Below are 72089 nucleotides of genomic sequence, written 5' to 3'. Positions count from 1 at the left end.
CTCTGACACGGTGTTCATTTGGCGCAGTTGGTGTTACGGTTTGACTGGTGATTGTGCCATCTCGTGACTGTATTTTTTGTCACACTAAACATTTGTACCAGTTAGGCTAGAGATGTGACTGGATTCTGACACATGGAGCGCTTGGTCCAGATGGTGTTATAGTTTGACTTGTGATCATGTTATCTTGTGACAATTTTTTCTGTCACACTAAACGCTTGTATCAATTGGTGTTGCAGTTCATTTAGTGATCATGTCATCTTGTGACTACATTCTACTGTAGAAAAATTAGGTTTAGTATCTTGTTACTGTTTTTTCTGTCACACCAAACGCTTGTACTAGTTGGTGTTACGTTTCGACTCGTGATCTTGTAATCTTGTGACTGGATTTTGCACACATTGGTCCAGGTGATGTTATAATTTGACTTGTGATCTTGTCATCTTGTGACTGTTATTTCGGACACAATGCTTGTATCAGTTGGTGCAAGGTGAGACTAGTGATCATGTAATGTTGTGACTACACTGACACAGTGTTCGTTTGGCGCGGTTGGTGTTATGGTTTGACTCGTGATCTTGTAACCTTGTGACTGACTTTTGACACATTGAGCCAGTTGGTGTTGCGGTTGAACTACCCAGATAGCACGTATACGTCTCGCCGATGTCGGCCTCAGATCGTGTGTCGGCATTCTACTCTTAATGCGTCATTTTGTGTGTTTTTCATCCCAAATCGGTGATAAGACTTCTAAAATTGTAGAACTGTAAAATGTCACTTCTATGAAGCTGTTTTTGTGCTGGGGCTCTTTTGGCACTGTGTCTCTCTTTATTTTGTCCATACATAATAAGCTATTTAGTGGTAGTACATTGGTTTTTTTCTTTTGTTTTTTGTGATATTGCCATATTCCTATCAGATTTAAGTAAATACTTAACTATGGATATGGAGATATTTATACTAATTGAATAATCCAAGCTAAACAAAGGTTAATATAAGCTGGCACAAGAATTGTGACTGTTTTTTCTGTCACACCAAACACTTGTACCAAGTGGTGTTACGGTTCAACTTGTGATAACGGTATCCTGTGATGATTCCAACACTTCGAGCTCTCATATCAGTTAGTGTTGCGGTTCATTAGTGTTGGTTTGACACAGTTGGTGTACGGTTTGACTCGTCATCTGGTGACTGGCTTTTGACACATTGAGCCAGTTAGTGTAGTGTAATTTGTGATTATGGTATCTTGTGATGGATTTCGACACTTTGAGCTCTTGTATCAGTTGGTGTGGTGGTTGATTTAGTGATCATGTTATCTTTTGACTATATCATGGTACAATGAGACCTCAGACCAGTTGGTGTTACGGTGAGACGAGTGATCGTGTAATCTTGTGACTGGATTTTGCCACATTGAGCCAGTTGATGTTACGGTTTGACTGGTGGAGTCATTAAACAAAGCTTAAACATCTATGAGCTGCTGTCAGTTTAACAAACCTCTGATGTTCACACGTTTCATCTTCAGAGTGAGAAACGTCTCCATTAAAACTCACTATTCATGGAATAAAGAATATATTAAACAACTTTACTTCAGGGATGACGGTCACATGATCTACACTAATGTCTGCTTTTAGAATCGAACATAGCTGAACATTATCATCATCATTTTTTGTATATTTTTGTTGTTTATATGTTTTTACTGTAGTTCTATGTATTGTTTGGGTCAGTAAATTGTTCTCATTTTGTGTTTGTTTTTGTTTTGTTTTTTTGTCCTTTTTATATACTGTACGTATATACATTGTTTTTTCAGTCATTGTGTGTATTTTTGGTGTCCTTTTTAATCGTTTTTCTGTCATTTTGTGCGTTTTGGTTCCGGGACCACACATAATTAGACCGAGGTCCACTTGTGGCAACTTTTTTTTTTTTAACAGTAACGCAAATAGTTACTTTCCTTGGTAATGAGTTACTTTTATTATAGAGTAATTCAGTTACTAACGCAGTTACTTTTTGGAACAAGTAGTGAGTAACTATAACTAATGACTTTTTTAAAGTAACGTTCCCAACATTGATTATGAGACAATGAGATTTCAGAACTGTTGGTGTTATGGTTTGGCTAGTGATCATGTAATCTTGTGACTACATTCTGACAGTGTTTGTTTGGTGCAGTTGGTGTAACCGTTCAACTGGTGATCGTGTCATCTTGTGACTTTTTTTTTTCTGTCGCACCGAACGCTTGTACCAGTTGGTGTTGTGGTTAGGCTAGTGATCATGTGATATTGTCACTAGATTCTGACACACGCTTGGTCAAGATGGTGTTATAGTTTGACGTGTGATCGTGTTATTTTGTGACTACATTTTGATTATAAGGATTGGCTTCATCTGAAGTGGCTTTTTTTTTTTTTTTTGGTGTGACTGAACAACTGATTCAGACGAATGTAGAGTATGAGTCATCAGATAAAGCGTTGACCAGTTAAACCGATTCACCTACAGGTGTTTGTGGCTGGATTATAATGTTTTGGTGTTTCTAGGCACCGTGAGTTTTTCCTGAGTCAGCAAACAGGACTTCTCTTCCTCTGTGTGTTAATGACATCCTGAGTGTGTCTGTGTGATAATTCACACACCGCTTGCTCTGTGTGTGCTCAGGTGTGTGTGTGTGTGTGTGTGTGCGTGTGCGTGTGCGTGTGTGCGTGTGTGTGTGTTCGTGTGAGAGAGAGGAGAGAGATAACACTGATTGATTGTAATTGGATTAAATAACAGGCGTCTGTTATAGTAATCATGCTTTTTTTTTCCTCCATCTTTGATCCAAACTCTGTGTTTTTGTCACAGTTTTCACACGTGCACATATTTTCCCACAGTTTCCACTCACTGAACACATTTATTAGGGTCAAAATAAGCTGTTAATGTGTTTTAAAGCAGAGGAATATGCTCTGAATTAGCATTTTAAGCTTCAACTTTGATGACTTATCAGTAAAAAAAAACAGTTAGAAAAAGGAATGGTGGGGGAAACTGACTGTTCAGGCTGTGAAACAAGTAAAATAAGAAAAAATAAAAATAGATTTAATGCTTAAAATGTATTAAAGCTGCTTAACTAAAAACAAATTCAACAAAAACAGACAAAAAGATTAAAAAATGAATGAAATGACCGAAAAGTACACAATACAACTCCCAAAACACACAAAATGACAACAAAAATAACAACAAAAACACACAAAGTTTCAAAATGACATAAAATAGAAAAAAAATGAAAGAAAAATACACAAATATACACCAAGAGCTGTCAGATCAGAGGAGGCGGAGTCATCAAACAAAGCTTAAACATCTATGAGCTGCTGTCAGTTTAACAAACCTTTGATGTTCACACGTTTCATCTTCAGAGTGAGAAACGTCTCCATTAAAACTCACTATTCATGGAATAAAGAATATATTAAACAACTTTGCTTCAACGATGACGGTCACATGATCTACACTAATGTCTGCTTTTAGAATCGAACATAGCTGAACATTATCATCATCATTTTTTGTATATTTTTGTTGTTTATATGTTTTTACTGTAGTTCTATGTATTGTTTGGGTCAGTAAATTGTTCTCATTTTGTGTTTGTTTTTGTTTTCTTTTGTTTTGTTTTTTTGTCCTTTTTATATACTGTATGTATATACATTGTTTTTTCAGTCATTATGTGTATTTTTGGTGTCCTTTTTAATCGTTTTTCTGTCATTTTGTGCGTTTTGGTTCCGGGACCACACATAATTAGACCGAGGTCCACTTGTGGCAACTTTTTTTTTTTTTAACAGTAACGCAAATAGTTACTTTCCTTGGTAATGAGTTACTTTTATTATAGAGTAATTCAGTTACTAACGCAGTTACTTTTTGGAACAAGTAGTGAGTAACTATAAACTATGAATAATAATCACGTCAACTTATCCATATCACACCAGTTTTGTCCATAAAAAGGTTCCCAAACCTCCACAGCTCACAGTTTCTCTCTCATAATGAGACGTTTTTATTCCCACGGGGGTTTCACTGTCATTAAAGCAGCTGGACATGTAGAAATCTACGAGTAGGGATGAACATAAATATCTGTAAAAGCAGAGATTTTATAAAGTATATAAATCTATAGAAATACTGTGAAGCTGGTGACGTTCAGATGAACAAAGATCTCGTGAGTGCAGGGAAGGATAAAAAGATGAAGCAGTTTTCTATGAATGTGCATCAGATTAACTCTGAAGTCAAACCAACACACTGACACAGGTTACAACAGTCGCCACTTAAACCATAACACCGGTTTGCATCAAAGTGTTTCCCACCACAGAGATTATTCTCGAATGTGTGATTTAAAAGGTTAGCATGCTATACCTTTAGCATTGTCTGATGGAAAATATGAAATCAGCGAGTTTGGCTTTTTTAAGACTTAGTTTCTGATCCATCTCTGTACAGTAATAATACTTTATTTTCCTGGTGATGAAGCTTCATCTACATCTACGAGCAGAATTCACCACAGGAAATTCAGACGTCACGCAGACATTTTTAATGACATTTCTGTTATTCAGACAAGGTCCAATAAGCTCGTGTTTGAACTCATCATCGTCACAGCAGGTCAGTACGAGCCAGACCAGGTGACGAATAGACCTATAGTCAGCCTGGGTTTGAGTCCCAACCTTTATTAAAGTCACTCAGACATCGCAACGATTAGCGCTGAACACGCTTGCAAATGTCAAACCTGCTCCTGAATTTTAAAGAAGCAACAAACCAGCACAACCTTTATTTTCTCATCATCTAATCGCCCGCACGCATCTTAGATAAGCTACATGCTAAGCTAACCTAAACATGTGGGACAGCAGGCACTGCTACGTGCTAAGCTAACCTTAACATGTTTTTCAAAATGACGGACACGCATGCGCAGTTTTCCAGGTGCACATGCTCACTGTTTGCCGTTGGAAACTTTCACGGGAGGTTTATTCTACATGACACCGGCACTGTCACATGCTAAGCTCAGCTGGCACTGCTACGTGCTAAGCTAACCCAGACGTGTGGGACAGCTGGCACTGGCACAGCTACATGTTAAGCTAACCCAAACATGTGGGATAGCCGGCACTGCTACATGCTAAGCTAATCTAATCATGTGGTACAATCAGCACTGCTACATGCTAAGAAATTCAAACATCTGGGGCAGCTGGCACTGCTACATGCTAAGCTAACTTAAAGATCTGGGACAGCTGGCACTGCTACATGCTAAGCTAACCCAAACATGTGGGATAGCTGGCACTGCTACATGCTAAGCTAACTTAAAGATCTGGGATAGCTGGCACTGCTACATGCTAAGCTAACTTAAAGATCTGGGACAGCTGGCACTGCTACATGCTAAGCTAACCCAAACATGTGGGATAGCCGGCACTGCTACATGCAAAGCTAATCTAATCATGTGGTACAATCAGCACTGCTACATGCTAAGAAATTCAAACATCTGGGGCAGCTGGCACTGCTACATGCTAAGCTAACTTAAAGATCTGGGACAGCTGGCACTGCTACATGCTAAGCTAACCCATTGTGCTAATTGTGAGACAAAGGAGTGACACAGTCCCAGCAGTGTCAGTGATTGAGGAGATAACAGAGGAGTTAAAATTTAAACTTTTCCATCCTTTAACTTTACTACTTCTCTTATTATGCATCTTACAAGGCTGGTAGACACACACAAACACACAAAGTAACTCCAATAATTCACAAAAGGACTACAAAAATACACAAAATGAATAAAAAGCACACAAAAGTCAAAGTAAATAGAGAAAATGTCAGAAAAATACACAGAACAACAAAAGTCTTCAAAACATGCAAAATGACCAAAAACAACAACACTCAAAATGATAGAAAATAACAAAAAATAAATCCAATAATACACAAAAGGACATGAAAAATAAATAACTCAAAAAAAAAAATAAACAACATAATAATACAAAACAAAATAACTGAAAATTGCTCCAAAAAAAAAAACACACTAAGTCAAAGGAAACAGAAAATGTAAGAAAGATTCACAAAACAAAAAACAAAAAAAACCCCACAAAAATGTGCAAAATGATTAAAAACATCAAGACACAAAATGACAGAAAATAATACCAATACATAAAAGGAAATGCAAAATACACAACTCCAAAAACATATAAAATTTCAACATAAATGACAAGAAAAATCACAAGAAAACAAAAAGCATGGACAGAAAATTACACAAAATGACTCAAAAACATGCAAAGGACCAACAAAAACACACAAAACAACAGAAAATTACACAAAATGACTAATGAAACACACAATAAGTCAAAGAAAATACAGAAAAAGTCAGGAAAAATACACAAAACACACAAACAGTCTCAAAAAACGTGCAAAGGACCAACAAAAACACACAAAACAACATCAAATTACACAAAATCACTTTAAAAAGAACAGCAGAAACACACAAACTCTTTGTTCTTTCCCTGTATTGTGGCTCATATTAGTGAATATTACCCTGACCTGTTCGTACTGTAACATCTGAGACGTATTGTGATGAGGAGTTGATAATAATCAGCTGCAGCGCTGCGTTTCTTTTCATTTATTCTCTCGTGAACGGCCTCTGGCTGTGATTGGAGTTGTAGCAGTGATGAAGATGAGCAGGAGAAAGACGCATTCTGTGCCTCTAAGGCAGAGGATGGATGTTCACGGTGGAGTAGAGACGTACGACGTCGGATGTTTGCTCATTAAATCTAAATCTCTGCTACATTCCTGAGACGAGTGACTAAAGCCTGGTGGAAGTTCCTGCTGTTTCTCAGCTCAGTGACAGCTGTAAAGTATCACAAGTGTAGACGATAAAACACGGCTGTGAATGAAGGAGACACACACACACACACACACACACACACAGAGGAATCACAGGCCTGTGAAACAAAGCCAGGGCTCCTCAGTGGAAGTCCTTCTTCACAGACATTTTATTTGTTTTATTTGTTTTCTGCCTGTAAAAAAAGAAAAGGAAGATTCTCTTTGTGTTCCTTTTTACGTCCTAACTTCACACCCAGGCTGAAACACAACCATTATGTTTCCCTTTGACTCATTGGGTCGTGTTCCTATAACCATCCTGAGGCTGAGCCACAGCAGAATGTCAAAGATCACGTTGAGTCTGTTTTAGAAAACAAACGAATCTACAGTGAACGTTCCGTCCTTCAGAGTTTGATTCCTTTATAGAAATGTAAGGTTTAAACGTAGAATTACCTAATATTACTGGATATGACCTTCTTATGGGCTATAGTTTTTAGAGAACGTTACATCTAAGCAGCAGAAAAACATCCAAGGAAAATCCTTTAGTTTTGAAGTTTTGTATTCTTCTTGTCCTTTTGTGTATTATGTTTTTTTCTGTCATTTTGCACATTTTGTAGACTTTTTGTGTTTTTGTTGTTTAGTGTTTTTAGTGTATTTCTGGCATTTTCTGTTGCTTTTAACTTAATGTGTGTATTTTTTTAAATTAATTTTGTATCATTTTCAGTTCTTATATTTGTTTTATTTTTGTTTGTTTTGTATATTTTTGTCATTTTGTTTGTTTTTTGAGTCCTTTTGTGTATTATTTGAGTTATTTTCAGTAATTTTGTGTATTGTGGTTTTTGGTGATTTTGCATGTTTTTTTGATACTTTTTGTGTATTTTTTGTTTCTTTTGTGATTTTATGTAATTTTCTGTTGTTTTGTGTGTTTTTTTTTGGTTGATGCATTTTACTTAATTTGTAATTTCAGTTCTTTTGTGCATTTTGTATTTTTTTGAGTTTTTGTTGACATTTCCTTTTTTTAGTTTTGTATTTTTTGTTGTCCTTTTGTGTATTCTCAAAGTGATGTTGTGTAATTTTCTGTTGTTTTGTGTGTTTTTGTTGATTCTTTCTGCATTTTTGGAGACTTTTTGTGTGTTTTTGTTTTTTGTGTATTTCTGACATTTTCTATATTTATTTAGACTTATTGTGTGCTTGTTTTTTAGTCATTTAGTGTGTTTTTGTTCTCCTTTTGTGCATTATTAGTTATTGTGTGTCTACCATCCTTGTAAGATGCTAAATAAGGCCCTGTTTACATGACATTTAGCTTCTTTTTCTAGTTTTTTGTTTCCACTCATTATCATTGTTCTTATGGACGTTTGGTCCTGAGGAAACTGTATCTGTCGTCTCTGTCGACCTTAAACACATAAATTGGATTTTCCACCGTTGATGAAATCCAATCAAGTAGAGTCTTTGTTTTCCTTCTGGACTTTTTACATCAGCTGCTCTGTTTTCTAGAGTCAAAAACATCTTTAACTTTTTCTTTTTCCCGCAGTCTGACAGAGTCTCAGATTGTGGGTCAGTGGGTTTTATACCCGACCACTCTCTCAGTCTCCTGCTGCGTTGGCGTGCGCGTGTGTGTGTACGTGTGTGTGTGTGTGTGTGTGTGCTGATGGTTGTATGTCAGGTCTCAGTGACCCCGAGCCTTTCCCCGCTTACATAACCAAGTAAATCCCAACGTACCATCTGGTACCACCACACCATCCTGCACTAATTGTTGTTGATGCGCTTGGCAACACTCATCAGAGCTCCGTCTGACGAGTGTGTGTGTCTGTCACACACACACACACACACACACACACACACACACACACACACACACACACACACACACCTACACTCACACACACACACACACACACACACACACACACACACACACACACACACACACCTACACTCACACACACACACACACACACACACACACACACACACACACACACACACACACACACACACACACACACACAGTTCATGCTGTAGGTCGACCCCAAAAGTACAGCCAGACACAAAGAGAGCAAACTGCAAAAAAAATATTTCATGCTGAAACAAAATTTGCATAAATGAGTTTTTGCTTGTGCAAAATTGTGGCATTAATCAAACACCATACGCACAGAGACAATGAGAAAACACTGCAGAAGTGTCAAACTTTGAAGTGGGTTTTAAATCAGGAGTGATGTACACACACACACACACACACACACACATGCACACACACACTTCATGCTTCAGTTCAACCCCAAGAAAATTTGTTTCTGGGGCTAAATTAGTTTTTGCTCGTGCAAAATGTGGCACTAATCGAACAAAAAATATTAATCAAGTAAAATTTGTTTCTGGTGCAGTTTTTGCTCGCGCTAAATTGTGGCACTAATCGAACATCATACGCACAGAGACAATGAAAAAAACTGCAGTGTCAAACTTGAAAGTCACACAAACACACACACACACTGTTCATGCTTTAGGTTGACCCCAAGAATACAGGCAGACATTTAAAAAAAGTAGCAAAATGTGTTTTTGCTCGTGCAAAATGTGGCACTAATCGAACAAAATGTATTGCACAAGCAAAACTTGTTTTTGGTGACAATGATTTGAAAACACTGTAGAAATGTAGAATCAAGAGTGATGCACACAGAAACACACACGCACACACACACACACACTTCAAATTCTATTATCTCCCCTTTGTTCAGATTAAAGCAGCTCAGGTTGCTCAGGGATTAGGGTTCATGGGAGACTTCATAATTGATGTGAAAGAGTCACCCAGAGTGTGTGTGTGTGTGTGTGTGTGTGTGTGTGTGCATGTGTGTGTGTGTGTGTGTGTGCGAGGTCAAGGATTACACATGTCCGTGTCCTGTTGTGTTGAACTCTAAAAGCCTCCTGCAGTGTTTTAATTGTGTGTGATGCGTTCAAAGCGTGCTGGAAGGATTGTAATATCCATTTGTCTAAATTATGACACTAAATACCAGTGCTTTGTAGGTCACTGTGATACACACTAAGCTGGTTTCCCGTGCAGGGCAACTGTACAGTACATGTATCATGTAGCTGCTGCAGAGCCAAAGAATGACCATCTACGCTAGTTTCTCCCAAACTTTTATCCTCTATCTCAATCGACTGTTGGAAAAGTTTGCTGCATTGCATTGTGGGATGTGGAATCCAGTAAATGGATCCATAGAATGATATTTCAGGAGATTACTGAAATATTAGACAAGTCTGTGTGTTTATCTCTTCCAAACACTTGTTTCATTTGGTTCCCTGCTCACTGGTCGGTAATAAACTGGTTAAAAACATGATTAAAAAAAATAATTTGGACATTTTTTGGATTTATACGATAATCGTGTGGTGAAATATTGCGATATATCGCCCAATCGATATTTTATTACACCCTTACTGGTTAACTGGCATTAATGAATTGGTTCTTGTTAACAGTCAGTGGTTAAGGTCCAGCTGCTGTTGTGTGGATGTGAGAGTCTTGAATCTGATTGGATGTCTCTGTGATGATGTCATCTGGCCTTTCTGAGGTCATGGGTTGGAGAGAGAGAAGAAATGTCAGCAGCTGAGATCAGAGCTGGAGACAAATATAGAATAAATGTTTTCATCATCTTCATCATCTTCTCTGTAGGTTAGAGCTTTGATAAGGTCAGAGTTTAACACAGAGAGAGACGAGTCGACATGTTGGATCTTCACTGAGAATTCACAGAAAACCTTCAGTTTGTTCCTAAAAAAAAGTTTGGATCGTTTGCAAAAGTTGGAAACCAAAAGAACAGCAGATATCCTGAAGCGTGTGAAATAATTTATGACCAACGTTGTTTTGTCCTCTACCAGGGTCCTGCTACTGGATCCTTTTGATGTAACACCTTTATGGTCACAAATTATCACTGAATGACAACCATAACCCACAAAACTACAATATAAATACACAAAATGGCTCAAAATAAACATGCATTACAGAAAAATACACAAAATAACAACATAAGAACACAATGATAACGCAAGAACACAAATTGATGACAAACTATATAGAAAATGGCTCCAACAAAAACATGCGTGGCAGAAATATACAAAAAATGACTCCAAAATATGCAAAATGACAACACAAGAACATAAAAAGATGACAAAAATTACACCAAATGACTCCAGAAACATGCATTACCGAAAAATACACAAAAAGACTCAAAAAATACATAAAATAACAACAGAAGAACACAAGATGATGACAAAATATATACAATATCGCTCCAAAAAATGTGCTTTACAGAAAATACAAGAATTTACTCCAAAAATACATAAAATTAAAACACAAGAACACAAAATGATGACAAAAATACACAAATAGCTCCAGAAATACCCACAAACTATTTGTTATCTCCTGTGTTGAAGCTCTGATTGGTCATTATTCTAATACTGACATGAATGTTGATCATGTGACCCTCAGATCAGATACAGTCACATTTATGTGGCCCCGCCCCCTGTGATAAAAGTTGAGTCTCTGATCAAACCAGCTCTAGTTGCATCGTCATGGCTGATTTCTGCTTTAGTTTTGTCGTTATTTCACACACACACACACGCACACGCACACACGCACGCACACACACGCACACACACACACACGCATGTGATTGTGCTGTTTGTTAGTTTGTTGTTGAACTCTGAAGGACTTTCACTGTCAGAAAAGAAAAGAAAAGAGGTTTTTTTTCCCAAGGACGACAAAGAGAAACTGATTGTTTTCATGATGGAAACCCAACGTTTGGCTGAGTGTGGGAAAAAAAAAATGTTTCTACTATAGAGACTCAGACTGAGCTCAGGTGTTCATCATCATCATCATCATCATCATCATCACACATCCATCTTCATCCCTGCTGCATCATTAAACAGTGTGTGTGTGTGTGTGTGCGTGTGCGTGCGTGCGTGCGTGTGTGTGTGTGTGTGAGAAATACTCCCAGAGACAACGACACATTTGTCTTTTTGTTACAGACATAGAAACAATAGATCTGTTCTTTTTGTTTCTGGAGTTATTTTGTGCCTCTTTAGTGTTTAGGGAATTATTGTGTGTATTTTTTGAGCCGTTTTATGTGTTTTTGGCCTTTTTTGTGTTTTACTTTGTGTGTTTTTGGAGTCATTGTGTGTATTTTTGGATTTGTTTTGTGTTTTTTGGTGGTATTTTTGTGATCTACTGTTTTAAATCTGTGTATTTTTGATGCTTTTTGTGTATTTATTCGTCATCGTGTTTTTCTTGTTGCTTTATATATCTTCTGATTTTGTTCATATTTAATGTTGTTTTGAGTATTTCTGGCATTATTTTGTGTTCCTTTGTTGTTTCAGCTTTTGTGTATTTCTTTGTAATCTTAAAAGCAATCTGTTATTGCTTTCTGTATCTTCCGAGTCATTTTGTGTATTTTTGTTGTTACTTTGTTAATTTTGTCGTAATTTTGCACGTTTCATATTTTTGTTGCTTTTTGTGTATTTATTTGTCATCTTAAGTATGTTTGTTGTTGCTTTGTGTATCTTCTGAGTCATTTTGTGCATTTTTATTGTTGTTTTGCATATTTCTGAGATTATTTTGTGTTCCTTTGGTAGTGTTTTTGCAAATTTGCACATTTTTGGATTGTTGTGTATTTTCTAGTCATTTCATTGAATCTTTAGTTTTTGTTTGTTTTTAGTATTATTGTGTGTATTTTTTATGTTGTTTTGCATATTTCTGGCATTATTTTGAATTCTCTTGGTCGCACTTTTGTGATTTTGTGCCTTTATGTATTAAATTTGACAGTTTCTGGAGTTGTTGTGCATGTTCTTTGACATTATTTGGTGTATTTTTCCACTAATGTGTGTTTTTGTTGTTGCTTTCCACCTCTTATCTATATTCAAATAATATTTTTTTATTATTATTTTAATGCTGTGAATTTCTGGAGTTGTTTTGAGTATTTCTGGTAGTGTTTGTGTCCATTTTTTATTAATTTTGTTTGTTTCTAAAGTTGTTTTGTATATTTTTCACATTATTTGGTTTTCTTTCTTTGAAATTTTGTGTATTTTTGCAAAAAGGATGTGTGCTTTTGTTGTTGTTCCTGTTTCCACCTCTTTATTTACTGTATTAGGATTTTTCATTTTCATTCTCGTCCGTCTTTTACTGTAAATAAAGTTATGAGTTATGGAAGTCGCATAAAAAGTTCGACCTCGTCAAACAGAGTGTCTTAAAGTCAAAGTGGCATCTCGTTTATGGTTTATTCATCGTGTGTGTGTGTGTGTGTGTGTGTGTGTGTGTGTGTGTGTGTGTGTGTGTGTGTGTGTGCGTGTGTGTGTGTGTGTGTGTGTGTGTGTGTGTGTGTGTGTGTGCGTGTGTGCGTGTGTGTGCGTGTGTGTGTGTGTGTGCGTGCGTGCGTGCGTGTGTGGATGCTGTTTGCTGCATTCAATCTATTCTGATCGAAAAGCTAGGTTTGTGCTTCTCTTTCTCTCTCACGCACACACAAACACACACACTTACACACACTAACACAGACACACTGTCTGGTGGCTGGCAGCCTCTTTTCTTCACCCCTAATTGGTCCTCTGAGAGTTGTCAGAGGTCTATGTGGCTGTCTGCATCGTGTCAACACACACACACACACACACACACACACACACACACACACACACACACACACACACACACACACACACACACACACACCCACACACACAGGTGATGGAGGAACTATGTGATGGGCGGGGCTGTGATTGTCACCTGAAGGTCATGAGCGTTTATCTTTCTCTGTAACGACGTGGGAGCAGAAATGTCCTCACAGCTCCTGTAAAACATTGCTGCTGTGCAGGTGTTTGCCGAGTGTCAGGCCGTGTGTGTCAGTGTGTGCGTGTCAGGCCGTGTGTGTGTCAGTGTGTGTGTGACAGGACTTTAATTAGAAGTCATGCACACTTCCACTTCTCTGAGTTCTGTGCAGAGAGAAGTTTGCTGTGTCTCCCGTGGATGTGACAGTCACATGGTACCTCACAGCTGTCAGTGTGTGTGTGACTGCGAATGTGGCTTTACAGAACATCTCTGACAGTATGTGTTGATTCATTAATAGAGCTTCCAATTATCTTTGATCACCGAAAACAAAGGAAAAATGCAGAATTCACTTTCTGAAACAGAAATGTCAAATGGATCATTTCATGTCATTCCAACGCACTTTGGTCTCAAAAATCCTGATATTTTTACCAATTGTTCTGTAGTTATTCAATATTCACACTGTAAATGTTTAGTTTGATCTGATGAAAACTTTTTGAGATATGGACTAATTAGTGAGGGGGGTGTGTCCTTATTTTTATTCCATTTTCAGCTTCCAATATCTCAGGAACTACATCACATAGGAAAGATAAATGTGGTACAGTAATACAGCTCCACCTACTCTCTCAGAATATACAGAAAGATCTGCTATACATAATATCTGGTGGACATGGCAGCTGCTCAAAATAGTAAAAAAGTGAGTGTGTGTTTGTGTCTGGAATAATCACAGTGAACAGTGAACAGGCCATTTTGTTGAAATGACATGGAATGACCCTATAGTATTATTATTAATATTTTATACAAGATCAAGTGGAAATCACAATCTGACAGTAAATTGACCATCACCCACATGTTTTTTAAGACAATATCACGCATTTCCACCATATTTTTCACTGTGAAACAGGTGGGCTAATGTTAGCTTTAGCATTTGTAGCTAACGACTGGACTTTAAATGTCATGTGATCTCAGTGTGTGTTTGTTTCAGTTCATTTCTGCTGTATTTAATGAAAAACTGATGACAATATTTAACTCTATTAACCATATTATTCATGTTTGGAATGATTTTAGGAAGTTTAACAGTTTGTAAAGCAGGGGTTCTCAACCTTGGGGTCAGGATGCGAGACACTGGGAGGGAAACTAAGAATGTCTTTTTAACAATTTGAGCCCATTTTTGCTTATTTTTACCCTTTTTCTGCAACTGCACCAAACTTACCATATTTTAACCTGTTTTCATCACTTTTTCTTGCCATATTTTTGCTCCTTTTAAAGCATTTTTGCTACATTACTCTAATTTCTACCCCTTCTCCGTCACATTTCAATGCCTGTTCTGTATTTTTTTTTCCACTTTCAAGACATTTTCAGCACTTATAAACCATTTCCACCACTTTTCCACCTAATGTCACATGTTGACCTACTATTGTCACTTTTAATGTCTTTTCACCATATTTCAAACTTATTTTTGACAATTTAATCACATTCATCATTTGTTACCCCATTATTTACCAGTTTAAACTAAGTGTTTCAATAATGACACTTTGAACTCTTTTTACCACTTTTTATGTCCATTTTTGCCCAACTCTAATTTGCAAATTTTAGCCAATTTCTGTGGTTTTTAAAATCCCGTTTCACCACCTTTTCCACCATTTTTGATCACTTTTAACCCATTTTATTTCTGATTAAAACAAGGATTTCTATCTTTAAAATGACTATATACTATGACACAAATAATAGTAAACTACCTGGACAACAGTGGATATTATTCAGCAGTGAGGTCTTTAAACAGCTGATGGAGGCGAAGTGTTGTGTAAACTCTGATTATTTGATGTAATTAAGTCAATCTTTGAGCGTTGTTTAGGGAAAGCTTCAGTGAGGCTTTAAAATTACACCCGCAGCATTAACAGCTGTGAGGTTTCCACTGATTGGAACAAATGTAAACAATGATGATCTGAGCTTCATCTCTCAGTGGATCAATGGCTTCACTCTGTTTGCTGTTTGTAAATGTCATCCTGATATTCCCTCTGTCTCATCTGTGCATCTGTGCACGTACGTGCACACGCCTCATCAATGTGAGGTCATCGTCCATCAGTCCAATCAGAGAGCAGAGATTAGCTCTGAACGTATAGACACGCTGTTTAACATCAGCTCAACACACACACACACACACACACACACACACACAGATAAAGACAGATATGATGACTGTGAGTCCATCAGAAAACAACTCCTTTGACGACTTTGTTACAGACGTAGAAAGAATAGATCAGTTTCTTGTGTTTCTAGAGTCATTTTGTGCATCTTTTGTGTTTTTGCAATAATTGTGTGTATTTATGGCTTTATTTCAAGTGTTTTTCTTGTTGTTTTGTGTATTTCTTTGTCATTTTAAGTGTTTGTGTTGTTGCTTTTTATATCTTTCAAGTCATTTTGTTCATATTTGTAGTAATTTGGTGTGTTTTGTTGTTGCCTTGTGTATTTTTGCAGAAACAGAAAAACACAATAGATGTTTCTGGAGTCATCTTTTGTATCTTTGGTGTTTTTGTGTGTTTTTGCATTAACTGTGTGTATTTTTGCCTTCTGTGTTTTTTTGGTTGTATTTTTGTGTTCTCTTTTAATTTTGTGTATTTTTGTTGCTTTTTGTGTATTTCGTTGTCCTTTTGAGTAATATTGTTGTTGCTTTGTTCATTTTTATAGTAATTGTGTGTCTTTCATTGTTGCCTTGTTTATTTTTGGAACAATTGTGTGTGTTTTTGGAGTTCTCTTGTGTATTTTTGGCTTTATTTTGTGTTTTTTGGGTGTGTGTTTTTTGTGTTCTGTTTTATTTTTTTGTATTTCTGTTGCTTTTTGTGTTTTTATTTGTCATCTTAAGTGTTTTTATTGTTACTTTGTGTATCTTCCAAATCATATTGTGTATTTTTGTTGTTGCTTTGTTCATTTTTTGTCATAATTTTGTGTGTTGTGTTGTCCCGTTGTGTATTTTTTGCAGTTATTTTGTTAACAAACGTTTGCGACAAAATTATTCACCGTGTTACTGTAATTTATCCACGGGAATTCTTTGTACAGTTTGCTGAAGTAGTTTAGTTTGTATTTGTGTATTTTGGTCTAATTTGACTTAGAACGTTCTTAAATAACTATAAATAAACAAATAATAACAAAACAACACTTAAAACACAGAAAATAAGTGAGAATCTAGACACACTAGTTGTTACTGAATATTGACCTCTATTTTTCTTCTGTTTTCCTTCTTTCTGATAATTTACGTTTCACAAATATCAGTTGTGACCCAATCAGGAAATCCCTGTTCTCCAGTGCTTAAATGAATCTATTGACATGAATCTATTAAACATGAGCATAAAGCAGGGCCAGAGTGACCGTGTTAACTTTCTCTCCTCTTTTAGCTCAGGCACATCATCAGAGGACTATGATCCATCCACTGTGATCGGCCTGGGAACATCAAACATCAAACGACCCACATTCTTCACCCCCCACCCCCCCACCCCGTGCACTGAAATGAGGACGTGGAGGGTGGGCATGGCCTGGCTGTGCCTCAGCCTGTCCCTGGTGGGAGGGGCGCGGCTAAGGAGGGTGAGGCGAGGATGGATGTGGAACCAGTTCTTCCTGCAGGAGGAGTACACGGGGAGCGACTACCAGTACATCGGAAAGGTAACCACGTTGCATGGGATGCACAAAAGTCATCGAGTGAATAACAGCAGGAAAGTTTAACATTTGCATTATGCAACTTCAAAAACACACAAAACAATCACTAAAACACGCAAAACGTTTTCAAAATGCACAAAATGACTCTACGTACAAAAACAACAACAAAACAACTAAAAAGAACAACAAAAAACAGATCATGTAAATCAAAATCATCAAAATGTCCCTAAACGTACAAAAACAACAGCTGAACATGTAAAGAACACCTAAATCACACAAAACAAGCACAAAAACACACACAAAATGTTTCCAAAATGCACAAAATTACTATATAAACGTACAAAAATAACAACAAAAAACAACAGAACATGTTAAAAAAAAAACGACAATATATGATCTGACAGTAAAAAAGAGATAAGACAAGACAAAATACAATACATAAAACTTTATCAAGATAAGTCGGATAAGAACAAAAAGACAAATTAGAATAAGACGGGACAAGACAAGAAACAAAACTAAGTAGACAAGAGAAAACTGAACATAAAACTAGATTAGATTGAATAAGACAACGATACAAGACAATCAGTGACGTGACGTGACCACTAGGGTTGGGTAGGCACGTTGCAAATCTAGACCACCAATGACAATTTCATATGATTCTGCTGGCTGATTGTAGTTTTATCACTCGCTAGAGAATGTAGCAGCAGCGGTCACATGGCATCGATTCACTAATGTACTGTGAACTTATGTATAGCATTTAGCATAGCGCGGTTACGTCCAAAGGCAGCTCTCTACGCTGCCTTTGGACGTAAATGGTTGTCATCTTGGGGACCTGACTGCGCATGCGCAAACTTGCAAAAACACGCAATGGGAATGGAGACAGAGGAGCAACGTGCCTTTGGGAGGGGGCGTGGCCTCCCTCTGCCTTACAGCGGAGTGAAAAAAAAAGACTGTGCAGCTGTTCCAGGAAATAGCACTGTTTAATAATTTGGGCTATGAAACGCCCAAAATGCAGACACTTTCAAACTTATAGGTACTGTAGGCTACTGGAAATGGAAAAATAAATAATTTATGATTATATTATAATTAAAACAAATAATCAAAATATCAATTCACCCTTGGGTAGGCACTGCCTACCTTGCCTACGCTGACGGGACGTCGCTGAAGACAATAAAAGGTAAGACAAGAAAGGCAACGATAGGACAACAAAAGACAAGACAAAGGATAACGCGAAGAGACAAGACAATATACTATAGGAGAGTAAGAGAGGAGAGAAGACAGGACAAAGTCAGATAAGGCGAGATAAGAGAAAATATGAAGACAAGACAATGTAAAACTAGATGAAGATAAGACAGATAAGAACAAAAAAGACAAGACAATATAAAGTAAGACAAGATAAGACAACATAAATCTAGATGAGACAAAATAAGACACAACACGATAAGACAGGATCCGACAGGACAAAACACAAGACAATTTTAAATTACAGTGGAAAGCACAAGACAACTTAAATGTAGATAGGACAAGACAAGATATAAGACAATACAACACAGGTTAAGATAAAACATCATTGCATGAGACACTAGAGAAGACATCGTAAGATAATACACAACAAGAAAAGACAGGACGAGCCTTGATAAGATAGGACAACATGAGACACCAGAAAACTAGAGAAGACAACGTAAGATAATACACAACAAGAAAAGACAGGACAAGTATAAACTCACAGAAAGTCTAACCTTTGTGGTTCTAGCTCCAGTCGGACCAGGACCACGGTAACGGTCTGGTAAAGTACGTCCTGTCTGGTGAAGGAGCTGGTTCTGTGTTCGTCATCGATGAGAACAACGGTGACCTTCACGCTACGAGACGTTTGGACCGAGAGGAGAAGTCGTTTTACATCCTCAGAGCCACCGTGGTTAATAAACACACTGGACTGAAGCTGGAGCAAGAGACGGAGTTTATTATTAAACTACACGACATCAACGACAATGAACCTGTGTTCAGCAGAGCTCTGTACACTGGTAGTGTACCAGAGAGGGCCGACATAGGTACGTTACTACACACACACACACACACACACACAACCTATCACCTTTTCTCCTCTGTGAACCCTTCAGGAACGTCAGTGATCCAGGTCACAGCCACTGATGCAGATGATGGGATGTACGGTAACAGCGCTAAACTGGTGTATAGCATCAGTCAGGGACACCCCTACTTCTCTGTGGACCCTAACACAGGTGAGTCACACTCGTAAACAAACAAACTGTCTAGGATACATTAGGTGTATTTTTGTTCTCCGTTTGTGTTATTTCACCATAATATCGTGTATTTTTCTGCGTTTTTGTATTTTTCTGGAGTCATTTTGTGCATTTGTCTGTCCTTGTGTATTGTTTTTGTATTTTCCCATCATTTTGTGTGTTTTTCGAGTTTTTTTGTGTATTTTTCTGTCCTTGTGTATTTTTGTGGTCCTTTTGTGTATTTTCCCATCATTGTGTGTATTTGTCACTTAGTTTGTGTGTCTTTTGGGTTATTTTGTGTATTTCTGGAGTCATTTTGTGTATTTTTCTGTCCTTGTGTATTTTTGTGGTCCTTTTGTGTATTTTCCCATCATTGTGTGTATTTGGGTTCATCAGTGAAATCCAGCATCAGAAATCTTGGGGTTGTGTTTAACCAATCGATGTCTTTGGAGGGCCACTGTCGTCAACTGACTAAAAACTGTTTTTACCATCTGAGAAATATCTCAAAAGTCTACTGTCTACTATCTACTGTCCAAACCTGATCTGGAACTGGTCATCCATGCTTTTATTTCGTCCCGCATTGACTACTGTAACTCAGTTTTTACCTGTTTTAATAAGTCGACCCTGTGTAAACTCCAAATGGTTCAAAATGCTGCTGCCAGACTTTTGACCGGTACGTCCAGAACATCACACATTACCCCGATACTTTCCTCCCTGCACTGGCTCCCTGTCAATTTCCGGATTGAATATAAAATACTGGTTCTAACATTCCGGGCTTTGCATGGCCAGGCTCCTCTATACATTTCAGACATGTTGTGTCCCTACACTTCAGGACGCAGCCTTCGATCCTCAGGTCAGGGTCTACTAAGGTTCCCAAAAACTAAATTTAAAACCAGAGGAGACCTGGCGTTCCAGGCTGCAGCCCCCAGACTCTGGAATGGTCTGCCCCAGTCTCTCCGGGAGATGAACTGCGTGGACACTTTTAAAAAACATTTGAAGACTTCGCTTTTCAAAAAAGCTTTTAGTTAACAAGATTTTATTTTTAATTTTTACTGCCCTTTTATGATGCTACACATGTGATGTAAATGTATGTTTATTGTTTCTGTGTACAGCACTTTGTGATTTTATCTGCGAAAAGCGCTTTATAAATAAATACTTACTTACTTATACTTACTTTGTCACTTAGTTTGTGTGTCTTTTGGGTTATTTTGTGTATTTCTGGAGTCATTTTGTGTATTTTTCTGTCCTTGTGTATTTCCCCATCATTTTGTGTTTTTGTCTGTTATTTAGTCTTTTTTGGAGTCATTTTGTGTATTTTTCTGTCTTTGTGTATTTTTGATGTTCTTTTGTGTTATTTCTCCACAATATTGTGCTTTTTTCTTGTTATCATTTTGCATATTTTTCTGTCTTTATGTATTTTTCTATCTTTTGTGTGTTGTTAATACTAACCTACTACTAATACTAGTCATACTCAACCGTCCCATGATGTATTGGGAGATAAATATAAAATGGTCCTGGGACTGGTGTGGACTGGCTTCAAGCTAAAAATCATCCCCTTTTCAAAATAAAAGCATCTCTTCTTGTCTTCAATTCGTTTTTAAGTCTTTTGTAAATAGGGCTCTTATTTTGAAGTTGACAGGAAGTTTAATCAGTAGCACAATGAAAGGTCTCTGAAAATGTGTGAAATGTGAAATTGATTGTTGGTGTTTTTGTTCAGGCGTGATCCGGACAGCCCTGGGTGCTGGGGACATGGACCGTGAGCAGAGGGAACACTACCAGGTGGTGATAGAGGCCAAAGACATGGCTGGACAGAGAGGAGGTCTCACCGGGACCACCGTGGTCAACATCAGCCTCACAGACGTCAACGACAACCCACCGCGTTTCACTCAGAGTAAGAACTGACGCATGTGTGTGTGTGTGACTGCTTTAACACAATCACACACAAAACACAAAAAGTACAATTTTGTCCAACATTTTAACATCTTCAAACGGCCGACCAATGACTAACCAGCGTTGTTGCTATGGAAACATAACAACAAGTATCTGATTGTGACGCTGGTTTGACCACATTGTCGAAGTTTCAGAGATGTTTTATTAATCGTGTTTGTTTGTTGGTTTTGTGTTGTTTTTTGTTTGGTGTTTTCGGGGTGTTTTTTTGGTTGTTTAGTTTGATTTGTGTGGCTTTTCATATTTCCTTTTTGTGTAGTTTTTATGTGGGTTTTGCGTCATTTTGAATGTTTTTACGCTGTTTTTCACGTGTCCTTTTTGTTTGTTTTTGTTTTGTTTAGTTTAGTTTTGAATGTTGCGTTTGTGTGTTGTTTTGTTGTTTAATTTTGTGTTGTTTTGATGAGTTTCTTCTTGTGTTTTTATTTTTTCGTTTTGTTTTGTTTTATGTTGTTTTTCATGTTTAGTTTGTTTTTTGTTTAGTGTTGTTTTTCTGTTTGTTTCACCGTTTTATTTATTTTGTTATTTATTTTGATGTAGATTCTCTCTAACTTTCCTCTCCTGAGTTTTCTCTCTGTTGGACTTTTTTCCCATCAGGCTCCTACAGGATGGTTTCCATCTTTAAACAGATTAGTTAGTTTGATGGGACAAAGTGAGCTTTAATGAGTCTCTGCTGCTACCTGTGCTCGCTCACAGCACAGACTGTTTACAGGGTGACGAGTATGACAGATGCTCAGAAACTGCCACCTTCACCAATATAGGGTAAATATAGGGTAAATATAGGATGAATATAGGGTAGTTATAGAGTGAATATAGGGTACATATAGGGTGAATATAAGGTAAATATACGGTGAATATAGGGTGAATATAAGGTAAATATAGGGTGAATATAGGGTAAATATTGGGCACATATAGGGGGAATATAGGGTAAATATTGGTGAAATATCAGATGAATATAGGGTAAATATACGGTGCATATAGGGGAAATATAAAGTGAAAGTAAATATAGGGTATATATAGGGGGAATATAGGGTAAATATAGGGGGATATCAGGTGCCTAATGTAAAACCTCGGTCGCTGTTTCATAGCTGACATTGAACGTTTAGCTCATTTTTCTTTAATTTGAGGCCGAACTTCATGTTAAACAGTATGTTCTGTCATTGTTAAAAATGTGTACACATGAAAAATAAATCAAAATCTAAATGTTAAATCTAAATGTTGAATCTAAATCTAAATGTTGAATCTAAATCTAAATGTTAAATCTAAATGTTGAATCTAAATCTAAATGTTAAATCTAAATGTTGAATCTAAATCTAAATGATGAGTCTAAATCTAAATGTTAAATCTAAATGTTGAATCTAAATCTAAATGTTAAACCTAAATGATGAATCTAAATCTAAATGTTAAATCTAAATCTGATGATGACAATGATGATGATGACGACAACTCCAATTAGAGTACAAATACAGGACTCAGATTTCCTTTAATGAAATGAAGTTAATCGGTTTCAATATCATGATATATATATATGTTTTTTTTTTTTTTTGGTTTTTTTTTAATAAATAAATAAATAAAAGAAGTGGATAATCCTAAAAGAATAGATAAATAAATATGATAACCATGAATAAATCTGTTCTACGGTCATTAAACGTTCTCATTATTTTATTCTCACATTTTGATTTGCCACCTTTCATTTTTCTTTTCTTATTTGAAGGTAAAGGATCAGGTGATGATGACAGGGAGAGTTTTTAGGAGTTATCCTGAGGAAAGCTTTCATGTGCAGCAGCAGCGTGAGACTCTGTGGGGAGGAGAAATGTCATTTCTCAGCGCTGTGAGCCAAGAAAGCATCGGAACACACACACACGCACACACACACACACACACACACACACACACACACACACCATCACCACCAGGCTTCAAAGGCCTCAAAGAAAGTTTCCTCTACATGTTTGAGGAACGTTGCTCCCTTTGGTTTACAGAGCACGTCCTGTTTTATCTCATCATCATCAGACAAGAAACAAAAAACAGATTAGAAGACTGACCAGAAAACAAAACACAAAACAAGGTAAGATTGAATAAGTCAACGTAAGATACAAGAAAGGCAATGATATGAGACAAGACAAAGGATAACACGAGAAGACAATAGGACAGTAAGAGACAAGCTAAGAGAAGACAAAATAAAAAGACAAGACGACATAAAACTAGATGAACATAACAAAAAAGTGAGGTAAGACGAGACAAGACAAAGGATAACGAAAAACAAGACGATAATCAACAGACAAGATGAGACGGGACCAAAGTCAGACAAGACTAGTAAAGAAAAGACAAAATGAGAAGACAAGACAACTTAAAACTAGATGAAGATAAGAACAACAAAAGACAAGATGTGACAAGATAAAGTATAACACAAAAAGACGAGACTATACAATAGGACAGTAAGAGACGTGATAAGACAGGACAAAGTCAGATAAGACGAGATAGGAAAAGACAAAACAAAATGACAAAACAACATAAAACAAGATGAAGATAACAAAAAAGACAAGGTGAGATAGGGCGAGACAAGATAAAGGATAAGAAGAAAACAAGACAATATATGACAGAACTTTAAAAGACAAGATAAGATAGGACAAAAGTCAAATAAGACTAGATAAGACAAGACAAAATAAAAAGACAAGACAGCATAAAACTAGATGAAGATGACAAAAAAGACAAGGTGAGATAGGACGAGACAAGACAGAATTAGAAGAAAACAAGACAATATACAATAGGACAGTAAAAGACAAGAACACAAAATAAGATAAGACTAGATGAAGATGAAAATAACAAAAAAGACAAGCTGAGATAAGACGAGACAAGACAAAGGATAACAAGAAAACAAGACAGTATACGACAGGACAGTTTAAGACGAGAAGACTAAATCAGGTAAGACTTGATAAGAGATGATAAGATATGAAGACAAGACAACATAAAACTACTGTACATGATGATGAAGATAAGACAGATAAGAACAAAAAAGACAAGGTGGAATACGACGAGACAAGACAAGAATAAAAACAAGACTGACAAGAGAAAAACAAAACATAAAAGTAGACAATATATGATGGAACTTTAAAAAACAAGACAATCTAGATGAAGATGAGACACATAAGAACAACAAAAGACAAGATGGAATAAGACAAGACAAGAAACAAAAAACAAGATTAGACAAGAGAAAACAAAACATAGAAGTAGATGAGATTGAACAAGACAATGTAAGATACAAGACAACATAAGGTAAGACAAGAAAGGATGAGAAAATACGAGACAACTGTGACTATGTTATCTTGTGATTGGGTTCAATCACACCAAGAGTGCTCAGGGTTATGGGTCGACTTGCAATCATGTCATCTCGTGGCTGATTTTCTGACACATTAAGTGAGTGTCGGACCAGTTAGTGATTATGTTTTATTAATGTGTAGTGTGTGTGTGTGCGTGTGTGTGTGTGTCACAAAGTGGAGGCAGAAACTCTATGTTGGCACTTCTTCTTCCAGAGAAGAGAGAACAAAAGGAAACTCATGGCTTTGAAAAACACATTGAAATGGTTCTTTTTTTATTATTTTAATGGTCGTCAGCGTTCTGTCTCTGAGCCTCTAACACATCATTATTGTTAGTGTGGATTCTTTCTTTTCCTCCGTCAGCATTTACGCCTCATTTTCTTCGTTTTGAATCCTTCTTTTGTTCTTTCTGTCTCTAATATTTCTATATTTAACAGTTGATGCTCTCAAACTCACAGTGAATCTAGTCAACTGTTCTGCTTCCATTGGTGACCATGTTACCTGATGACCCTGCTCATCTTCTTCTTCTTCTTCAGGTATTTACCAATTCAGAGTTGCTGAGTCATCGCAGTGGGGCGGGGCCGTGGGTAGAATCACAGCCACAGACAAAGACATAGGACAGAACGCTGAGATGATCTTTACCATCGTTAGTGGAGACGGAATGGACACGTTTAACATCTCTACTGATACAGATACACAGGAAGGAGTTCTATCTGTCAGCAAGGTACTGGTTATACTGGGTTATTACTGGTTTATTACAGGTTTGTACTGGTTATACTAGTTTATTACTGGTTTATACAAGGTTATTACTGTTTGTACTGGTTATACTAGTTTATTACTGGTTTATTACAGGTTTGTACTGGTTATACTAGTTTATTACTGGTTTATACAAGGTTATTACTAGTTTATTACTGGTTTATACTGGTTATACTAGTTTATTACTGGTTATACTGGTTTATTACTGGTTTTATACTGTTATACTAGTTTATTACTGGTTTATACAAGGTTATTACAGGTTTGTACTGGTTATACTAGTTTATTACTGGTTTATACTGGGTTATTACTGGTTTGTACTGGTTATACTAGTTTGTTACTGGTTTATACTGGTTTATTACAGGTTTGTACTGGTTATACTAGTTTATTACTGGTTTATACTGGTTTATTACAGGTTTGTACTGGTTATACTAGTTTATTACTGGTTTATACTGGGTTATTACTGGTTTGTACTGGTTATACTAGTTTATTACTGGTTTATACTGGGTTATTACTGGTTTGTACTGGTTATACTAGTTTATTACTGGTTTATACCAGTACAGGTTTGTACTGGTTATACTAGTTTATTACTGGTTTATACAAGGTTATTACTGGTTTGTACTGGTTATACTGGTTCTTAATGGTTTGTACTGGGTATACTGGTTTGTATTGGTTTATACTGGTTATGCTGGTTTGTACAGGTTTGTACAGGTTTGTACTGGGCATACTTGTTTGTACTGGGCATACCGGTTTGTACTGGTTGTACTGGTTATATTGATTTGTCCTAGAGTGTACAGGTTTTACTAGTTTGTATCGGTTTATACTGGTTATACTGGTTTGTAGTGGTTATACTGGTTATGTTGGTTATATTGGTTTGTACTGGTTGTACTGGTTATACTGGTTATACTGGTGTACTGGTTTGTATAGGTTATCAGTTTTAACTGATTTATAATGTATATACTGGTTTGTACTGGTATGTACTAGTATATACAAGTTTATATACTGGTGTCCTTCAGTAAATTAAACTTTTTAAAAATGACTAAACGTGGATGCTGAGCTGTTTTCTTTCTCCATCCTCAGCCGTTGGACTATGAAAGGAAGCCCTCGTACACGGTGGAGATCCAGGTCCAAAACACTCACCTGGATCCTCGCTTCATGTCGTCAGGGAGCAAAGACGTGGCGACGGTGCGGATCGCCGTGGAGGACGTGGACGAGCCGCCACTGTTCGACAAAGCCAGTTACCTGATGGAGGTGAAGGAGGATGCAGCTGTGGGCGTGGCCATAGGCTCGGTCAGCGCCATCGACCCTGACAGAGCGCGCAGCATGGTCAAGTATGTTCAGCCTTTGAGGGAGTGAGGGAGTGTCCCTGTACTGGTATTTACCATTTCTACTTAGTCTGCTAGGGCAGCAATTACAGCAACATATATAAGACACACAAAACAGCAACAAAATTACACAAAAAAGCAACGAAATTACGCAAAACTACAGCAATACACAAAACAGCAATAAAAATACACTGAACAGCAACAAAAAGACACCAAACTGCAACAGAAACGCAAGAAAACACTAAAAATGCACAAAAAACATTATACAATATACAAAGAAGCAACAACATTACACAAAAAAGCAACATAAGTACACAAAACAGGAACAAAAATACAAAAAACAGCGACAGAAACACAATAAACCACTAAACACATGCATCAAGGCATTAAAGAATTATACAAAGAAGCATAAAAAAATATACAAAACAGCATCAAATGAACAAAAGAGCAACAAAAACATAAGAAAAAACTAAAAATGCACAATAAGCCTTAAAAAACATACAAAGAAGGATAACAAACACAAAACAGCAACAGAAATACATAAAAAGCATTAACAAATACACACAGAAGCATTAAAAATACACAAAGCAGCATTAAAAAAATACAGAAAAATCAATAGTTTCACAAAAAAGTAAAAATACACAAAAGAGCATAAAAAGACCACAATACTAAACAATATACACAAGGTGTTCATAATGAGGACAGTTTACTGTGGTCATTTGCTGTGTTTCAGTACAAATGGATCAAGAAGTAATCGAACAGTGGTTGAAGCTGTTCAAGCTTTTTATTATTTTGCTGGTGTCTTCTGATGTTTGACCTTATTGATTGTGTTTTTTATTGAAATATACAGGAAATTCATTGCATTTTCCAGTTGACAGTAATTCAGGGGCTATCTGATCTGGGGGGGTTGTGAGCTTTTCAATTACGTAACACATTGTGCGAGACTTGTTGACATTTTTAGCAATAATTTGAGAAAAGTATTGTTGCCTTACTTTGAACAGCAATACTCAGTGCACCTTTGTAACACTGACTTTAAGCTAATTATTTTCTTGTCATTTTGATGGAAAAACGTTGGTTCGTGTGAAACGTTTTGTTGACCTGAAGCTTTATGTTTTGCTAGAGGGGGCGGAGCTACTTTAAAAGCTCAGCGGGTGCTTGTTCTCACTGTGTAGTTTGTCCTGGGGCCTCAGAGGAAATTAATTAATAGAGTTTGATGACAGCAGGTTGCCAGGTTGGTCTCCTCAGGCAGCAGCAGCTCATCTTTAATTAATCATATACACACAGAGACAAATATGTTTCACTGTCAGAGGAACAATAACCATCAAACTAAGAGTGTGTGTGTGTGTGTGTGTGTGTGTGTGTGTGTGTGTGTGTGTGTGTGTGTGTGTGTGTGTGTGTGTGTGTGTGTGTGTGTGTGTGTGTGTGTGTGTGTGTGTGTGTGTGTGTGTGTGTGTGTGCCTGTCCTGACCTCTGATATTTGTCTATCAATCACTGCTCTGACCACAAGGTTGACCATTGACATAATCTTATCTGAGCTTTTCTCATCTATACTTGTATATACTTATGGAAAATCTGAAAAATGCATGTGAAAATCTGAAAAACACTTGAAAATCTGAAAAACACTTGAAAATCTGAAATGAACATTTCAAAATCTGAAATGAACTTTTCAAAATCTGAAAAACACCTGAAAATCTGAAAAATACATTTAAAAATCTGAAAAATACATTTCAAAATCTGAAAAATACATGTGAAAATCTGAAAAAATGCATATAAAAATCTGAAAAATGTGAAAATCTGAAATATACATTTGAAAATCTGAAAAACAGAAAAAATTGATTTTTTGGTGTCTTTTTGTTTATTTTTCCAGTTGTTTTGTGTATTTTTCTGTAATTGTGTTTGTTTTTGGTGTTATTTTGTGTATTTCTATGCATTTTATAAATATTTGGGGTAATTTTTGAGTTGTTTTGAGTATTTTTGCTGTATTGTGTGTTTTTGTTGGTGTATAGTAATTTTTTTGTTGTTTTTGTTTATTTTGATAAACATTTTTGTTTTTTGGAGTTATTTTGTGTATTTTTATGTATTTTGCATAGTTTTGCGTTCTTTAGTTGTCGTTTTGTGTTGATATTTCATCCTATTTGGTCTTTTCTTCTTCACACAGAGGTTTTACTTTGTGCGTCAGGACGCTCACTGAAAGATATTGTAATGATTTAAAAGCCTTTTTAATCAAAAAGGGTGGAAATAAAGTGAATAGAGTGAATTGCTGCAGAATGACTCAGCGCTCTCTGTGTTCTGGTGCATGACTCAGCGTTTTTTCTGTGTTCTGCTGCAGGTATTCCATCGACAGACGCACTGACATGGACCGTCTGTTCAACGTTCACCCAGGGAACGGTTCTGTGTTCCTGCTGCGGAGCCTGGACCGAGAGGAGAGTCCATGGTACAACATCTCAGTGATCGCCACCGAGTTCAGTGAGTGAATGTGGGCAGAGATTTGACTCAAAAATATTCACAAATATTTTGATCATCTTTAATGTATTTTTCTGTAATTTTGTATATTTCTTGGAATCATTTTATGTATTTTTGTATATTTTTGTAGTTATTTTGTGTATTTTTGTAGTTATTTTGTGTATTTTTGTAGTTATTTTGTATATTTTTTGTTAGTCTTGTGTGTGTTATTCTGCAATTGTGTTTGTTTTTAATATTTTGGACGTCAGTTGTTGTTTTATATTTTTATTAATTTGTGTATTTTTGTTGTCATACTAGATATTTTTATTTTATTTTGTGTTTTTACTTTAGCTTGTTTTTGTGATGTGATTTTTTATTTTTTGTCGTTTTGTGTGTTTTGGTCATCATTTTGTTCATTTTTCTAACATTTTGTGTATTGTTGTTTTGTCAAATTTTTTTGGTCATATTTTGTTAATTGTATATGTATTTTGGAGTAAAGTTTGTGTACTTCAGTTGTTTTTTGTGCGTTTTGGTAGTTATTTTGAGTATTTTTGCTATCTTTGTTGTTGTATTGTATATTGTATGTATTGTATGTTTTTTTGTGTATTTTTTGGAATCTTGTATGTTTTTTGAATAGTTTTGTGTTTTTTTGTCTTTTTGCATATTTTTCTAGTTGTTTTGTGTATTTTTCTGTATAATTGTGTTTATTTTGTGTATTTTTATGTATTTCGTATATTTTTGGGCTAACTTTTGTGTACTTCAGTTGTCGTTGTGCATTTTGGGAGTTATTTTGAGTATTTTTGCTGTTTTATGTGTTTTCTTGTTGTATGGCATATTTTTGTTTTGTTTTTGTTTATTTTGATGGTCTTCAGTATTTTTTTTTTTATTTTGTATGATTTTTGGGATCATTCTTTGTATTTTTGTTGTCTTTTTGCCTATTTTTCTAGTTGTTTTGTACATTTTCCTGTGTCATGTATATTTTTGGGTAACTTTTGTGTACTTCATTTGTCGTTTTGTGAGTTATTTTCATTAGCTGGCCTGTGACGCTGGTTCTATTGTGCCAGTTAACCAGGGGGATGGTTGCAGGGTGTTGCCATGGTAACATGATGTAAAAAACAAACCGATGGTGATAGCGATGCTTTTCACCGCCACACTGAGACAAAATTATAAAAAAAATGCTTGAGTTTTAGTTTCCTTTGCTCTTCCTGTTTATGGATGAACTTTTCTTTCTGTGTGACGGTTTCACCTTGTGACACACACACGCACACGCACACACAGACACACGCATGCTCACAGTGATTTCACACCGTCGTTGGCCCAAATACTCAGCAGAGCACTAAATGTGGATTATTCTGCCCTCTGTAAAAAGCTCCACCTGCATTTCTGACAGTTAACAGAATATTTCACACTTTCTTCTTCACTTCTGTGAACTAAACACACGTTGGAAGAGAAAAACTAAATTTTCCCATCCAGCAAACTGTAAAAAAAAAAAAAAACACATTAAAAGACAAAACAAGAAGTTACAAACATTGATTGGTTTCCACGTTCACTTTAGAAGCAAACGTTTTCTTGAGCTTTTAATCTGGAAAAATTCCCATCTTAGATACACACATCTTTAGTTTCTTTCTTTCTCACAACATGTTTAATAAGGAACAGGAAATGGACACTGCACAGCCTGTCAGAATAAAAGCATCTTACAGTTAAACAGCTGCATGTTAATGTGCCTTCATCTTTGTACATTTAGGAACAGATCTAATCTCTATACATCTGTGATTAAGGAACAGATCCATGTTTTATTTCTATAGCAAGGAACAGATCTATTCTCCATACATCTGTGACTAAGGACCATATATTTTCTTTAAATGTCTATAACACGGAACAGATCTATTCTCTATACGTTTGTGACTAAGGAATAGATCCATTCTTTATATGTCTATAGCAAATAACAAGAACAGGTCTATTCTGGCCTTGTCTGAAATTATGTTTTTGTTAATTTCACGACACTAAACTTCCGATGTGTGTGTGTGTGCGTGTGTGTGCGTGCGTGTGTGCGCATGTGCAGATAATCCTCGTCAGAGCAGCCATGTTCCCGTCAACATTCGACTGTTGGACGTTAACGACAACGCTCCAACATTTGCCTCCATTTACGAAACCTTCGTGTGTGAGAGAACCAAAGCTGGACAGGTACACACACACACACACACACACGGAGAGCAATGATGTGTGTTCAAAGTATCATTTTGTGTATTTTGTATATTTTTGGGGTAATTTCTGTGTACTTCAGTTGTTGTTTTGTATGTTTTTTGGAATAAATCTCTTTTTGTGTTTTTACTTTTGTGTATTTTTGCTTTGTGGCTTTCTTTTTGTTGTTTTGTTTGTATTTTTTCATCATTTTCCTTATTTTTCTCACATTTTCTGCGTTATTGTTTTTTTTGTAATTTTTAGTTTTTGTCATAATCTTGTATACTTTTCTCAAATTTTGTGTATTTTTGTATATTTTAAATATTTTTGAGTTAACTTTTGTGCGCTTCACTTGTGTTTTTACTGCTGTGTATTTTGTTTTGTCATTTTGTGTAATTTTGTCATCAATTTGTTCATTTTTCTCACATTTTGTGCATTATTGTTGTTTAGTCATTTTTTTCATGTTTTGTTTTTGTCATAACGTTATTTTGAGTATTTTGTATATTTTTGGGGTAACTTTTGTGTACTTCACTTGTCGTTTTTTGTGTTTTGGTAGTAATTTAAGTTTAAAAATTAAGTTTTTGCTGTTTTGTGTGTTTTGTGTGTTTTTATCATTTTGTACGTTCACTTTGGGGCTGCACATACCGAGACAGAAGAGCCATGTGTGGCTCTGGAGCCACCGGTTGCTCATGTGTGCAGTAGATGTTTGTGTCCGTGCTTTGTGATTGATCGTGTGTCTGTAATTCCACTGGATGTTATTCATCACGGTGTGCACGGCTTGGCTAATGTGATTAAAGTGCTGTGGTTTACACACACACACACACATACACACACACACGTTAATCTGTCACAGTGCGACTGCAGCATTAATGGGATAAAGAGAGGGAGAACAACAGGTTACATTTAAACGTGGTGTCGTTCCTTTTTCGCTGTAGTTCGCCACCATCGATCCATTATCATTGGCTGTCATCCTTTCATCATCTCATCCTCTTATCCTTTAATTCCTCAGCCTTTTCATCCGTCCATCAGCATTAATCACGGCCCGGATTCGTCTTTAATCTCTCCGCAGCTCCACATTAATTTAACGAGTGAATGATGTCTTTATTTAAGGCGTGAGGCATGACGTTGCTGCAAACGTTCACAGCAGCAGAAGAAGAAAAATAAGTTATCCATCACTTATTAATGTACCGGTGATTTGCTTTAATATGTTTTAATAATTGATTTTTCCAGGAAGTTTAGTACTATGGGTTAATAGTGACCCAAAAACAGTGGAAAAGGTGGTGAAATGGGATTTTAAAAACCACAGAAATTGGTTAAAATTTGCAAGTTTGAGTGACAGCAAACGGACAGAAAAAGTGCAAAAAAGCCATAGATATGTGGTGGAGAAGTGTCAGAAATAATAAGTAATGTAGCAAAAATGCATTAAAAGGAGCAAAAATATGGCAAGAAAAAGTGATGAAAATACGTTAAAATATGGAAAATTTGGTGTAGTTGCAGAAAAAGTCTAAAACTAAGCAAAACCGGGCTCATATAGTTAAAAAAAGATTTCTTAGTTTCTTGAAGGCATCTGGCGACCCTTTCCCAATGTGACCTCAACCCCTGACGTAGATAATTCTCAGACAATTTCCTGCAGTGAATATTCTCTGAATCATTAAATGTGATTAACAACAAGTGGAGATTAGAAAAATACAAACCGTCACTTCACAAGAAACTGTTATTATTGGCTGCGTTGCCAGGTTGGGTTTATTGTGTGTGAAGTAGGAAGTTCAGATGACATTTTGGTGTATTTTCTACCAGCTGTATCTAGCAACGTGGAGCAGATGTCTGTGTGTGTAAACAGCTGCTGGTAAATGTGAGCAGTGTGTTTCACTTTAAGATGAGCTGAGTAAAGAAGCAGGTGCTAAATTACAGATGTGTTGCTCCCTCAGAGGATCCAGACGGTGAGCGCCATGGATGCAGACGAGCCGTCGACAGGACACAAGTTCTTCTTCAGCCTCGCACCAGAGGGGACGCACCGTAGTAACTTCACCATAAGAGACAACGGAGGTACAGATCTATTCTTTATACATCCATGGCTAAGGATAGGAACAGATCTATTCTTTATACATCTGTAACTAAGTACAGTAATAGATCTATTATTTATACACCTGCAACTAAGTACAGTAATAGATCTAGTCTTTATACATCTGGACTAAGGACAGTAACAAATCTATTCTTTATACAACTATAACTATGTAGAGTAACAGATCTATTCTTTATACATCTGTAACTAAGGAGAGTAACAGATCTATTCTTTATACACCTCTAACTAAGGAGAGTAACAGATCTATTCTTTATACATCTATAACTAAGTAGAGTAACAGATCTATTCTTTATACATCTGTAACTAAGGAGAGTAACAGATCTATTCTTTATACATCTATAACTAAGTAGAGTAACAGATCTAGTCTTTATACATCTGTAACTAAGGAGAGTAACAGATCTATTCTTTATACATCTATAACTAAGTAGAGTAACAGATCTATTCTTTATACATCTGTAACTAAGGAGAGTAACAGATCTATTCTTTATACATCTATAACTAAGTAGAGTAACAGATCTATTCTTTATACATCTGTAACTAAGGAGAGTAACAGATCTATTCTTTATACATCTATAACTAAGTAGAGTAACAGATCTCTTCTTTATACATCTGTAACTAAGGAGAGTAACAGATCTATTCTTTATACACCTCTAACTAAGGAGAGTAACAGATCTATTCTTTATACATCTATAACTAAGTAGAGTAACAGATCTATTCTTTATACATCTGTAACTAAGGAGAGTAACAGATCTATTCTTTATACATCTATAACTAAGTAGAGTAACAGATCTAGTCTTTATACATCTGTAACTAAGGAGAGTAACAGATCTATTCTTTATACATCTATAACTAAGTAGAGTAACAGATCTCTTCTTTATACATCTGTAACTAAGGAGAGTAACAGATCTATTCTTTATACATCTATAACTAAGTAGAGTAACAGATCTATTCTTTATACATCTGTAACTAAGGAGAGTAACAGATCTATTCTTTATACATCTATAACTAAGTAGAGTAACAGATCTATTCTTTATACATCTGTAACTAAGGAGAGTAACAGATCTATTCTTTATACATCTATAACTAAGTAGAGTAACAGATCTATTCTTTATGCATCTATTCTCTCTACTATAGATAACACTGCAGGGATCCTGACGCGTCGGGCCAGCTACAGCCGCCTCCATCAGAGCGTCTACCTGGTTGCCGTGGTGATCACCGATGGCGACTACCCCATGCAGAGCAGCACGGGCACGCTCACCGTGCGCATGTGCACATGCGATCGCCACGGCAACATGGAGCTGTGCAACGCTGAGGCTCTGAGCGGCTCAACTGGTCTGAGCACTGGAGCTCTGATAGCTGTACTGCTGTGTACCGTCATCCTACTCAGTGAGTGTGTGTGTGTGTGTGTGTGTGTGTGTGTGTGTGTGCGTGTGTGTGTGTGTGTGTGTGTGTGTGTGTGTGTGTGTGTGTGTGTGTGTGTGTGTCACTGTGTGTGTGTGTTGAGCTGTTTTTTAAGCACTGCAGACACATTTATCTGCTTATTCAGGCAGTGTCATAGTCCACAGTGTGAATACATATTTATATCTGCGGAAAGACACACACACACACACACACACACACACACACACACACACACACACACACACACACACACACACACACACAGCAGAGACCTATTTTCTATGGCTCGAGTGATAAACTCATTCCAGTTCAGGCGCCACATTCGACCCAGATGGACTCTAAGGGGGTGGGGCCAGAATCACTCCGGCTGTTTTTAAATGATTTATCATTATTTATAATTTTTAGCGTCATTGAGCACAAAATTTTTATTGTCATCATCGTCTAAAATGAGGCATGAAACTATTTTTCAGTGAGTTTATGAAGTTTGCTTGTAAATACATTGCTTTTATTTTGACGGGGATTATTTTTTTTCTTTAGACAATGGTAACCTACAGTGCTTTTCTTTCTTAACACATGGTCCGAAACTGTTTTTTGTATTTTGAAAGGGATTCATTGTTGTTTTTTATGCTAACATTCGACAGTGTTTTATTATCTGCTGAATGGACGAAAAGTAACTTATTTCTACATTTTCACAAAGCTCCACCCTCTGATTTGTGAGTTAATTTTAATCTAATCAGTTTAAGTTTAATCACACTGACCACCATTACTTCCTGCTTCCTTGTTACCTGAGATCTACTTCCTACTGAGACGTTGCGTCACTAGGTTTAAACGTGAGAGCAGGCGGTGGATCATCCTTTGAAGTGTTTATCGGACGTGTTCAGCGTTAGCTTCACCGTTATCGTCACGTTACAGCGTGTCATGTGACCTCAGGATGTGTTTTTACTGTTTCATGTTCTCTGTTGTTTTTTTGTTTTTTTAAACCGAAGCTTCTTCATTGTCTTCCTCCTGCCTGAATATGGAAGAATCAACGTGAAAAATAACAAAAATAAAAAATTTCGTTTCAGAGATTCTGCCAATCGACTGGAAGATTTAAAACGTGTTAAATCCTCTACCTGAGGCTGCAGACTATGGCACACACACCTGCCTCATCAAGCTCTGCACTCACATTTCCATCAACCAATAGGCAAACAGTTGAACACAGACATACTTAGGACAGCCCCCTCATTTACATTTATATTTTGTTGCGACCCAAACATGCCAAAATTAAAAACAAATTAATTAAAAAATAAATATAATAACAAAACAAAAATTTAAATATTTTTCATATGCATAAAATAAATGATTAAATTAATAAAAGTTAAAAAAATAATAATAATATTAATAATAATAAATTACTTTTGTATTTTTTTTATTTTCACTCTTATTTTTCAATCTATATTTAATTTTTGCAAACATTTAAAACTTTTGTATTTTTTTAACTAATATTTATTTATTTTTATTTAATTTTAAATTGTCCTTTTTGTTATTTTTTTTAACGTTTATTTAGTTATTCATTTATTTTTATGGCACTATATACTATATACACGCTCATCAAAGCAGTGAAGCCTGAAACAGCTTGTCCCAAAAGCAGCTGGTGTTTGATTCACACTGGTCATCATGTTATCCTGTGACTAATTCTCAGCGTACGTATTCAGACGCCACTAAATCAGTGTTTTTCAACTTTGGGGTCTGGACCCCATGTAGGGTCGCCTGATATTCAGAAAAATTAAAATAGATTTTTTTTTTAGATTAAAACAACACACAATTTTGTGTTTATGGAAGAGGATTAGGGCTCCTAAAATTAAGACCAAAAAACAAAATCAAGAGTAAAAAAATAAGACTAAGAAAAAATTAAGAATGTATAAAAAAAAAAATTTCCCAGTGGCCCCAATACTCTTTCGTATCATATTTCAATACTTTCACTTTCAGAAATATAAATCGAGTTCAGCTAAAATGCAGTAAAAAAAAAATATATATATATATATATATACTTCAGAAATAAGAGAAAGGGGAACTAGAGCCACTGATCTACAGTGTTTGATGGTTTTTAGGTTACGTTACTGTGGTTTATCTCTCTCTACAGTAATGTGGTTTCTCTCTCTTTCTATAGTGTCGGTTATTCTTGGGGTACATTAATGTGGTTTCTCTCTCTCTCTGTAGTGTTAGTTATTCTTGGGGTACATTAATGTGGTTTCTCTCTCTCTGTAGTGTTAGTTATTCTTGGGGTACATTAATGTGGTTTCTCTCTCTATATAGTGTTAGTTATTCTTGGGGTACATTAATGTGGTTTCTCTCTCTCTCTGTAGTGTTAGTTATTCTTGGGGTACATTAATGTGGTTTCTCTCTCTCTGTAGTGTTAGTTATTCTTGGGGTACATTAATGTGGTTTCTCTCTCTCTCTGTAGTGTTAGTTATTCTTGGGGTACATTAATGTGGTTTCTCTCTCTCTCTGTAGTGTTAGTTATTCTTGGGGTACATTAATGTGGTTTCTCTCTCTTTCTGTAGTGTTAGTTATTCTTGGGGTACATTAATGTGGTTTCTCTCTCTCTCTGTAGTGTTAGTTATTCTTGGGGTACATTAATGTGGTTTCTTTCTCTCTCTGTAGTGTTAGTTATTCTCGGGGTACATTAATGTGGTTTCTCTCTCTTTCTGTAGTGTTAGTTATTCTTGGGGTACATTAATGTGGTTTCTCTCTCTCTCTGTAGTGTTAGTTATTCTTGGGGTACATTAATGTGGTTTCTCTCTCTCTTTCTGTAGTGTTAGTTATTCTTGGGGTACATTCTCGGTTCTGGTGCTCTTTGATCTCAGTGCAGCCTTTGATACAGTGGATCATCATCTACTGCTGCAGAGACTGGAAAGCATTTTTGGGAATAAAGAAACAGCGCTGGGTTGGTTTAAATCCTGGTTTAAATCCTACCTAACAGACAGAACCCACTTTGTTCATGTAAATAAACTGTCCTCAGTGCAGAGTTAATCATGGAGTTCCACAAGGTTCAGTTTTGGGACCAATACTCTTTACATTATATATGCTTCCACTAGGTGACATTATCAGAGAACATGATATAAGTTTCCATTGCTATGCGGATGACACACAGCTTTATCTCTCAATGAAATCAGATGAAACACCTTAGAGAGAAATTATCAGAGCAAACAGTGTCTGGATAGCGTTACTCTGTCACCCAGCACCACAGTAAAAAACTTAGGCGTTATCTTTGATACTGACTTTGATACAGACAGCCTTCTTCCACCTCCGTAATATCTCTAAAATCAGGAATATCTTGACCCAAAGTGATGCTGAAAAACTAATCCATGCATTTGTTACATCTAGACTAGATTATTGTAACTCTCTACTTTCAGGATGTCCCAATAACTTATTAAAAAGTTAATTTTATTTTATATTTTGATAAGCGCATTGAGATGACTTTGTTGTAAATTGGGCTATACAAATAAAGTTGAATTGAATTTAATTAATGTGGTTTCTCTCTCTCTCTATAGTGTTGGTTATTCTCGGGGTACATTAATGTGGTTTCTCTCTCTATATAGTGTTGGTTATTCTCGGGGTACATTAATGTGGTTTCTCTCTCTCTCTATAGTGTTGGTTATTTTCGGGGTACATTAATGTGGTTTCTCTCTCTCTCTGCAGTGCTGGTGGTTCTCTTCACGGCATTGAGGCGCCACAGGAAGCAAGAACCTCTGATCATATCTAAGGAGGACGTGCGTGACAACGTGGTGAGCTACAACGACGAGGGGGGAGGGGAGGAGGACACGCAGGCCTTTGACATCGGGGCGCTGCGGCACCCGGACACCGCTGCCCTGGACGAGGCATCCAATCAGAGGCGAGACATCGTCCCCTCCGACACGCTGCTGTTCCCGCTGCACCGCCGGGTGGCCCCGGGGCTCCTCCCCGTGGGCGTGGCCTCGCGGGACACCGGGGAGGACGTGCTGGAGTTCATCCACCAGAGGGTTCTGGAGAACGACTCCAACCCAACGGCGCCGCCCTACGACTCCCTGGCCACCTACGCCTACGAGGGCGGGGGCTCCGTGGCCGAGTCACTCAGCTCGCTGGGGTCGACGTCGTCTGAGGCCGAGCAGCACTACCACTACCTCAGTGAGTGGGGGCCGCGCTTCAGGAGGCTAGCAGACCTGTACGGGGCTGAGGACACAGACTTCTCCTAACAGAGACAGGACCCAGGACAGCGGCGTTCAGCCATGGACACGCCCCCCCTCCTTCCAGGAGGAATTTATTTCACCTCAACGTTTGGATTCTAAGAATAAGGAAACAGAAAACTGGACTTTACTTCCTCGTTGGTGACAAAATCACTGCAGTTATGAGGACGAAGACGTCAAATGGAGACACTTCAGAGACTCCAGTGTCCGTCCACAAACACATTTTCTCTGATTTTCATCCTTTCTGGTGGAATTTTGAGGATTTGAACCTGATTTTTGACATCAACTCTTTCTTGGATCTTCAAAGGGATCATCCACTGTTTTTACAAATGTGGCCTGAAATCTTCTAAATGTCCTTAATAGTAGATCTATATCTAATAAGACACATTATTATGCACCATATTCATTTAATTCACTTTTAAAAACGTGACTACTTGACAGTTTCAGAGCCTGCGTTCCTCCATCTTGAAAACATGTGAATGATGATTAATGACAACTTGTGCTGCTTTGGTTGCTCTAAAAACACAGGAAAAGTTAAAGATGTTGAGGTAAACCTCTTTTGTTTAGAGAAAGAGGATAAAAACAGATGAAAAATGTGACCGCAGGGGGCGACAGTTCCAACTCTGAGGTTTAGTAGTAGACAATGAAGCAGAGAAGAAGAGCTCTCCTAAACCTTAACCTCTACTCTCCCTTAAACAGTGCGCTGACAAACTCTGGTGGCTGGAGATGGAGAGTAAATGACGTACTGCTGAAGGACTCCCACCACAAAGGACTTTTATTCTCATGGTTTCTGTGTCTACAACTGTCTGTGATTTACCCTTTACTTTCTGTTAACAAGAGGTTTACATCGACATCTTTAAGTTTTCCAGTTTTTTTAGAGCAACCAAAAGCAGCACAAGTTGTCATTTTGACTGAAAAAGCTGCTAAATGATCTAAAAAGCGAATCAATGATGTAAAAAAAAAAAACTGGTAAATGATGTAAAATCAGACTGAATGCTTCACTCCAATAGAAAACAATGGGATGTTTACAGACAGTGGGGCCCTGTGACATCATCAATCACATGATTTCAAGATGGAGGAACACAGACTTTAGAACTGTAAAGTAGTTTTTAAATGTTAATAAAATGTATGTAATATGTTTTGTTAAACATAGCTCTACTAATAAGAATATTTAGAATATTTTAGGCGACATTTGTAAAACAGTGAAGGATCCTTTAAGGACGGAGACGTCTAACGGAGGCACTTCAGAGACTCCAGCGTCCGTCCACAAACACATTTTCTCTGGTTTTTCATCTTTTCTGGTGGAATTTTGTGGATTTGAATGTGATTTTTGACATTGACTTTTTCTTGGATCTTGAAGGAAAACTAAAAATCCACATTTTGGGGAAGAAAGCAAAGGATGCAGAGATAAAAATCAGCCGACAGAGTCAAAGAGACGTGACGTGACCTAAGTGTCTTAGTGCGTCTTGGAGACATCACTGCTGTCCTTCACTAATACTCTGATTTGTTTTGACTATTTTGCTGCTCACAAACATGAAGGAATCTCCCCCTAACGTCACTGTTTCACCTCCTTCACTTTATTTACAGGAACTTTATGGAAAATAAGTTTTTATACGAACAAAAAAAAAGAAGCAAGGTATTTTTTTTCCATCAAAAACGACAAGAAAAATCTCTGCCTTCAAAGTAAAGCGTCACTGAACTAATCATTTTTAACTTTAAATCACTGCGTGTCATGTGTTAACTTTTTTATTGAACACACTGGACTCAGTTTATGCTGAGAGAAGTTTACAGATATTTAAATTACTTTTCTTGTTATTATTTTTAAACCCTAAATTTAAAAAGTCCAAATGAAACATTTCCCTTCACAAACTGACGGTTGTGTTTGTTTTATGGACAGAAAAAAGCTCTGAAGGCTTCACAGGAAGTCATTTTCCTTTTTGTAAACGTTTCTAAGACATGACGCTGATTCTAAAGAGCTGTGAAACTCGTCGTCTGTAAATATTCATGTATGACAAGTTGTTTAATTTTGTCAAAATAAACTTTTTTATGAATATTTTGTGCATTCATTCAGTTGGTGATCATCTCTGTTTGTGTCACACACAGTAGACATGTATGTGGTCTCTCTTTCTCCTGAGGTGATGGTGGTTCTTGGTGAACAGTAATCAGTATTTTTAATCTCATTTTTGAGTATTTTTGTTAAATTTTTGCATATCTTTGGTCTCGTTTTGAATATTTTTGTTCACATTTTGATTAGCTTTGTTCTGGTTTTGTATATTTTTGTTCTTTTTTTGTGCACTTTTATCCTCGTTTTGTTTATTTTTTATTTTTCAGTATTTTTATTCTCATTTTGAGTATTTTTGTTCTCGTTTTATGTAGTTTTTCACATTTTGTATATTTTTGTTTTCTTTTTGCATATTTTTGTTGCTCATTTTGAGTATTTTTACTATTTTTGTATATATTGTTCCCTTTCTGTGTATTTTGTTTCTCGTTTTGTGTATTTTTGTTCTGTTTTGTGTATTTTTTTATTTTTGTGTACTTTATTCTCATTTTGTGTATTTTTGTTTTTGTTTTGTGTATTTTTGTTTTTGTTTTGTGTATTTTTGTTTTTGTTTTGCATATTTTTATTCTCGTTTTGTGCATTTTTGTTCTCATTTTGAGTACTTTTAATCTATTTCTGTGTATTTGTTCTTGTTTAGAGTGTTTTATGTTCTATTTTTTTATATTTTTGCTGTGGTTTTGTGCATTTTTGTTCTCATTCTGAGTATCTGGTGGTTGATGTTTCTCGGTGTGTACATTAACGTGGTCTCTGTGTGTGTGTGTGTCTTTGGATGGTCTGGAGTGTGTTTCCTCAGTGTATGAAGAGAATAAATGTGAACAGAGGAGCTCCTCAGATCTTCTGAGGGTCTTTGAGTCGCTGCAGGTCCAAACTTCTCCATCTTCTCAGTTTCTCTGAGTTCCTCTGTGCCTGCAAACAAAATAATCCTCAGAAAACCTGATGAAGCAGAAACACATCAAACATTCACACTGAGAAGCTGCTGACGACTCCTTTACTTCTTCTTCTCTGTCTTTTTCTGCACATGTCAAACTTTCAGCTTCTGTGTGTGTGTGTGTGTGTGTGTGCTTGCGTGTGTGTGTGGTCACCACAGGCCTCCATTAGTGCCCATGTTTCTCTCCCACAGTAAATCTTTGATGGATCTGTCATGTTCTCAGACAACCACTGACAGTCAGATGCAGGAAGCTCCGCCCACACATGCTGCTCACATTAAAAGATGCATGAAACACTCTGAGGAAGAGGAGCGATGAAGGCCTGATGGAGAGGTAGAGGTTGTACGACTGGAACGCTCACGTCAGGTCTGGTTTGGAGCAAAGAAATTAGAGAAAGGGTATGGACGCACAACAAATGACACAACACAAAGAACAAAACTACGCAACATTAGAACAAAAATAAAACAAAATTCACAAAACAAGAACAAAAATTCTCAACATGAGAGCAAAAATATGCAAAAATAGAACAAAAATTATTATGAAAAATGAGAACAAAAATACATCATGAGAACAAAACTATGCAAAACAACAACAAAAATACACAGATACACAGTAAAAACACACAATATAACAATGAGAACAAAAATACACAACACAAGAACAAAACTACGCAACATTAGAACAAAAATAGAAACAAAATTCACAAAACAAGAACGAAAATTCTCAAAATGAGAGCAAAAATATGCAAAATGAGAATAAAAATACTCAAAGATGTACAAAACGACAACAAAGTAAAAACACAATATGACAATGAGAACAAAAATACACAAAATGAGAACAAAAACACACATTAAACAGATTAGTAATATTCTTGTGTGTTGTGTAGGAAAGTTATGTACATTTGTTGGAATGATGAGTTGATGTTGTTTCACCGGTTGTTGGTCACAGAAGTTAGAAATGATGTTGGAGAGAAAAACTCACTTTCCTTTGATTTTCCTTTGATTTTCCCACGAGAGACTAAACGCTCCAGGAAAATGGAAAAGTGATGTTTGCAGGTGAATCAGAGCCTGTGTGTGTGTGTGTGTGTGTGTGTGTGTGTGTGTGTGTGTGTGTGTGTGTGTGTGTGTGTGTGTGTGTGTGTGTGTGTGTGTGTGTGTGTGTTTGAAACTCACCTAAACTGACTTCTCTATCTCTGCATGGAGGAGCAGCTGCTCTACGCTGAGCTCCTCCTGCTATGTGGACAGACTCATTATTCTGTTTTTCCTTCCGCTTCATTCCATCCACTCACATCCAACACCTACAAAGAGACGAGGATCGATTGTGGAACGCCTTCACAGTCCTGTTTATAGCACAGAGAAACCATGTGGCTGTAAACCTGTGGGAAACAGAGCAGATCACAAGGCTTTGTGTTGTGATGCTGCTACAGTCAAACATGATGTGATGCTTGGAACGATGGAGACGCTCCATTTACATCTTAAAAGCAAAAGAGACACGCATAGGCTTTATTTAGTGCGAAAATCCCAACATGTCACACACAGACCTACAAAGAAATGTAAAGGGAGTGTCAGTGACATGGATTTGGCTGCTGGGAGTGAAAAGAGAGCCATTAAATTCACAAAAATACAATAAATAGAAATAAAATACTTAAAACGAGAAGAAAAATATGCAAAAAGAGACGAGAAATATGCAAAAATACACAAAATGGAAAACAAAAATACTTAAAACGAGAAGAAAAATATGCAAAAAGAGACGAGAAATATGCAAAAATACACAAAATGGAAAACAAAAATACTCAAAATAATAACAAAAATACACAAAACGAGAATAAAAATATGCAAAAAGGGGGAAAAAAACACAAAACAAGAAAAAAGTATGCAAAACGAGAACAAAAATACACAAACCTAGAACAAAAGTACAAACAAAACAAGAACAAAATTACATAAATTACACAAAAATAGAACAAAAAATAGTCAGAAATACGCAAAACGAGAACAAAAATGCACAAAACAAGAACAAAGATACACAAAAATTGAACAAAAATATGCAAAAGCAGAACAAAAATACGCAAAACAAGAACAAAAATATGCTAAAATGGGCAAAATAGAAAACAAAATACTCAAAATGCATAAAAATATTCAAAATAAGAAATGAAAACCAGAAAAAAAATACAATACACAAAACGAGAACAAAAATACAAAAAAAGAGAACAAAAAATACACAAAACCAGAAGAAAAATACACAAAAATGCGCAAAAATAGTCAAAAAATATGCAAAATGAGAACAGGAGTGCACAAAACGATAACTAAAGTGCACAAAAGCTTATTACATTAAAAACCAATAATGAAAATTTAAATAAATGAATATAGCTATTGGGAAAACAGAGTTTTTAAATAAGAAAAAAACTATGTGTGTGAAGATCAGGACAAGTGAGAAATAAAGAAGCTTATCCATTATGTAATGCTGCCATCTAGCGGAAGCACATGTGTACTGTGTGCACTTTGTCATGTAACAAAGTTTTAGCAGAATTATTTTTCCTTATGGTAAAAAAGATGAACATTTTGTGTGTTTTTAGAATTATGTTTTAATATGAAATAAATAAAAAATAAATAAAATATGCATGTTAAGAAAAAAACAATGGATGGATACATAATCCTCCAAATACATAATCTGAAAATTAAACAAAAAAGTTGTAAAAAAAAAAAATAATAAAAAAAATTTGTTTCATGAATTCCTGTTTGTAAGCTCAAAAATTTAATTTGCAAAAATGAATCTTCAGAAATGTATTAAAAGAATAGATACAAAATAGATCAATAATACATAAAATATTAATAGGAAATAGATTTGGTCATTTGTGAACGTGTGCGTGTGTGTGTGTGTGTGTGTGTGTGTGTGTGTGTGTGTGTGTGTGTGTGTGTGTGTGTGTGTGTGTGAGTGTGTGTGTGTGTGCGCGCGCGCGTGTGTGTGTGTGTGTGTGCGCGTGAATCATATCTGTGAATCTAAAAATATTATTAAAAATTTTTTAAAAAATCAAAAAAGAGATTAAATCCAATGCAAAACAATGAATGAATGTATTTTTGATGAAGTAAAAATTTTTAAAACGACCTGTTTCTCGCGTAAATTGTGAAACATGCTTTATTCTATGCTGTGACACGGAGGTAGGAACCTTGGTTTTGTGTCTTGAAGTTCCCGCCCGGACAGAAAAGGAGATGCGCGCGCCTATAGCGTTTACTTCTGGTCTTAAAGGTTTGGCCGTAGAAAAATAAATCAAAGAAAAGGGAGTGTATTTCTATAGTTCAGCGATGAAAATTAATTTCCATCATCACGTGGTGTAACTGAGTCACGTGACAGGTGCTGCTTGCTATAACATGTTCCAAGTTCCGGTCCGCGGACCGAGAATGGCCGCCGCACCCCGGAGGAGGACCTACCAGCAGCTGCCTGTTTGGGTGGTGGAGGACCATCATGACGTAAGTCCGAGGAGAACACAACTAAAAACACACAAAATTACTCAAAACGTACAAAATTATTGAAAAATGCACAAAATTACTTCTTTTTTTTTTTTTTTTTACCAAATTACTGTAAGATGCACAAAAACAACAACTCAAATACACATAATGACAGAAAAACTACAAAAATATGCAAAATACACAAAATCACAAAAAAAAATAGACAACAAAATTACACAAAACGACTGAAAAATGGACAAAACTACAACAAAAATGCACAAAATGTGTCTTTCTGCTCAGACTTTATTTGAATTTAAATTATCGAGTTTTATATCGTATATCGCCATTTTAAGAAAAAATATTGAAATATGAATTTTGCTCCATATTGTCCAGCCCCACCGAGGCACGGGGGCCAAATCTGGCCCTTCAGAGCATCCAATGTGTCACACAGAAAGGAGTCACATTAACAGAGAAAACATGAATCATTGAGTAAATGATTAAATAATTGAGTTTTCTCATGCTTACAACACATGATGAAGCCATTTTTAATGTGACATTGTTGAAACAGGTGGTGAGCCACATCTACAGAGCCATGGCTTCCAGGCACCTCCCCCTGAAGGACGTGAGGATGGTTCACCTGGACTCCCACCCTGACCTGCTCATCCCCGTCAACATGAGAGCAGACACCGTGTTCAACAAACACCAACTGCTCAGGTACGTCATACATGAAATGATTCCAAATAAACACAGAAAATTACAGAAAAATTCAAAACATCAAAAATATGCAAAAAGACAAGATTACAGATAAATACACAGCAAAAATACACAAAATGATTTTGTTTTTTTTTTTTTAAAAAAAAGCGCAAAATTACAGAGAAATAAAAAAACAACAATAAAAATACGCAAAATGACTCAAAAAAACTGCACAAAATGACTCAAAAAATTAACAACAAAATGACTCCAAATAAACACACAAAATTAAGGAAAAATACACAAAAGAATTCCAAATAAATGCACAAAATTACAGAAAAATAAAAAAACCCAGTAAAAGTACGTAAAATGAGTCCAAAAAACAGCAGAAAATGACAGACCTATTACAGAAAAACACACATAACAGCAAAATGACAAAAAAATACATAAAACAACCACAAAAACACTAATAACTACAAATAAACACAAAATTACAGTAAAATACACAAAATCAACAAATATACACAAAAACAACAAGACAAATACACAAAATTACAGAAAAATATACAAAACATCAAAAAATGACTCTAAAAACCAAAAAATGACAGAAAAATGCACAAAAACAACAAAAATACACAAAATGTGTCCAAGTAAGTGCACAAATGACAGAAAAATACACCAAAAGAAGAACAGAAATACACAAAATAACACCAAATAAATGCAAAGAATACAGAAAAATTGACCCCACCCGATCACCACCTCCATGATGACATTATCTGCTGCACTGTATATATATATATATATATATATATATATATATTGTTGCTGGGTTGTTCTTTTTTTTTGTTTTTTTTGTTTGTTTTGTGCACCAACTACCAAGACAAATTCCTTGTACTGTCCTTAAAACTGTACATGGCCATTAAAAACATTTCTGATTCTGATTCTAATGAGAATTAACATTTACATCTTTCTGACCAACAAGTTTACAGGGACAAACTGTGTTTAAAAGTGAACCATCAGAGAAACAAACAAACATTAATATTATTAATGAGCTTTTATTGTGTAAACATTAAGAACAGAAGTGTGTGCGTGCGTGTGTGTGTGTGTGTTGCAGTGAGCTGAGCATAGAGAACTGGATCATGCCTATGGTGTTTGCTGGTCACCTGGTTTCTGTGGCGTGGCTCCATCCTTCCTGGTCCCAGCAGATCACAGAGGGAGAACATCACTTCTCTGTGGGCAGGGACTCCTCCACCTCCACTATCAGGTCTTTATTATTCACCTCCAATAAAAGTCCTCCTGTGGTGACCGTGATGTCACTTCCTGTTTCCAGGGTGAGCAGCAGAGAGAACTACTTCCTGAGTGACGCTCTGTACATCAGCGAGCAGCAGCTGGAGGAACCTCGACCTTTGACCCTCAGCGTCATCACAGTAAAGCCAGTTAGCACCACAGGTACTACCATCACATTTACACTGTTACATCACATTTACACTGTTATCATCACATTCACACTGTTACATCACATTTATACTGTTATCATCACATTTATACTGTTATCATCACATTTACACTGTTATCATCACATTTACACTGTTACCATCACATTTACACTATCATCACATTTACACTGTTATCATCACATTTACACTGTTACATCACATTTACACTGTTATCATCACATTTACACTGTTACATCACATTTACACTGTTACATCACATTTACACTGTTATCATCACATTTACACTGTTACATCACATTTACACTGTTATCATCACATTTACACTGTTACATCACATTTACACTGTTATCACATTTACACTGTTACCATCACATTTACACTGTTACCATCACATTTATACTGTTATAATCACATTTACACTGTTACCATCACATTTATACTGTTACCATCACATTTATACTGTTATCATCACATTTACACTGTTACATCACATTTACACTGTTATCATCACATTTACACTGTTACATCACATTTACACTGTTACCATCACATTTACACTGTTACCATCACATTTACACTGTTACCATCACATTTATACTGTTATAATCACATTTACACTGTTACCATCACATTTATACTGTTACCATCACATTTATACTGTTATCACATTTACACTGTTATCACATTTACACTGTTATCATCACATTTACACTGTTATCATCACATTTATACTGTTATCACATTTACACTGTTACCATCACATTTATACTGTTATCACATTTACACTGTTATCATCACATTTATACTGTTATCATCACATCTAGACTGTTATCATCACATTTATACTGTTATCATCACATTTATACTGTTATCATCACATTTACACTGTTATCATCACATTTATACTGTTATCACATTTACACTGTTATCACATTTACACTGTTATCATCACATTTACACTGTTATCATCACATTTACACTGTTACCATCACATTTATACTGTTATCATCACATTTATACTGTTATCACATTTACACTGTTATCATCACATTTACACTGTTATCATCACATTTACACTGTTACCATCACATTTATACTGTTATCATCACATTTACACTGTTATCATCACATTTACACTGTTACCATCACATTTACACTGTTACCATCACATTTATACTGTTATCATCACATTTATACTGTTATCATCACATTTATACTGCTATCATCACATTTATACTGCTATCATCACATTTATACTGCTATCATCACATTTATACTGTTACCATCACATTTATACTGCTATCATCACATTTATACTGCTATCATCACATTTATACTGTTACCATCACATTTATACTGCTATCATCACATTTATACTGCTATCATCACATTTATACTGCTATCATCACATTACTCAACTCTCCTGTATTTATTTACAGTATATAGAAACTTTCATACACAGGACACGTAGCACAAAGTGTTTTACAACAACAGACAGACACAGCAATGATCAATAAACATACAGAATGAGAAAATAAAATCAATTTAGTGGATAGTAGTCGATAAAAGACATATAAAAGCACACAAACTGGCAAATAATGGGCATGACAAATGGTGAATGTGGTTAAATTTGCAAAAATAAGCATGAAACATGGTGAAAAGAGGTTAAAAGTGACAATAATGGATCACCATATGTGACATTAGGTGGAAAGGCTTTGTAAGTGCTGAAAATGTCTTGAAAGTGCAAAAAATGTGCAGAAAAGGCAGTGAAATGTGATGTAGAAGTGTCAGAAATGGGAGTAATGTAGCAAAAAAGCATTAAAAAGAGCAAAAATATTGCAAGAAAAAGTGATAAAAATAGGTTAAAATATGTAAAGTTTGGTGTAGTTACAGAAACCTGACCCCAAGGTTGAGAACACCTGCTGTAGACCATCAGCCTTAACTTTAGACTAACATTAGAGTGTTATAGCAATAATAACTGTTTAGTTTGTTGTCATTTTTCATTTTATCTTGTTTTGCTGTGTTTTCTCGTCTCTTTTTACTGAAACACAATGAAGTAAAAGTCTGTCTCATTTGTCTTGTCTTGGTATGTTGTGCACTGTCCTGTAATGTGATAGAATATAATAGAATAGACTTTGTACGTATACGTATGTGACAATAGACATTTCATTAGTACAGGACTTGTTTAGCGTCCCACAGTGATGGTCCACATTGTTTTTGTCCCACCTGTCCTGTCCTCACAGATCAAAGCACAGATCAAAGGACAGAGACAGACGGTGGACACTCCTCTAAACGTCTTCGCTCAGACCTGAGTGAATCCAGCAGGTCGCACACTGACACCGTCCAATCAGCAGTGGGCGGAGTCATGACGGGAGAGCCCAAACTCACAAAGGATGATGATGGTGGTGGTGGTGACGGTGGTGAGGGTGAGGAGGAGGAAGGGTCGACCAGCTACGTGGTGAAGAGATTATCTGGTTTTCTCAGTGAAACTGAGCCGTACGTCCTGGACATCGATTTGGATTTTTTCTCCTGTAAAAACCCTTTTAAAGAATTATACACACAGGTACACGCACACACACAAATACACAAAATTGTAACTAAAATATACATAATTACTCTAAAAACATACAAAATGACAAACAAATCACCGATTTACTCCATAACACACAAATGACAGAAAAATACATTAAAAAAAGAGCAGAAATACACAACTGTCTAGATCTAAATGTATCTAAGACCAAATAAATGGTCATTTGCTTCCACCATATCCATTCCACCACACCCTCACTCAAATAATCGAAAAGGACACCTTATATAAATATCTTGGCTCCATAATCCACCATAAACTTACATTTCAACTTAATACTGAACACTTTTTTTTCAAAATGTCAACAGCGCCTCTTTTTTCTTCGTAAGCTCCGCAAACTTCAGGTTCACCAATCCATTCTCGCTGTTTTCTATAAATGTTTCATTGAATCCATCCTCACATTCAAGATCACCGCCTGGTTTGGTTCACTCACCGCAGCCAACACTCTTATTAAAATTAGCAGCAAAATCATTGGTCAGGAACAGCAGTCACTCACTACCATCTACAACACCAGAGTCCTGAGGAAAGGCACCCAGATCTCCACGGATCCCTCACACACTCTGCACCCTCACTACACCCTGCTGCCTTCAGGGCGCAGGTACAGGTCCCTCCCACTGATGACAAAGAGGGCCGGCTCCAACTTCCTCCATCCGCCTGTTAAACGGCTGCCTGCAACACATAATCTGTAGCTGAGGACTGTCATTTTTGGCCTATTTGTTTTTAATTTCTTATTGTTTTTGAATCTATTTATTAGGGAACTCATGAACTTTAGAATTTTAATATGAGAGTGGATATGTGCTGTGTTTTATTGTTTCTGCCCCTGGCGCTTTCTCTGCAAACAAAGTTCCTAACAGATGAATAAAGTTTATTTGATTTGCTATATATGATGGATCTGAAGGGTTAACACACTTTACAGACTTTTTTAAATTAATTTGTGATGAATGGAGACATTTGAGACTTTTGGTCAGCGAGTATTTTTAGACCCTCATTAATATTAATATTAATATTGTTATTATTGGAAGAATGAAGACTGTTCTTCTCACATTGTTGGTGTGTTACACTGAAAAATGTCCCTGAATATCATGCATCTTATGTCTTTAAACATGTTGGATTTTGTGTTGATGTTGTGATGACGTTGTCGTCTTCGTCCTAGGAGGAGTTCTCCATCCTGAAGGAGCTTTACGGGTTCTCACCACCACGGCTGAACGCCAGTGAGGTCAGATGCTCCACTTTTTCTCTGATTGTGTTCAAACAGGTTCAAAATATACCCATTCAAAGGTTTGGCTACGATGCGCTTTACTCTGAAGGACAGTTTTTGGGCAATAAGTCGCTTTTGTCACGGCAAATTTGCGGTTGACCTCGTTTGGAGACATGATTTATTGCTCTGGTTGAGTGATGGAGTCCAGGCGAGGCATTGATGATTTTATAAAAAAAAAGGTTTATTATAAAACTAAGTAAAAAAGAGTATAAAGATGGACAAAATTAGTGACCGCCCGGGCGGACGTCCGATGATCGAGTGGCACCCAGTTCTAACTCATCACGTATATTCCCCCTCAGTCCCCCTCCCTCCTCCCCCCAGGAGATAAAGAGGACAGGGTGGAGGTGATAGTGGGTGAAAAGAGACAGTTTCTTCGTTGGGTCAAAACAACCAGTTCTCTGGTATCTCCTGATTGTCGTGAGTGTTGGAGGTGTGTGCGTATATGGTGTTTGTGTGTATGAATGGATGTGTATTGGGTGTGTATGTGAGTGTGTGTAGGCATGTGACTGTGTGATGCCTCTGTGTCTGAGGGATAAAATGTGTTTTGGGAAGCTGACCTCGAGAAGAGAGCAGAAAACATGAGACAGCAGAAATGAAAAGTCTCAACTTAAAGCCTTAAAAAGAATAAGGTCTATGAGTAAATATGTTAATAAACATTAACTAACAATTTTGGCCCTGACACTTTCCACCTATAAGTCGTTCTGGGCTATAAGTCGCTTTCCAGTTATGAGTGATTCACAGTTCACACTTTACTCACTAAATGGAGCTGAAAACTCACAAATAGGTTGCTCTGTTGTACAAGTCTTTTTTTTTTTTCAATGTAAACTTGTGTGTGTGTGTAGGAGGAGCTGGAGGAGTGCATGAGTCGTCGCACACATCAGCTGGAGGACCTGGAGGCAGCGTTTGCCGACCTGTTGGAGGACGACGGAGACGAGACGGTGACGCGTTGGACGAAGAACCCACGGTAAACGTCGCCACAGTTGGTTCTACAGTTTGGTATCGATCTGACATGTTTTATCTTCACCATGTTCTTGTTGCTGCTGACGATCACAGTTACAGCGTAATAAACAATCTCTGTCACCGACAGACACATACGAAATTACAGAAAAATACACGAGGCAAGAAAAACACATAAAACAAAAACAAATGTGGAATATACACAAAGTGATAGAATACTACAAATGTATGACAAAACAATTCACAAAATGTGAGAAAAATGAAAAAAAAAACATCTTTTCACATAATTTGTGTAATCAAAACAACAGTAAAAACAAAAATGTAAGAAAAATATGAAGTATGACATCAAAAATACATAAAACAGGAATAAAAATACATAAAGTGGGAGAAAACTACAAAATTATGATGAAAAAAAAATTGTGAAAACATAAAATGAGAGAAAAATATTTAGTATGACTTCCAAAATACACAAATTATTTCCAAAAAACACAAAACTCTACACAAAGGTTACCCCAAAAATATACAAAATACATAAAAATCCACAAAATGACTCCAAAAAACAAACGTAATTACAGAAAAATACACAAAGAGCTAACAAAAATACTCAAATCACAAACGGGAAAAATGTGAGGAAAAAGTACAGAAAGAATACAAAAATAATTTCAAAATACACAAAATGACTCCAAAAATTACAGAATTTCTTATTGTGAGTCCTGCTCTCCCTTTGCTTTACAGTACTTTAGTTCATTTTAGTCGAGATTTTAGACTAAAAACTATTTTGTTCAGTTTTAGTCCGTGTCTAGTTGAACTGTGTTAAACCAGTCCTAACTGGTCCCAGTAGGCGGAGCTAATGGTCTGTGTGTTTCCTCTGCAGCATGGCTCCATTAGCTCCACTGGTTTCCAGTCTAAAGCAAAGAGATCCCAGTCCAGACTATGAGATGGTGAGAGACGAGGATCCGTGGAGTAAAGAATTGATCCTAAACATGTGGTTCCTCCTCCTACTCAGGTCCACCAGGCTGGTCTGACCTGTGACACGGTGGAACTACCACACCACGTCAGCACACTGCAGGAGATCCACTCACTGATCTGTGCTGTTCAACGCTTCCTCACTACTCTGCCCCCGCCCACACTGGTCACCATGTCCAGGTCCTGGTCCTCGTCCTGGTCCTCACAGAGACCACTGTGGGTCTGTGTTTATATCTTTGTGTGTGTGTGCGTGTGTGTGTGTGTGTGCGTAGGTCCAGTCTAGACGAGTACTGTCCACTGGAGCAGGTGGACCACATCCAGGACAGAGTGATCCAGGTTCTACAAAACCTGTACGGAGACGTGGATTTACACAAAGAGTACGAGAAGAAGAACAGCAGCGCACAGGCCTCGTAGACACACACACAAAAAAAACCACAAAATGACTCCAAAAAACTTATATAATTACAGAAAACTACACAAAATTACAAAAAATACACAAAATGATTAAAAAAAACAGACAAAATTATAGAAAAATACAAAAAATGTCCACAAAAAAAAACCTGATAAATATACAAAATAATAACAACAAATGAAAATAATAAGGTTTGGGAAGCAGGCTTTGTAATCGGAGGGTCATCGGTTTGAATCTCACCCGGGCCATCACTGTGGGATGTTTAGCAAGTCCCTTAACCCTGAACTGCTCCCTGGGTGCTACACTGGGGCTGTCCACTGCTCCTCAGGGATTGGTCCAATGCAGAGAACAAATTTTATATATATGTAAAACATATATGACAATAAATAAAGGCGAAAGCCCCGATTTAATTAATTAATTAAATGCTGTGTTAATGCTCTGATTGGTCGTTATTCTGTTGATCATGTGACCCTCAGATCAGATACAGTCATATGTTTATTTAATTGTTCAAAATAAAAAGATCAAATGAAGTACCAAAGTGTGTGTCCTGCTGTGAAAAAGCGTATTTAGAGTCGGAGGCGGAAAACCGGCCAACGTGGCAACTTTGGAACAGCGTTTACGAGGCGTTCCCGAGGAACACGTGAACGCGCAACAGAAAACGTGTGTGTTTATGTTAGACCACACACACACACAGAGAGAGAGACAAACACGCACCGTAGCAACAGCAACAATGAAGGACAACATTCTGCCGAGGATTCTGGTGATTATCGTCTGTCTGGTGATTTTCGTTGCCGTTTTAATCGTCAACGCTTTGGCGGGAGCGGGACGAGGTGAGTTCATCACTTTTAAATCCTTTTTTCCAGTGTTTTTAGTCCATTTTTCTCTGACACGCCTCCAGTTTAACTAGTTATGGAAGCTAGGAGTTTGGTGTTCTGACTCAGCTGGAAACAGGATTATCTAATGACCGCATGCTTCATGCAAAGGTAAAAAACTGAAAAACTTGATGCTTATCTTTCGTCGTAAACGTGTTATTATTGCTTATAACACTACATGGTGTCACTGATCTTTTAACAAATTGTTAAAATAAACCGTACCAATAAAGTCCTCCAAACTAGTGTAATTTAGCTTCTGTTACCGCGTCCTAAAGCAGGTCAATGTTGTCTACAAGACGCTTAGTTTAGGATAAAATCGAATACAAATGTAAAATACGCCCTATAACATTGTTACAAGCCTTTAAATGCATGTTTGTGGTGCTATTTTAAGTTTGTGATGGTTATCCTTTAGTGCGTCACCAATAAACACGGTGACCAGTTGAAGCGTGACACTGGCCGTTCTCACAAAGTGCTGAGCGAAACTTCTATTTTTAGGGGTTTTTTTTTTTAATTTATAAAAGTGTGTTAAAAGGTAGGTTTTTCTTTTTACTGTAATAGCAGCTAAAGTTTGGACAAATAAAACAAACGTAGAATGCTAAGTGGAACATCTGTTCGACAGATGACAGATGTTTTAGATTTTTCCCAAAACGGTCAGGGTGTGGCTCCTTCAAAATAAGAGCCAACATTACTCTAAAGATAGATTTTTTTTTTTTTTTTTTTCCCCAACAGAGAGAAAAATGTGTCATTAACTTTGATTCGTTGTAAACAATGATGTCACACGTTGTTGTTGTTTCACATTTTAATGATTATTTTTTATTCTCATGTGTCTCCAAACACAAGAAGAAAGAAGAAGTTTATGTTTGCACTGAATGATTCACCTCACATTCCCTCTGACTCAGAGTAGGAAACACCACGTCTCATCTTCATCATCCTCCTCCACCACGATGATGATGATGATGATGATGATGTTCACTCTTTATTCAAATGTTTTCACTCTCATTTTTCTTCTTTTATCTAAAGTCTGAACTCTCTCTGTCTAAAAACAGGAACAACATGCAGACTAGTCTTTATAAATGATGATTTATTTCCTGACGCACTTTCCTCATTCTGGAATCAAGTATTTTAGAGCGTGCCATTTTCCTTTTTGAAAATTTCCAATTTCCCTTTCAGAATTTTCCCATTTCCGTGTTTGTTTACACGTTTCTGTTTCCTCGTCTTTGTCTAATCATTCATTACAGACATTAGAATCAGAATTCTAATCCCAGGGGGAAATTGCTTTCATTACAGCCACTTGAAAAAAAATCACAATTCAACAAAGATGAAAGAAATAAAACATTAAAAAAGTGTATAATTAAGTAAAATACTTCCTCAAATCCTACCAAACGTGTTCAATATAGTTAATGGAATTAATTAATTCTCTGCTGTGTTTACGTTAAATACACGCGCTGAAATCCCATAGGATTTTGCATGAGATTTGACGTCCAGCCATTTGCCAACATGCTAACATTAGCCCACCTGTTTTAATGTGGAAATATGGAGGCAATGTGAGATATATCGTCCTAAAACATGTGGACGAGGGTCATATTAATATTTAAATCTTTCCATTTCAGAAGTAGTCATTTCACCTCAGATTTAGTATCTGTGTTCACTCGTTTACAAACACCAATTGTGTGTCAGTTTTAGATATTTTCCCTAAACATGTATGTGAGGATATATTTAGTGTATGATTGTAATTTCTGCTTGATTTGAAATACAAGGACGTGAAATTTTTGTATTTTCCATCTGGTTTCCGTGATCACAGAATATCGGAGGCCGTGGCCTAACGCGTCGTAGCATGTTGTGTGGTATCGTATTGTGTCATAGCGTAACATTGCGTGTGGTGTCATATTGTATCATGTTGTAGCGTATCGTGGGGAGTCGTGTCGTAGTGTATCGTAGCATGTTGTAGCTTGTCGTGTCATGGCATTTGCTGTCGTAGCATATTGTTGGATGTTGTAGCGTGTTGCATCGTGGCATGTCGTATTGTGTAGTGTTTTAGCGTATTGTAGCGTGTATTGTCGTATCGAAGCGTGTGTTGTCGTATCGTAGCATGTTGTAGCGTGTTGTATAGTAGTGTTTGGTGTCGTATCGTAGCGTGTTGTGACGTATCATAGCATGTTGTAGTGTGTCGTAGCGTATCTTAGCATGTTGTGTCGTATCGTAGCGTATGGTGTCGTGGCATATCGTAGCGTGTTGTGTTGTAGCGTGTCATATCGTAGCATATCATATCATGTTGTAAGCTAGCATGGCGTGTCCTATCTTAGCGTGTGGTGTCATATCGTAGCGTCTCTCTCCGTGCGTCCTGTCCTATCATTTTTGTCTTCTCTGTGGTGGAGCAGCTGCTTTGTGTTCTTCTTCTTCTACAGAAACATTGGACACACTGAGCTAACAATAACTTCCTGTGATGGTTTCCAGGTCCGTTCCACTCGTCCACTGGGAATGTGTCATCACGCTTTGAGACGGACGTGACTCCAGCTGGTTGGACCTTCTCCATCTGGGGCGTGATCTACACATGGCTCACACTGATGGTGATCTACCTCACCTCATACGTCTTCAGAGGGTACGTGGGTGTGGCTACAGGTGTGGGCAGGGGGCGGGGCTTACTGACCCGTGGGTGTGTGTGTGTGCGCGTGTGTGTGAGCAGGTCGTGGGCCCAGAGTCTGCTGCCTTATGCCTTCTACTTTTGCTGGGTCTCCAACCTCCTGTTGAACATCACATGGCTGCTGGTGTGGGACAGAGAGATGATGTCCGTGTCTCTGGTGGTCCTCCTCCTGGTGGTCATCACTAACGTGGGCGCTCTGTTCTGCTGCTGCTACGCCACTGATTATTATGGGCTGTGGTTGGCTTCGTACCATCGGAGGGACTTGTCCTGTCTGAGGATTCTGGTACGACACGTCACACGCTGCAATATGAGTCACTTATTCACCGAGAACACCAACACAAGAGTTCCAAAAACACACATGATGACAGAAAGATTAAAAAGACAATATAAATACACAAAATGACCTTAAAAAAAACAAAGAAAAATACACAAATGAAACAAAAGAAAAAGAAAATAACAGAAACAAAAGACAGCAAAACTACAAGAATACAAAATGAGTTTGAAAAGAATCACACAAAACAACAACAAAAATGCACAAATTAACGCCAAAGAAATGGCAATGACAATTTGATTCCAAAAATACACAAATAAAGTACAAAATACACTAAAAAAATACACAAAGTGAACACAAATTGGCAAAACAGCAATATACAAACAAAAATACACAAAATGAACAAATATATATAAAACAAACAAAAATACACAAATGCTATATATATTTATACTGGTTTATACTATATAAATATATACTGTATAGTAGTTCATTATGAATGTGCTGTGTCACTGTTTAGGTGCAGAACGGTTTAGCTCTGTACACCACGTGGACATCCATCGCTGCTCTCATTAACCTGGCTCTGGTTCTACATCTGGCTGGAATGGAGCGCAGCACGGCGGCTACGGCGGCGCTCTGCCTCCTGCTGGGAGAGGTCTCAGTGTGGTGAGCTCACTTGTGGATTTTAAAGCTGTGGGTCAGGGTCCAGCTTTGGGCCGCCCCGTCCCTGGTGCTGCTAGAAGCTGAGTGTGGATTGTTGTTCAGGTTTATTCTAGAGAACTGGGTTCTGGATCGCTGGGTGAGGAACATCCTGACGGTTTATCCTGTGGTCATCGTGGCTTTGGCGGGAAACGTTTACAGACGCTTTGACCCTGAACACCCCACACCCAACGCTGTGTTCACAGGTGAGGGACGCACACGCGCGCGCACACACATTCCTGCTCCACGCACTCTACACATGTCACTGCCTGATCCTTTCAATGCTTATGCAACTGTTTTTGTGATGTTTTTAATTGTAAATTAAAAAAGACAAAGAGGAAAACCCAGCGTAAAATGAGTGCTACGTTGTAGTGTAACAGCTCCCCCTGGAGGTACAAATGCTTCATGTAGCATCACATTATATAGATGTTTATGTATTATTTAAACAGTCTTTAAAGCGTTGTTATTTTCTGTGCACTTGATGAAGTCGTATAATATTTAAATTCCAAAATAATTGCTTGGAAAACAGGTTTAGAGGCAGAATTAAAAAAAAAAAAAAAAAAAGATTAATGAGAAACATTTCATCTCTGTCTGTAATTTAATAAATACCAAATTACATGTTTGTCAAGATGGATTTATCTGTGTACCAACAGTAATACTTTAATTAAATACTTACATACTAAAGTAATAATAATATATTTATATAAAATAATAAAACTTGTACATAATATCAATAAAATAATAATAAAAACTGTAATGATGTGCCCAACGAGTCTGTTTTTTTAAATTACATTTTCATTTATCTAACTATACACTTACGTCCATATCTGAGGCTAACGCAAAAGATAGAGATTGAAATTATTGTGAATTAATGTATTTGATATAAATAAAGTGGTAAAAAAAAAAAAGATAGATTACATTGTTTTAAAAAAAACAATTATTCACATTACCAATCAAAAACGAAAATAAATCATAATTCAGTCAAAACATGAATTTACAATAATTTGGTAAATCTTGGCAGCAGGTTTAGATGCACACACTCAAAATTCAAAAAAAATGTGACAAACAGGGCTTTGTTTTTTAAAATATCTGCATTAATGAATAATGATTTAAAAAAAAGAAAATTAAATTAGGGTTAAACAAAAAACTTTACTTTTATCTTTATTATTGAACCAAACCTAATATAACCAACTAACTAACTGTATATGTGTGACTCCGCCCCCTCCCAGTGGTGCTCCTGGTGCTGGCCTGTATCCTGTTTGTGTCGCGGGTGTTCACGGTCATCTGGAGGAACAAATGGCGTCCGCTGCTCTCTCCAGGCTCTGCTCGTCTCATGGTTTCTCCTCTGGACACACGAAAATTCTCTGTTTTCTCCTGAATCAGCGTCTGTGCGTCGCCGCCAAACTCTGTGTGAAGAAGAAGCTCCATCATCGGCCGTTGTTTCCTTTTTTTTGAAAAAAAAAAAGCTGTTATGTTTGATCTAAGCTACTGTGTTTAAGTGTTGCATGGTTTTTAACTTTTTAAACGCTGCTTACTGACGGTGTATTGAAGTCTGTCACAAACGCACTTTTTGCTTCTTTTGGAGCTGAATTAATAAAATAAAGCAACAAAAACACGAGTGAAATGCAGCTTCTGTTTCCTCCATTGAACAAAAATACGCAAAACGACAAATTTGATTATTTTGAAGAGCAAACATAGTTTAAGAAATCAATTGTATGGAATTTTTATTTCTAAAATTTACTATTGGTTTTCTGGACATTTAATTTCTGCTGTGTCTCTGACCAATCCTAACTTTTCATCTACTGTATTATTTTTCCATAAACATTCTTGTTTTCCCCAATTGCAGAAATCAGTTCCACGCTTTTAATAAGTAAGTACATTTCCTGGAAAATTCTGCTCATCAGTTGGAGAAATATGGTCATATGTAAAAATGCACATATATTTTAGTCAGTTTTGAACTCTGTCACGTTATCATCATGGCTGTTAGCTGTGCTAATTGTTCCTTTAGATCAGAGGTTAACAAATGCTATTTTGGTCATTATATCAGGTTTGAAGCAACAGAGAAGCTTCCATATGGTTCCGTCATGAGAAACTAGACCTGACAAAGTATAAATTAATAATAATTAATGTAAATAATTAGGATTAATGAAAATGTTAACAGTGATTTAAGAGATAACATACAAGGTGCGTATGAATAAGAATATATATATTTTACAAAGAGTAAATATGTATACATAATTAACTATAAATAAATAATAAATCAAAGCCCAGCAGAGGGTTAATTAAATGTGTGTAGTTCAGACTGTGTCCAGCAGGAGCCGCTGTGGGGACGTTCAGCTCAGCAGCAGAAACAGGAAGTGAAGCGACTTCTGTTTGTGCTGCTGCCAGGACGGAGTTTTCAGGCTCTCAGCATGTCTAAGAACACGACCGAGGCTCGCTTCAGGAAGGTGGACGTAGACGAATACGATGAGAACAAGTTTGTGGACGAAGACGATGGAGGAGAAAGTCAAGGAGGACCAGACGAGGCGGAGGTGGACTCGCTGCTCAGGCAATATCCTTCACTAGGGCTAAGAGTCGGCTCACAAAGCCTTCTATACCCACACCCAGAGGGTTTTTTACCCACACACAGACCGACTCTTAGTGGGACTACTCTGTTAGTTTGTATCTGCTGTCTGAGCTGTGCATGTTCTCTGTTTCCGGGTGTAGCTAAAACGGTTTCCGGGTGTGGTCCGGTTAGCTCTCTGGGACTCACTCACTTTTCCTCAATTTTCTCACTTTTAATGAAATGTACTTTAGAACTGGACTGAAACTACATATAAACTAAAGCAGGCGGACTAGAAGTATGACTTAAACTGTGTAGAATCCATTCAAACTGAAGCTAAATGCTGCTAAAGTCTAAAAACTAGAGAAAAACTCACTTCGTCCAATCAGCTCCCTGTGTTCAGGTACAGGGGGCGGTACCTTATGGTAAACGAACCAATCACAAGTCATCTCTGTGTGTGAAGGTAAAACATACCATAAAAGGTCATTTTAGAGACAAAAACCGTGTTAATTTGCATCTGAACTTAAAGCAGATTGAAGTTTAAACTTAAAGATGCGGCTTTTGTGTTAAATATTCAAGTTTAAAGTCATTAAAAAAGTTCCTAAAGACTCTTTAAAAAGAATGACTCTGAACAGATGATTATAGTTTTTATTTTTGTAAATGTTACTGTTGTCACGTGACTCAAGCCGAATGTAAACAAAGAAAACTCGGACTTTAAAGATGCTGCATGTTGTTGAGTAAAAACTAGAAACATCTAAACAACTGTCTTTTAAAACAGGGGCTTTCAACCTTGGGGTCATTAGACACTGGGAGGAGGGTCTCCAGGTGCCTTTAAGAAACTAAGAATATTTTCTGAACAACTTGAGCCCATTTTTGCTTATTTTTATCCTTTTTCTGCAACTACACCAAACTTTCCATATTTAAATTTATTTTCATCACTTTTTCTTGCCATATTTTTGCTCCTTTTATTGCATTTTTGCTAAATTTCTCCTATTTCTGACATTTCTCCATCAAATCTCAATGCCTTTTCTGCACATTTTTTCCACTTTCATGACATTTTCAGCACTTATAACCCCTTTCTACCACTTTTCCACCGCATGTCACATATATTGACCCATTATTGTCACTTTTAATCTCTTTTCACCATATTTCATTATTATTTTTGCCAATTTAACCACATTCACAATTTGTCATGGCCATTATTTACCAGTTTAAACAAATTGTTTCAGTATTGACACTTTGAACCCTTTTTACCACTTTTTCCATCTGTTTTTGGCCACAGTTTGCAACTTTTTACCAATTTCTGTGGTTTTTAAAATTACATTTCACCACTTTTTGCATCGTTTTTGGTCACTTTTTAAGTTTAAAACAAGGGTTTCCATGTTAAATTTAAGTAAATGTTGAGTAATTTAAGTTAAGGATGTACGCTTTATCTTTTCCACTGAAACTGTCGTTAAAACATGTCAGCGTTTCATTAAACAGGATATAAGTAAAAAGGACGTAAACTGACTAATTTAATCTAAACCTGAGGTTAAATGAATCTGAGTTTATTGGGATTAATAAAGTTTTATCTGATTTAAATTCATTAGAATAAAATTTATGTGATAACTTCTGATTGGCTTGTTTACCGTCGTGTTAGCCCCGCCCACCCTCCACCTTACGCACTGATCCTGGCTCAGGTATGCAGGTTGCAGGTTCTCACACGTTGAGTCAGGAATTCATGAAAGTGGCTGACTCAGCACTTTAATTTGAGTGTGTTTTTATTTTTAAAAGTAATAAAGTAGCAGCTTTAGGATTGTTTTTACGTTAGATCAGAAGCTTTCAGACGTTTGTTTGTTGTTGTTGTTGTTGTCCTTGACAACTGATCAAAGGGAACACGGCTGCTGCTCTCGAGGCCGTGCTGAAGAATCCTCCAATCAACACCAAGAACCAGAGCGCCAAGGTATCCCAGCGTCCCTGAATGCACCGCCCTCAGAGTTTATCATTTTAACAATTATTTCAAAACAAAAGCTTTCAACAGAACATTTAGTTCTAATAAAAAATGAAACAAAAAGTAAAGAAACTATAGTGACTAAGAATACAATCAGAATTAAAGTAATACTCCCAAAAAAAATTATAAATATCTATTAATTATTCATAATTTCTCTTTTAAAAGCTAATACACTAATCACAAATGAATATTTATTAATTATATTAAAATACATTATTACATGTGCTTTTTGGAAAAAACTGGATATGATCAAAAAAATCTAATCTTTAAACCTAATAAAAAAAACATTTTTGAGTTGAATGTAAAGACACTCTCCTTCAAAATAAGAGTAAAACATCCTATACCTGTCATCCTGCATGATAGAAATACTTATTCTCTCTATTTTTTTTTTTGTTTTAATCTGTATTTCTTGCTTTTTTGGTAAAGTAATGCATTAGAGCGTATATTTAAGTAAACGTTGAGTATATTTCGTTAAAACATGTCAGAGTTCCATTAAAAAGAATAAAAGTCAAAGGAAGTAAACTGACTAATTTAAACATAAAGGTTAAACAAAACCGAATCAAATTAATGTGGATTTATTGGGATTGATTAGGTTATAGATGATTTAAATTGAGTAGAATAAAATGAGTAGATACACCCCTTCAAAATAAGAGTAAAACATCCTCTACCTGTCAACCCGCATGATAAAAATATTTATTCTGTTTATTTTTTTTTTTTTTAATTATTCAGTATTTCTTCCCTTTTTTTGGTAAAGCAATGCAGTTGAAATAATTATTTGTACCTTCACAATAAAACTGACTTCTTAACACTATGAACGTGTGTGTGTGTGTGTGTAGGAGCGTGCTGAGCTGCTGGTGGTCAGAGTGCTGAGCAGTTTTAAAAGCAGTGACATAGAGAAAGCTGTGGGATCTCTGCAGAAAGCTGACGTTGACCTGCTGATGAAATACATCTATAAAGGCTTTGAGAGGCCGTCAGACAACAGCAGCGCAGTATTACTGCACTGGCACGAGAAGGTACGCTTTGATACAGTGATTCTCAACCACGGGTTTATATATATATATATATATATATATATATATATATTATTTATTTTTTAACTGAATAAAATGCAAAAATTAATAAAACATTTAAATATATATATATATTTTAATATTTCACATTTTATAAATTATTCAATTTTCTAAATTGTAACATTTCTAAATAAGTCTTTAAATGGTAAGTTGTTGAACAATTCAAATTTTTAAATGTTTGCAATTTTCTAAATGTTTACATCTTCTGAATTTTTAAATATTCAAAATTTTTACATTTTCTAAATTCCTAAAGTGCATTATAAATCAAATGAATTATTATTATTATTATTGATTTTGACTTTAATCTTGACCAGTGTTGGGACAAAATTTGTAACCAGACTAAATAGTGGCTGTGGCAGCTGAAGTCTGCCTTTGCCTGTGGTTTTTAGCCACTGGAGCCACCATTTTGTTAGGTCTCAGAATTTGTCATAACATCAGTCTGTGTGATGAGCAGCTTTTCCTCCTAAAGTGTTAGAGATGATTTACTGTATGAGCTGGAGTTGAAATTCTCCACTGGACGTTGGGCACGTGTGTAAGTGTTTCGTGTGTGTGTGTGTTCCAGGCTTTGGCGGCGGGCGGCGTGGGCTCCATCGTGCGTGTGCTAACAGCGAGGAGGACGGTGTGATGTTTCACAGCAGCTTTTCTTTGTCCTCCTCCCTGGACTTTTGTTCTTTTTTCCTCTGCTGTGCCTTCTTCTCTAAAACGCGCTGCTTTAGGTTTATTTCTACTTTCACGTTTTCTACCAAAAACCTGCTGAGCTTGTTGTTTTTTCTACGACTGAAACAAGAATAAATAAAGTGCTGAACTCACTCTGCTTTGACTCCAAATAATAATTGACTAATGTGGGCCAATCAGAGGCTGAGGTGGCTGTTGGGGGTGGGGCAATATGCTATAGTAAGGCCTTAAAATGGGGGGGGGGGGAAACCTTTTTCAAGGCTTAAAAATCAAGAAAAAAAAATCTGGGATGAGGCTATATTAAGGAATAAAATCTAAAATTGAGTTTAGGCCATCATCAGACCCCAACATATACTACAAATATGCACATACTTAAAATGGGCTGAAAATGCAGTAAGGCAAAAAAAATATCAAAAATCGAAAATTGACCGAACTTTGGAGGTAAGGCTACAGTAAGGCACAAAATCAAAAAAATTCAAAATTGAGTTAAGACCATCCTTAGACCCTGAAAATTACTTAAAACGGGCTAATAAAACAGCAAGTTAAAAAAAACTGGCAAAAATTGAAAATTGACCCAACTTCAGAGGTATGGCTATAATAAGGCACAAAATCCAAAAAATTTCGAACTTGAGTTAAAACCATCCTTAGACCCTAAAAACTAATATAAATGTAATGCACATACTTAAAACGGGCTAAGAATGAAAAGAGGGACAAAAAATAGAAAAAAAGAAATTTCACCCAACTTTGGAAGTAATGCTATAGTAAGGCATGAAATGAAAAAAATTCAAAAATTCCAATATTGAGTTAAGACCATCAATATACCCTAAAAATTATTATAAATATAATGCACATACTTAAAACAGGCAAAGAAGACAGCAAGTTACAAAAAATGGCAAAAATTGAAAATTTACCGAACTTCAGAGGTAAGGCTATAATAAGGCATAAAATCCAAAAAATTTCAAAATTGAGTTAAGATCATCCTTCGACCCTAAAAACTAATATAAATGTAATGCACATACTTAAAACGGGCTAAGAATGAAAAGAGGGACAAAAAATAGAAAAAAAGAAAATTCACCCAACTTTGGAAGTAATGCTATAGTAAGGCACAAAATTTCAAAATTGAGTTAAGACCATCCTTAGACCCTAAAAACTAATATAAATGTAATGCACATACTTAAAACGGGCTGAAAATGCAGTAAGGCACGAATAATGACAAAAATCGGAAATTGACCGAACTTCAGAGGTAAGGCTATAATAAGGCACAAAATCCAAAAAATTTCAAAATTGAGTTAAGATCATCCTTCGACCCTAAAAACTAATATAAATGTAATGCACATACTTAAAACGGGCAAAGAATGAAAAGAGGGACAAAAAATAGAAAAAAAGAAAATTCACCCAACTTTGGAAGTAATGCTATAGTAAGGCATGAAATGAAAAAAATTCAAAAATTCCAATATTGAGTTAAGACCATCAATATACCCTAAAAATTATTATAAATATAATGCACATACTTAAAACAGGCTAAGAAGACAGCAAGTTACAAAAAATGGCAAAAATTGAAAATTGACCCAACTTCAGAGGTAAGGCTATAATAAGGCATAAAATCAAAAAAATTTCGAAATTGAGTTAAGACCATCCATAGACCCTAAAAACAAATATAAATGTAATGCACATACTTAAAACGGGCTAAGAATGAAAAGAGGGACAAAAAATAGAAAAAAAGAAAATTCACCCAACTTTGGAAGTAATGCTATAGTAAGGCACAAAATCCAAAAAATTCAAAAATTTAAAAATTGAGTTAAGACCATCCTTAGACCCTAAAAACTAATATAAATGTAATGCACATACTTAAAACGGGCTGAAAATGCAGTAAGGCACGAAAAATGACAAAAATCGGAAATTGACCGAACTCAGAGGTAAGGCAATAATAAGGCACAAAATCCAAAAAATTTCAAAATTGAGTTAAGATCATCCTTCGACCCTAAAAACTAATATAAATGTAATGCACATACTTAAAACGGGCTAAGAATGAAAAGAGGGACAAAAAATAGAAAAAAAGAAAATTCACCCAACTTTGGAAGTAATGCTATAGTAAGGCATGAAATGAAAAAAATTCAAAATTCCAATATTGAGTTAAGACCATCAATATACCCTAAAAATTATTATAAATGTAATGCACATACTTAAAACAGGCAAAGAAGACAGCAAGTTACAAAAAATGGCAAAAATTGAAAATTGACCCAACTTCAGAGGTAAGGCTATAACAAGGCACAAAATCCAAAAAATTTCAAAATTGAGTTAAGACCATCCTTAGACCCTAAAAACTAATATAAATGTAGTGCACATACATAAAACGGGCAAAGAATGAAAAGAGGGACAAAAAATAGAAAAAAGAAATTTCACCCAACTTTGGAAATAATGCTATAGTAAGGCACAAATTCCAAAAAATTCAAAAATTTCAAAATTGAGTTAAGACCATCCTTAGACCCTAAAAACTAATATAAATGTAATGCACATACTTAAAACGGGCTGAAAATGCAGTAAGGCACGAAAAATGACAAAAATCGAAAATTGACCGAACTTCAGAGGTAATGCGATAATAAGGCACAAAATCCAAAAAATTTCAAAATTGAGTTAAGACCATCCTTAGACCCTAAAAACTAATATAAATGTAATGCACATACTTAAAATGGGCTAAGAATGAAAAGAGGGACAAAAAATAGAAAAAAAGAAAATTCACCCAACTTTGGAAGTAATGCTATAGTAAGGCATGAATGAAAAAAATTCAAAATTCCAATATTGAGTTAAGACCATCAATATACCCTAAAAATTATTATAAATATAATGCACATACTTAAAACAGGCTAAGAAGACAGCAAGTTACAAAAAATGGCAAAAATTGAAAATTGACCCAACTTCAGAGGTAAGGCTATAATAAGGCATAAAATCAAAAAAATTTCGAAATTGAGTTAAGACCATCCATAGACCCTAAAAACAAATACAAATGTAATGCACATACTTAAAACGGGCTAAGAATGAAAAGAGGGACAAAAAATAGAAAAAAAGAAAATTCACCCAACTTTGGAAGTAATGCTATAGTAAGGCACAAAATCCAAAAAATTCAAAAATTTAAAAATTGAGTTAAGACCATCCTTAGACCCTAAAAACTAATATAAATGTAATGCACATACTTAAAACGGGCTGAAAATGCAGTAAGGCACGAAAAATGACAAAAATCGGAAATTGACCGAACTCAGAGGTAAGGCAATAATAAGGCACAAAATCCAAAAAATTTCAAAATTGAGTTAAGATCATACTTCGACCCTAAAAACTAATATAAATGTAATGCACATACTTAAAACGGGCTAAGAATGAAAAGAGGGACAAAAAATAGAAAAAAAGAAAATTCACCCAACTTTGGAAGTAATGCTATAGTAAGGCATGAAATGAAAAAAATTCAAAAATTCCAATATTGAGTTAAGACCATCCATAGACCCTAAAAACAAATATAAATGTAATGCACATACTTAAAACGGGTTAAGAATGAAAAGAGGGACAAAAAATAGGAAAAAAGAAAATTCACCCAACTTTGGAAGTAATGCTATAATAAGGCACAAAATCCAAAAAATTCAAAAATTTCAAAATTGAGTTTAGACCATCCTTAGACCCTAAAAACTAATATAAATGTAATGCACATACTTAAAACGGGCTGAAAATGCAGCAAGTTACAAAAAATGGCAAAAATTGAAAATTGACCCAACTTCAGAGGTAAGGCTATAATAAGGCATAAAATCAAAAAAATTTCAAAATTGAGTTAAGACCATCCTTAGACCCTAAAAACTAATATAAATGTAATGCACATACTTAAAACGGGCTAAGAATGAAAAGAGGGACAAAAAATAGAAAAAAAGAAAATTCACCCAACTTTGGAAGTAATGCTATAGTAAGGCATGAAATGAAAAAAATTCAAAAATTCCAATATTGAGTTAAGACCATCAATATACCCTAAAAATTATTATAAATGTAATGCACATACTTAAAACAGGCAAAGAAGACAGCAAGTTACAAAAAATGGCAAAAATTGAAAATTGACCCAACTTCAGGGGTAAGGCTATAACAAGGCACAAAATCCAAAAAATTTCAAAATTAAGTTAAGACCATCCTTAGACCCTAAAAACTAATATAAATGTAATGCACATACTTAAAATGGGCTGAAAATGCAGTAAGGCACGAAAAATGACAAAAATCGAAAATTGACCGAACTTCAGAGGTAATGCGATAATAAGGCACAAAATCCAAAAAATTTCAAAATTGAGTTAAGACCATCCTTAGACCCTAAAAACTAATATAAATGTAATGCACATACTTAAAATGGGCTAAGAATGAAAAGAGGGACAAAAAATAGAAAAAAAAAAAAATTCACCCAACTTTGGAAGTAATGCTATAGTAAGGCATGAAATGAAAAAAATTCAAAAATTCCAATATTGAGTTAAGACCATCAATATACCCTAAAAATTATTATAAATATAATGCACATACTTAAAACAGGCTAAGAAGACAGCAAGTTACAAAAAATGGCAAAAATTGAAAATTGACCCAACTTCAGAGGTAAGGCTATAACAAGGCACAAAATCAAAAAAATTTCAAAATTGAGTTAAGACCATCCTTAGACCCTAAAAATTATTATAAATATAATGCACATACTTAAAACAGGCTAAGAAGACAGCAAGTTACAAAAAATGGCAAAAATTGAAAATTGACCCAACTTCAGAGGTAAGGCTATAATAAGGCATAAAATCAAAAAAATTTCGAAATTGAGTTAAGACCATCCATAGACCCTAAAAACAAATATAAATGTAATGCACATACTTAAAACGGGCTGAAAATGCAGTAAGGCACGAAAAATGACAAAAATCGGAAATTGACCGAACTCAGAGGTAAGGCAATAATAAGGCACAAAATCCAAAAAATTTCAAAATTGAGTTAAGACCATCCTTAGACCCTAAAAAGTAATATAAATGTAATGCACATACTTAAAACGGGCTAAGAATGAAAAGAGGGACAAAAAATAGAAAAAAAGAAAATTCACCCAACTTTGGAAGTAATTCTATAGTAAGGCATGAAATGAAAAAAATTCAAAAATTCCAATATTGAGTTAAGACCATCCATAGACCCTAAAAACAAATATAAATGTAATGCACATACTTAAAACGGGTTAAGAATGAAAAGAGGGACAAAAAATAGAAAAAAAGAAAATTCACCCAACTTTGGAAGTAATGCTATAATAAGGCACAAAATCCAAAAAATTCAAAAATTTCAAAATTGAGTTAAGACCATCCTTAGACCCTAAAAACTAATATAAATGTAATGCACATACTTAAAACGGGCTGAAAATGCAGCAAGTTAAAAAAAATGGCAAAAATTGAAAATTGACCCAACTTCAGAGGTAAGGCTATAATAAGGCACAAAATCCAAAAAATTCCAATATTGAGTTAAGACCATCAATATACCTTAAAAATTAATATAAATATAATGCACATACTTAAAACAGGCTAAGAAGACAGCAAGTTACAAAAAATGGCAAAAATTGAAAATTGACCCAACTTCAGAGGTATGGCTATAATAAGGCATAAAATCAAAAAAATTTCAAAATTGAGTTAAGACCATCCTTAGACCCTAAAAACTAATATAAATGTAATGCACATACTTAAAACGGGCTAAGAATGAAAAGAGGGACAAAAAATAGAAAAAAAGAAAATTCACCCAACTTTGGAAGTAATGCTATAGTAAGGCATGAAATGAAAAAAATTCAAAAATTCCAATATTGAGTTAAGACCATCAATATACCCTAAAAATTATTATAAATGTAATGCACATACTTAAAACAGGCAAAGAAGACAGCAAGTTACAAAAAATGGCAAAAATTGAAAATTGACCCAACTTCAGAGGTAAGGCTATAACAAGGCACAAATTCCAAAAAATTTCAAAATTGAGTTAAGACCATCCTTAGACCCTAAAAACTAATATAAATGTAGTGCACATACTTAAAACGGGCAAAGAATGAAAAGAGGGACAAAAAATAGAAAAAAAGAAATTTCACCCAACTTTGGAAATAATGCTATAGTAAGGCACAAATTCCAAAAAATTCAAAAATTTCAAAATTGAGTTAAGACCATCCTTAGACCCTAAAAACTAATATAAATGTAATGCACATACTTAAAACGGGCTGAAAATGCAGTAAGGCACGAAAAATGACAAAAATCGAAAATTGACCGAACTTCAGAGGTAATGCGATAATAATCAGAATCAGAATCAGAAATGTTTTATTTGACATGTACAGTTTTAAGGACAGTACAAGGAATTTGACTTGGTGGTTGGTGCACAAAAACAAGCAACAAAAAGAAATAAAAGAAATAAAAACAAAACAACAAAGAACAACCCAGCAACAATAATAATAATAATAATAATGATAAATATAAAGGATGAGGGATAAATAAAGAATAGATAGAGAATAAAGGATAAATAGGATAAATATAAATATATATATATATATATACAGTGCAGCAGATATCAAGCTGGTGGAGGTGGTGATCGGGTGGGGGGGGGGGGGGGGGTTCAGTGGGTGACTTGGGGTGTGTTCATGTGGATGGTGGCAGAGGGAAAGAAGCTGTTTTTGTGTCTGGAGGTTCTGGTCCTGATGGACCGAAACCTCCTACCAGAAGGGAGAGATTGAAACAGTTTATGACCGGGGTGGGAGGGGTCGGCCACAATCTTTCCTGCACGCCTCAAAATCCTGGAGGCGTACAGGTCCTGGAGGGAGGGCAGATTACAGCCGATGACCTTCTCTGCAGAGTGGATGATACGCTGCAGTCTGGCCTTGTCCTTGGCCGTAGCTGCAGCGTACCAAATGGTGATGGAGGAGCAGAGGATGGACTGGATGATGGAGCTGTAGAAGTTCACCATCATCTTTGTTGGCAGACTGAACTTCTTCAGCTGCCGCAGAAAGTACATCCTCTGCTGAGCTTTTTTGATAAGGGAGCTGATGTTCAGCTCCCACTTGAGGTCCTGAGTGATGATGGTCCCCAGGAAGCAGAAGTACTCCACAGAGCTCACTGTAGAGTCTCCCAGGGTGAGGGGGGGGGGGGGGGCTGGGTTCTTCCTGAAGTCTGCTATCATCTCCACTGTCTTTAAAGCATTGAGCTCCAGGTTGTTCTGGCTGCACCAGGACACCAGCCGGTCTGTCTCCCACCTGTAGTCAGACTCGTCTCCATCAGCGATGAGACCGATGATGGTCGTGTCGTCTGCAAACTTCAGGAGTTTGACCGACTGGTGAGAGGAGGTGCAGCTGTTGGTGTACAGGGAGAAGAGCAGAGGAGAAAGAACACAGCCCTGAGGAGATCCAGTGCTGATGGTCCGGGGAGAAGAGATGGTTTTTCCCAGCTTCACGTGCTGCTTCCTGTCAGACAGGAAGTCTGTGATCCAC

General features: G+C 36.2%; 4 protein-coding genes across 4 annotated transcripts; all 4 read left to right on the top strand.

The window, feature by feature from the left end:
• The first annotated feature begins 17077 nt into the window (after positions 1 to 17077).
• LOC114458438 (cadherin-6-like) lies at positions 17078 to 39111 on the top strand. Its single transcript, XM_028440805.1, has 11 exons — positions 17078 to 17209; positions 18957 to 19251; positions 19321 to 19440; positions 21158 to 21331; positions 25238 to 25425; positions 26535 to 26785; positions 29109 to 29245; positions 31284 to 31405; positions 33331 to 33448; positions 34620 to 34871; positions 38568 to 39111. Exons 1-11 carry the CDS (start codon positions 17078 to 17080, stop codon positions 39098 to 39100), a joined length of 2322 nt encoding a protein of 773 aa, XP_028296606.1. The 3' UTR covers positions 39101 to 39111.
• A 6166-nt stretch (positions 39112 to 45277) lies between these two features.
• Positions 45278 to 53930, top strand: LOC114458462 (UPF0489 protein C5orf22 homolog). Its single transcript, XM_028440832.1, has 10 exons — positions 45278 to 45540; positions 46088 to 46233; positions 47324 to 47473; positions 47540 to 47658; positions 49910 to 50229; positions 51407 to 51469; positions 52354 to 52475; positions 53343 to 53409; positions 53475 to 53614; positions 53707 to 53930. The coding sequence occupies exons 1-10, from the start codon at positions 45442 to 45444 to the stop codon at positions 53846 to 53848; spliced, it is 1368 nt and encodes a 455-aa protein (XP_028296633.1). The 5' UTR covers positions 45278 to 45441; the 3' UTR covers positions 53849 to 53930.
• Positions 53931 to 54561: 631 nt separating this feature from the next.
• LOC114458467 (uncharacterized) lies at positions 54562 to 59782 on the top strand. Its single transcript, XM_028440841.1, has 6 exons — positions 54562 to 54676; positions 57173 to 57317; positions 57402 to 57642; positions 58151 to 58296; positions 58396 to 58535; positions 59559 to 59782. The coding sequence occupies exons 1-6, from the start codon at positions 54577 to 54579 to the stop codon at positions 59705 to 59707; spliced, it is 921 nt and encodes a 306-aa protein (XP_028296642.1). The 5' UTR covers positions 54562 to 54576; the 3' UTR covers positions 59708 to 59782.
• Positions 59783 to 60680: 898 nt separating this feature from the next.
• LOC114458443 (actin-related protein 2/3 complex subunit 5-like) lies at positions 60681 to 64628 on the top strand. The gene is made up of 4 exons (XM_028440812.1): positions 60681 to 60880; positions 62741 to 62813; positions 63698 to 63874; positions 64494 to 64628. The coding sequence occupies exons 1-4, from the start codon at positions 60741 to 60743 to the stop codon at positions 64554 to 64556; spliced, it is 453 nt and encodes a 150-aa protein (XP_028296613.1). The 5' UTR covers positions 60681 to 60740; the 3' UTR covers positions 64557 to 64628.
• The last annotated feature ends 7461 nt before the right edge of the window (positions 64629 to 72089 follow it).

Source organism: Gouania willdenowi, unplaced genomic scaffold (assembly GCF_900634775.1).
Source record: "Gouania willdenowi unplaced genomic scaffold, fGouWil2.1 scaffold_119_arrow_ctg1, whole genome shotgun sequence".
NCBI lineage: Eukaryota > Metazoa > Chordata > Actinopteri > Blenniiformes > Gobiesocidae > Gouania > Gouania willdenowi.
This window is presented reverse-complemented; position numbering and strand designations above follow the sequence as displayed.

Coding starts and splice junctions, on each gene's coding strand:
- LOC114458438 (XM_028440805.1), top strand. CDS start 17,078: ATGGCCTGGCTGTGCCTCAGCCTGTCCCTGGTGGGAGGGGCGCGGCTA. Junction 19,441..21,157: donor CTCTGTGGACCCTAACACAG/GTGAGTCACACT, acceptor GTTTTTGTTCAG/GCGTGATCCGGACAGCCCTG. Junction 33,449..34,619: donor CACCATAAGAGACAACGGAG/GTACAGATCTAT, acceptor TCTCTACTATAG/ATAACACTGCAGGGATCCTG.
- LOC114458462 (XM_028440832.1), top strand. CDS start 45,442: ATGTTCCAAGTTCCGGTCCGCGGACCGAGAATGGCCGCCGCACCCCGG. Junction 52,476..53,342: donor CGTTGGACGAAGAACCCACG/GTAAACGTCGCC, acceptor TTTCCTCTGCAG/CATGGCTCCATTAGCTCCAC. Junction 53,615..53,706: donor ACACTGGTCACCATGTCCAG/GTCCTGGTCCTC, acceptor GTGTGTGCGTAG/GTCCAGTCTAGACGAGTACT.
- LOC114458467 (XM_028440841.1), top strand. CDS start 54,577: ATGAAGGACAACATTCTGCCGAGGATTCTGGTGATTATCGTCTGTCTG. Junction 57,643..58,150: donor TGTCCTGTCTGAGGATTCTG/GTACGACACGTC, acceptor GTCACTGTTTAG/GTGCAGAACGGTTTAGCTCT. Junction 58,297..58,395: donor CTGGGAGAGGTCTCAGTGTG/GTGAGCTCACTT, acceptor ATTGTTGTTCAG/GTTTATTCTAGAGAACTGGG.
- LOC114458443 (XM_028440812.1), top strand. CDS start 60,741: ATGTCTAAGAACACGACCGAGGCTCGCTTCAGGAAGGTGGACGTAGAC. Junction 60,881..62,740: donor GTGGACTCGCTGCTCAGGCA/ATATCCTTCACT, acceptor ACAACTGATCAA/AGGGAACACGGCTGCTGCTC. Junction 62,814..63,697: donor CCAAGAACCAGAGCGCCAAG/GTATCCCAGCGT, acceptor GTGTGTGTGTAG/GAGCGTGCTGAGCTGCTGGT.